Raw genomic sequence first — 62,610 nt, 5'->3', positions numbered from 1 at the left:
GATTTCCTTGATAGAGGATTGCTGCTCACAAGGAAGCTATGAAACCAAGAGTTCCAAATGGTGAAGTTGAAATCATCCCTTCGTAAATTTTACGGACGCCATCACGAGTTGGTTGACCGTTATGGAATAACCGTTTCACAGATGATATCGGATATGTTCCTTATGTCGTAACTACAATACCCTTCCCTTTTCACGAACATGACTTACCGAATTAGACTATTTACCGGATTTGTAATAACATAAGCAACACGACGGATGCCACATGTGGAGCAGGATCTGCTTACCCTTCCGGAGCACCTGAGATCACCCCCATTTTTTGGTGGGGTTCGTGTTGCTTAGTCTTTAGTTTTCTTTGTTATGTCATCTGTACTATTATTTGTCTGTTTGTCTTTTTATTTTTGGCCATGGCGTTGTCAGTTTGTTTTCGATCTATGAGTTTGACTGTCCCTCTGGTATCTTTCGTCCCTCTTTTATAAAAGTTATTATGAAACTATCTATACTAAAAATGTCAAAGATCTGTTAGAGTACATGCAATCTAAGACTCTCTTTCATCTTGCAAAAGTATTAAAACATTTGATTTTTCTACACTTTACACAAGTATTCCACATTCCCAACTAAAAGACAAATTGGTCCTATTTTGTTTCATAAAAAATGGCCAACGTAATTACAATTATCTTGTCTTAGGGAGGGATAGATTGTACTTTGTAAAAAATAACTCTGATTCAAACACATTTTTTTTTCTGAAAGTGACATTATCAAGGTTCTTGATTTCTTGATAGACAATATATGTGTTTCGTTTGGAGGACGTGTTTTTCAACAAGCAATCGGAATTTCCATGGGAACAAACTTTGCTCCTCTTTTCCTGTATTCATATGAGGCTGAGTTCATGCGGGAGCTTCTTAAAGGTGTAATACCACCATTGATTTTCCAAATTAGTCTTTGTTAAATTTGCACTTTTCAAAAAAATTTTGCAGAATTTATCTTTGTTTCAAATAAAGAAATACTTGGCATGAGTAAAGTTTTATCCTGTCCAGTACCATAGAAAAAATTTCATATAACATTTCATTGCATATAAGAAAATAACCATCACTGGAAGTTAACCATTCAAATTTTCCCCCTTTTTTAACCTGTGTACAAGCTTTAGTAACCATGTAACCTCTAGTTTCCAAAATATTCTATAGAAACCCCAAATAAAAAAATAGTGGTGCTTTGAAAAACCCAAGATATATGTTTATGACCCAGAAATTTTTTACTGCAATGAAATGTAGGATCAATTACCTCCAACTGTCAAATGCAAGGGAATATTTTTTTTCGACCTATTTTCGTATGCAACCGGATGTGACGTACTATGATTTGGTGGTATTACACCTAAAGAGAAAAAACGAAGCTAGCATTATCCTTTAACTTCACTTTCCGCTATATAGATGATATCATCTCACTAAATAGTTCAATGTTCGGAGACTACGTTGAACGCATCTTCCACATCGAATTTGAAATAAAGGATACAACAGATACAGTTAAGTCTGCCTCATTTCTTGACTTTCATTCAGATATTGACAATGAGAGTCGATTGAGAACAAAACTTAACGACAAATGAGATGATTTCAGCTTCTCAATTGTTAACTTTTCATTTCTATGTATCAATATTCCAGCAGCGCCTGTATATGAAGTATATATCTCCCAGTTGATATGATATATAAGGGCTGTGATATCCAATCATGATTTCATTGATAGAGGGTTGCTGCTGACAATGAAACTGTTAAACCAAGAGTTCCAAGTGATGAAGTTGAAATCATCCTTTCGTAACTTTTAGGAACACGACGGGTGCCTCATGTGGAGCAGGATACGCTTACCCTTCCAGAGCACCTGAGATCACCCTCGGTTTTTGGTGGGATTCGTGTAGCTCAGTCTTTTATTTTCTATTTGGTGTTTTGTATGCTGTTGTTTGTCTTTTAGTCTTCTCTTTTTTTTTGTCATGGCGTTGTCAATATAAAAATGAGAAGATATTGTATGATTGCAAATAAGACAACTCCCAAGCAGAGACCAAATTACATAGACGTTAACAATTACGGCTTTCAACAATGAGAAAAACCAATACCACATAGTCAGCTATAAAAGGCCCCAAAATGCCAAAAATAAAACAATTCAAACGAGAAAACTAACGACCTGCTTTATGTACAAAACAATGAACGAAAAACAAATATGATAAATAGCAACAAACGACAACCACTAAATTACAGCCTCCTGACTTGGGACAGGCATATACAGAATGTGTAGGGGTTAAACTAGTTTGTTGGCTCCAAACCCTTCCCTAACCTTGGATAGTGGTTTAACAGTACAACATAAGAACAAACTAAAAATCAGTTGAAAAGAGCTTAACTCATCAGCTCAACATAAAGCAGAAAGACATCTATCAAAAACACAGACCGGACGGAGGGTATTTATACATCCCTACAACAAAAAGACACTACGTACAGATCTGAGATTAGTGGCAGTTACTGTCATTCCTAGTTCAAGGCCAATAAAAACTCATAAAACAAATCATGCATCTAAGACATAACATATCAATCAGTACACATCAAACATCCAATAGACCAGTTTATTTTCGATTTTGAATGTCCTTTATTTTTCGTTCGCCTCTCTTTTACACACAAACACGATGTTTTTCAGGCATTTTTGAAGAGTTATATGTAGGACCCGTTTTAGGGATATTTTATTTTTACTTTTGAATACTCTTTTTTTTTAAATATGACACATTTTTACAATCTCAATTAAGATTAGCATGGGACATAGATGGCGTTTTACCTTAATATTTGCCTAATAAGGATCATGACACGGCACATGTCAAACTTGAATTTTCTTGCGACATAGGAATTTCGGGACGTAAAAGACAACTCAACAAAATCTACTGAACAAAGGCTCGTCGGAAAAAGTAAAATATCCATAAAAATGTAGAAGATTGTACTCAACCTGACCCCCACCGCCACAAAAAAAAAACAGCATGCAAACAAATTACAAATTTGCATTAGTTTGCGTAAGAAAGTACTAAGGCAAATATGTTGGTCCCTTTTCAGCATTGTTTGCTATTTCGTGGTGGTAATATTATTAATAATCTTTCATACATTAGCGTTTTGTACAAATTTAAAAATGTAAAAATAGGATATTTGAAGACACAATTTTCCTCGGCATAATCGTGCTTTTCTGATTAGCTAATAATGTTGTACGAATCGTTTCACAAGTCCAGCGACAGATATTAAACGTAGGTCAGTGATCGGGCAATGTCATTTTTTTAAAGTTAAACTGATTCTATTTCTAAAATCAAGCCCGTGGTTGTGTAAAATGTTCCTAATTTTAAAAGAATAACTTACTTTTTGTTTAACTTTATATTTTATTTAATTATAATATATGAGAATATATAACTTCTCCTGTTATATTTTCAGGAAAAGAAAAGAAAAGGAATATTTGGGTTACCGCTCTTGCTACATAATACTGGGTCGTTCAACTTTTATAGTAACCTCTTCTGAAAATACAATTTCCCATTTTAAAATTTAAATATTCATAACAAAATGTCTCTGTCGTTTTTGTCAGCCGCCTAATGTTTTCATAATTTACCCTACACCAGTTAGTTTTATTTACGTCAAATTCCTCACGACTAAATATAGCAGGTACATAATGTACTATGTAAGTTAATATTATCAAACAGTGTTGTTTATACACACTATTTTTAAAAAGTTACACCTTGTTGACATCATTTTACCTGTACATCAGGATTAAAGATACAAATGGTACAATTGATCATTCAGGAAATGAACAAGTAAGTTTTTGCAGATATAGATGTATCAATACAAGGAGATGTGGAGGTATACGTCAATGAGACAACAACCCAACGACACATAAAAGCAATAGACAGCATACAGTGTGTATACATGTATCTGTGAAATATGTCAAGAGTCTTAAAAGGTTGTGGATTACTAAATAGAAACTATCAACGATTTGTGTTAGTCATTTCAATCAGTTATAATATCAATAGTGCATATATAAATATATTTAAATATTATTGTTATATGTAAGCGTAATCAAATTATAGAAGACATTAATGTACTTTTATTTATGTAGTTCCAGCTTGCTTTTCTGTCAAATTTAAGCATTTCTTGATACGTATTTTATATTGTTTCTTCTAGCCGTTTTTTGAATCACTAAATATTAGCACTATTTTAACTGATCTACATTTTATGACGTTTTAGTACCTGCTTGTTATACTTTTTTTGCAGCAAAAGGCGGGAGATTTGTAGATATCTGTCTTACAAATGCTGAGGAAAATGCATTGTATATTCTTAAAATCAACATTTTGTCTCCATCTTCCTTATGGTCAATTTTCGTTGGTTTAAGATAGATATACATATTTTTGCTGATATTCCACAATATACAAGGCGGTCATTTAAGATTTTTTACTAGATTTCATACATTATTGTTTAAAGACCAAGTTACCAGAATTTTTTTTTCTTCAAATTGATTGATTTAATCCCTCTAAAATGTAATTTATCGCCCAATTACACTTAACGGTACATGCTAAATGTTAATGAGACAGCAGCCCAGCGATACAAATACCAAAAAAAAGAACTAGAGGACAACAAACAGTCGTCTATAAACAATAGGTTATGCAATGAATATTTCGAAGTGTTAAAAAGTTTGAATAAATTGAAGATTATTATGCGTAAACAATCAAAGATCTGCAATCAGCAAAATATTCTCCAAATGACAAACACAACTTTAGGATATTGCATAAGACATATACATGTATATCGTGGTTTAAGTAACTTTTCAAACAGTAAAAGTTAGTACAGAAAACGTCGAACACAAATACGATAAAGCTTTAGCCTGAAATAAGTAATGTATCTTAGAAGTTTATTGATTGATTAATTGATAGGTGTTTAACGCTACTTCATTGGCTATATTGTGACGGTCAGCTTTAGTAGTGGGGGAAACCGGAGAGAACTGACAATGCTATTCACTTAAGTTGAAGTCAAAAGCACTAGTCATGTGCTGGGCCGTATAGACTCACAAAGTGTTGACAAGCTAGTGGTAAAGTAGTTGAACTGCTTAGACCACCAAGCCACCAAGGTAGCTCTAATAAGTAGTCCTATAACATAAGCCTTCGTAGGTTCATATCGTTTGCATTCGACGTTTTTTATCGAATATTTTTTTTTACTATCAATGCCAAACCACGAAGTCTTATTTGAAGCAGATATTTTCTCGTAGCATTTTCAAATGAATGCAAATAATCTCTTACCGCATTTATATTGCAAAATTATGTTTTTAATCCATCCGTTTTTATCCTTTGTTGACAAACATTTTTCATCTCGCCATTTTACTTTAAAAAAATGTGCCGATTCTATATTTCTAAGAAAACGTAAATAAAACGAATTTGACGGTTATATTTAAAGTATGTTTTGTACACCATAAGATGATTGATTGTTGGTTGCTTTACGTCCAGCGGCAAATAGTTTATTCATTTTCAGGACAAGAACAAATTAACATTAGTCAGTACATAGTGATGAAATAATTAGATATGTTCTGTAATAATAGTCGATCTGGATGAAGGTCGGGGAAATTTGGACTGCCACTGGAAATTGAGAGTATATTCAATTTGGATAGAGACAGAAATTTTGTTTTGAAACAGTCCACCTACGGACCCTTCAAATAGTTGATGCAAGTGTTCTTATCGTTCAGAGAGCATGTCGCTCTCTTTACACGGGACACGTCCAACTTTGACCTGACGTGGCTGCGTACTTATACATCCCGCACAGCCAAACGGACTACCCACTTTGGAAATGTTTTCTTGTCGGTCGGAGGCAGACCAAAGTGACCACATTCTATTCGTCAGTCACCCTTGGGGTTTTAAACAAAGGACACACGAGCTATCCGACATTGAAACATATACACTGCATCAATAAAATAATAAATGTTATCTTTGCATTTATTTCTATCCGATAAACAAATTGCTACTACTGGATTAAGTTTTGAAATGAATTACAATTGACTGCCTGCACCAGGTTCAGCATTGATAGTAAAAAAAAATATCCGATAAAAAAACATCGAAAGCAAAAGATATGAACCTACGAAGGCTTATTTTATAGGACTAACGCATAAGTTGAATGAATTGAATGAAATTATGTCTTCAAAAGGTTTTAATCGTAATTTATAAACAATGATTTTCCCGATAATTTACATAATGTTACTACCTTCATAATTCAAAACAGGATACAATATTTAAGTAAATTTCCGACTAGGCTTACACGAATGTTACGCGATGTAAATATTCTTATCTGTAAAGGAAAATTATCTCTCAACTTAACGTAAGGTTGGCGTGCCAATATGGCATCTAATTTACTGATTTTTCTATTTGTAGTTCTATTTTTGTTCATACAAAAGTCCACATGTTTTCTGCTGACGGGAATGAACACTGGATATGCCATATATGTATGGAGGGACGGTTATGACCCAACGATACCCGGATGTAGCGAACGTGACTTTCTGAATTGGGATAAACATTCAAAATGCTTTACACATACCTGGGATAGTCATAGCAGAAGACAATGGCTATGGAGCACATGTAAAGTCCAGGGAAGAGAAATTCGAAAGATATTTCTTGCAGACATTCATCATAAATTGCGTGATGGGTTTAATTCCAAATCGTGCGGACTTCCTGGAATTCAATTGATAAAACAAACATTAAATGAAGGTCATTCGACAGTGCTTGGGCTCCAGATCTATGCACTCTTTGCTGTTAGTGATATTGACGTATCAGAAAAGGATTTGATTAAGCACGTGGTCTGGTACAACGATCATTGTGCAGGTATTGTAAAAATGCTATATAAAAGTATAGGAATCTGATATGTTCACTAATACACATTTCGCTGAACTAGTATATACATTTTCAATTAGGTGCCAGCTGAAGCCCGTTTCCGGGGGCGGGATTTTTCTCGCTTCGTTGAAGACCCATTGTTGACCTGGGCTGTTTTCTGCTCTTTGATCTGGTTGTTTTCTTTAACACATTCCCCATTTACATTCTCTTTTCTACATGCAGGTATACTCAAGCCACGTGACTAAAGCAAAGATATATCTGACACTTTTTACAATGTACACATGTAAATACAGACAACAACATTTAAACATCTAGGCATGAAAGCGAAATCTTGTTAAATATATGGTTTCCTTGCAACATGTGCAATGCCATACATAACAGAAGTTTTGACGCGATATATATTTACAAGAGATCTTAGAATAGAAAAATACATCAAATAAATTTAGCATCACCGGTCTAAATTGTGATTTCAATATAAACAAATTGTCCTTACACAACCTATTGCTGTCCTGTTTTCACATAGAAGTTAAATCAAATCACATAATCTTATTCAAAAGCTCTGTTACGGTTAATCAGACTGTTTGCTTTTTTTATCTTTTTTCCACATTTGGCATCCAGGGTATTCTGTAGCTTACTGTACGATATGGGTTTTGCTCATTGATCAAGGCCGTACGGTGATATCTTAAACAAAAAGTTGTCTCGTTGCCAATAAAACCATAACTTTTTATTCTTATTTTGTTTACTGAAGCTTTATGTTTTTTTGTTTTTTTTTACATCTGTAAATATTTAGCTGCAAATGAGAAATTTGATGGAGTTGCAGTCAACAATGAAGCATATGCATCAATAAAATGTCACAGTGGACAATCAGAACAAACGCGGTACTTACATCACCTAAACATGATTAAAACAGAAAGCATGAAACAGATCCATGGTCGTTTACTTACCCATTACTCCGTCAGCTGGCACTGGGGACGCTGTGGTAGTACACAGAAAATGATTACGTACAACGGGAAAACACAAGACGTAGTCAGACACATGATTGACATTTTCGATAGTATAGATGTTCAGGTAAAATTATATTTTGATTCACGATACTCTATTGGTCAAGATGTTGTCTGTGTTCTGATTTTTACATGAATAACAACCGCATATTTTAAACGCAATTTCTTAAAAGAAAAACAAAACGAACAGAAACAAAACACAAAAGTTTGAACCGATATATAGTCAGAGAAAAATACTTAAACTTGTGTATTTAGCATGACTGTACGGTCGCAAGCAAATGGTGAAAAGAGCAGTACTAATAACCTTCATATCTTGAGGTCATAAAAATATATTTTTTATCATATTCACAGATGTAACGGACCTCTTGGTTTGTTATTTTAAATAAATAAATTCATGCTATATTTTGCAGGTTGGTTACATCACGTTCCCCCAAATATCTGACCGAGCTAAATTGGCAGGATACCAATATGCTTTAGATAACAGCAAGGAAATATTCGTCACACTCTACACCAATAAGGTAAGATATCTATATATATCACCTACAAACTGGTACATGACATCTTGTAATGTTCCGTCTATTTGTCTCTCCAGGCAATAATGTATTAAAAATAAAGCTAACCAAGATTTAACCTTGGAAGAATTTTGCTATTCGTTTTGGGACCCTTTTGTCCATATATAGCTTCTTTCTTTTCTAAATATTTATACATCTATGAATTTCAAATGTTCAGGCTTGGTCGTTCCTTGTGAAGGTAAATTGGAAAAGCTCTTCGGATGCACGACATTTAATGTTTTATAATGTGTTATTTTTATTTATAGTTTATTGATATATTTTTTAAATTGTAAAACAACTGTTTAATAATATTATATTTAGACGCTTTAATATTCAACTTTTACCCAGTTTCGATAACTTCCCCATTGTTTGCCCTTGAGTGAAACACATGCGCGGGATATTGACCATACTTGTTGGTCATACAGTGCACCTTATTTGTGTTTTATCTGATAGTTGTTGCTTCAGATTTTATGTTTTTCTTTTATTTCTACTGCTATAACATTGGTTTTCTTTAATTCTACTGCTATAACATTATTTTTCTTTAATTCTACTGCTATAACATTAGTTTTCTTTAATTCTACTGCTATAACATTGGTTTTCTTTATTTCTACTGCTATAACATTGTTTTTTTTTTTAAATCTACTGCTATAACATTTGTTTTCTTTAATTCTACTGCTATAACATTGATTTTATTTAATTCTACTGCTATAACATTGGTTTTCTTTAATTCTACTGCTTTAACACATTGGTTTGCTTTAATTCTACTGCTATAACACTGGTTTTCTTTAATTCTACTGCTATAACACTGGTTTGCTTTAATTCTACTGCTATAACATTGGTTTGCTTTAATGTTACTGCTATAACATTGGTTTGCTTAAATTCTACTGCTAAAACACTGGTTTGCTTTAATTCTACTGCTATAACACTGGTTTGCTTTAATTCTACTGCTATAACATTTGTTTTCTTTAATTCTACTGCTATAACATTGGTTTTCTTTAATTCTACTGCTATAACATTGGTTTGCTTTAATTCTACAGCTTTAACACTTTGGTTTGCTTTAATTCTACTGCTATAACATTCGTTTGCTTTATTTCTACTGCTATAACATTGGTTTTCTTTAATTCTACTGCTATAACATTGGTTTTCTTTAATTCTACTGCTATAACATTGGTTTGCTTTATTTCTACTGCTATAACATTGGTTTGCTTTAATTCTACTGCTATAACATTGGTTTGCTTTAATTCTACTGCTATAACATTGGTATGCTTTACTTCTACTGCTATACCATTGGTGTTTTTTAATTCTACTGCTATAACATTGGTTTTCCTTAATTCTACTGCTATAAAATTGGTTTTCTTTAATTTTACTGCTATAACATTGGTTTTCTTTAATTCTACTGCTATACCATTGGTTTTCTTTACTTCTACTGCTATACCATTGGTTTTCTTTAATTCTACTGCTATACCATCAGTATTCTTTAACTCTAATGCTATAACATTGGTTTGCTTTAAATCTACTGCTATACCATTGGTTTTCTTTACCTCTAGTGCTATACCATTGGTTTTCTTTGATTCTACTGCTATAACATTAGTTTGTTTTAATTCAACTGCTATAACATTGGTTTTCTTTAATTCTACTGCTATAACATTGGTTTTCTTTAATTCTACTGCTATAAGATTGGTTTGCTTTAATTCTACTGCTATAACATTGGTTTGCTTTAATTCTACTGCTATAACATTGGTTTGCTTTAATTCTACTGCTATAACATTGGTTTTCTTTAATTCTACTGCTATAACATTGGTTTGCTTAAATTCTACTGCTATAACATTGATTTTCTTTAATTCAACTGCTTTAACATTGGTTTTCTTTATGTCTACTGCTATAACACAGTAACTGTTCTGATTACTTTTTCAGAATGATCCTTGCCAGACAACTTTCTTTCCGTCTCCTTGTAACAAAGGTAACCATACAGAAGCTGGAATGCTTGATGTCTTTGATAATTTTAAGAAATATGGAATCGAGCACGCCCGTCCGTGTATTCACTATTTCAGAGGAATATATTCCAGTGGTGGGAATCCTGATTGGCCAATACATTGACACCAACAGACCGTAAACAACAGAGATCGAACTCAAGTATTCATAAAGAATCAGATATTATATGTATATAGGAACGTATTTTTTCCAACTCTTAATTTATAAATGCTTGTTTGTCATGCAAATTTATTATTGTATTTAGCTTCCTAAGGTATGTTGTTTAAGCGACTGATGGGTCTTATGCGTTCTTAATCATAAGCCTGGTACTATCTTAACATTATTGGTCTGTAATGATTTAAAACATCTACTACTTTTATGAGGGATGGTAGGATGCATACAAGTCTCTTAGTATTAAACTGATGTTATATCACGAAATCTGAACATTCATATAATGCTTCCGAGGGATCTAGATATACATACAATGTATGGATCATGACTTGTGTACTTTGACGTTCTTTTTGTGTGTACATTAATGTGAACAGGTGCCACATGTGGAGCAGGATCTGCTTTACCTTCCAGAGCGTCAGAGATCATCACCGTTTTTTCATGGGGTTCGTGTTGCTCAGTCTTTATTTTTCTATGTTGTGTTTTGTATACTGTTGTTTGACTTTTTGGAAATATTTTGCTAATACCAATTCTCATGTATATAAAAATAAGAAGGGAAAAAGGGAACTTATTGGAAAAGGATACCAAAGGGTAATTGTTGGGAGAGAATACCAAAAGGTAATTGTTGGGAGAGGATACAAAAGGGTAATTATTGGGAGGGAATACCAAAGGGTAATTGTTTTGAGAGGATACCAAAGGGTAATTGTTGGGAAACGATACCAAAGGGTAATTGTTGGGAGAGGATACCAAAGGGTAATTGTTGGGAGAGGATACCAAAGGGTTATCGTTGTAAGAAGATAACAAAGGTTGTTGTTGGGAGAGGATACCAAAGGGTAATTGGTGGGAGATGTATACCAAATGGTAATTGATGGTAGAGGATACAAAAAGGTAATTGTTGGGAGAAGGTACCAAAGGGTAATTATTGCGAGAGGAAACCAAAGGGTAATTTTTAAGAGAGGATACCAAAGTGTAATTGTTTGGAGAGGATTCAAAAGGGTAATTGTTGGGAGAGGATACAAAAGGGTAATTGTTGGGAGAGGATATTAAAGTGTAATTTTTTGGAGAGGACACTAAAGGGTAATATTTGGGAGAAGTACTAAAGGGTAATCGTTTGAAAAGGATACCAAAGGGTAATAGTTGGTAGAGAATACTAAAGGGTAATTGTTGGGAGAGATTACTAAAGGGTAATTGTTGGGAGAGAATGATAAAGGGTAATTGTTGCAAGAGAATACTAAAGGGTTATTATTGGCAGAGGATACCAAAGGGTAATTGTTGGAAGAGGATACTAAAAGGTAATTGTTTGGAGAGGATATCAAAGGGTAATTGTTGTGAAAGGATACCAAAGGGTAATTATTGGGAGAGGATACAAAAGGGTAATTTTTGGGAGGGAATGATTAAGGGTAATTGTTGCAAGAGAATACTAAAGGGTTATTATTGGCAGAGGATACCAAAGGGTAATTGTTGGGAGGGGATACCAAAAGGTAATTGTTGTAAAAGGATACCAAAGGGTAATTATTGGGAGAGGATACAAAAGGGTAATTTCTGGGAGGGAATGATAATGGGTAATTGTTGCAAGAGAATACTAAAGGGTTATTATTGGCAGAGGATACCAAAGGGTAATTGTTGGAAGATGACACCAAAAAGTAATTGTTGGGAGAGGATACCAAGGGGTAATTGTTGTGAAAAAATACCAAAGGGTAATTAGTGGAAGAGGATACAAAAGGGTAATTTTTGGGAGGGAATACCAAATGGTAATAGTTTGGAGAGGATACCAAAGGGTAATTTTTAGGAGAGGATACCGAAAGGTAATTGTTGAGATAGGATACCAAAGGGTATTGTTGAGAGAGGATGCCAAATGGTAATTATTGGGAGATGAAACCAAAGGGTAACTGTTGTGAGAGGATACAAAAGGGTACTTGTTGTAAGAGGATACCAAAGGGTATTTGTTGTGAGAGGATACCAAAGGGTAATTGTTGTGAAAGGATACCAAAGGGTTATTGTTGGGATATGATGCCAAGTGGTAATTGTTGGGAAATATATAAAGAGGTAATTGTTTTGAGAGATACCGAAAGGTCGTTATTGGAAGAGGATACAAAAAGCAACGGTTGGGAGAGTATACTAAAAGGTAATTATTGGGAGAGGATACCACACGGTAATTGTTTGAAGAGGATAGCAAAGGGTACAAGTAATTGTTGGGAGAGGATACCAAAAGGTTATTGTTAGAAAAGGACATCAAAGGGTAATTGTTGGGAGAGAATACCAAAGGTTAATTGTTGGAAGAGGATACTAAAAGGTCATTATTGGGAGAGGATACTAAAAGGTCATTATTTGGAAAGGATATCACACGGTAATTGTTAAGAGAGGATACCAAAGGGTACAAGTAATTGTTGGGAGAGGACACCAAAAGGTAATTGTTAGAAAAGGACGTCAAAGGGTAATTGTTGGAATGGATACCAAAGGGTAATTGTTGGAAGAGGATACTAAAGGGTAATTTATGGGAGAGGATACTAAAGGGTTATTGGTGGGAGAGGATACTAAAAGGTATTTGTTGGGAGAGGATAATAAAGCATAATTGTTGGGAGAGAATAATAAATGGTGATTGTTGGGAGAGGATACCAAAGGGTAATTGTTGGGAGAGGATACTAAAGGGTAACTGTTAGGTACTAAGGGGTAATTGTTGGGAGAGGATACTAAAAGGTACTTATTTGGAAAGGATACTAAAAGGTAATTGTTAGGAAAAGATACCAAAGGGTACTTGTTGGGAGAGGATACCAAAGGGTAATTGTTGGGAGAGGATACCAAAAGGTTAATTGTTGTAAACTATAAGTCGAAGAGAGACAGACAACACCATGACCAACAAAAGACGATTTGACAAAAAAGACAAAATTCACTGCAAAAAACCTAAAAAATGAGCAAGATGATCCATTTCGAAAACTGGAAATGAGTTCAGGTATAATCAGGGCAATGAGTAAATTTATTTATTTTCTTAATTCACTCTGTTAAACCGAAAAAAAATCATTTAAGTACTCTTGACTTCCAATTGTTTCATGACACCCTAATACCAACGACGAAAAGTAGATACGTATGTCTCAAATATTTACAATGAAATTATTTCTGTATAAATAAAGACAAAAACCATTATAGAGACTGTCGGGTGCGGTGACCATCTTCAAAATTTATTATACACATAAAACACAATAAGACAAATGTCCTCAATAGTATGCACCACAAATGGCATCAGTTCATTCAAATAACATACAATCTACAAAAAAGATACGCATAATTAAAATATGAATACTACATATATAATGAACGAACTGTTATACTGAAGATTAATCTTCCTATACACAAATATGTATTACTCGTTTGATGGTCTCCGCTCTTGTCGATAACTGTTCTCGTGCACGCACGCCTTTAAATACTTACGGAACTTCTTACTAGAGCATTTGCATTATTCACGTATCTATATACTTGCAAGGATCGACGTATACGTATCGGACAGATTTGTATAAAAAAATGATTTAGCCCCGACCTCAATTAAAATTAAATTAAAATTAAAATGCATTATAAAATATCTTCATCGGGATCAACGTGACTTAATTTATCCTTTCCTCGTATACGTGTTATACGATACGTCGATACGGATACGCTAGCAAATACGTGAATAATGCAAATGCTCTACTCTAATGTTATTACAATTAGCCCGCTTTCTATACTCGAAAATCCATACGCCTGCCATACATACATGTATATATTAATTTTAGATATCTTAAAAGTGTTGATAAAAAGAAAGAGAAGATACCAAGAGGGTAATCAAAAACCATCAGTCCAATTAGAATGGAAAAATACAATAGCCAAAAAGAAAAGCGACGAAAAAAATAAACAACAATCATACTAGTATCAAAACACTACACTGTATACTTAAGATTGAGCAATATAGCACTTGTCTCTGAAAAATTGAGCTACATATACCCTTATATAACACTTAAAGGTATATAAGTTTAAAAAAAATTCAAGGCATGTGACTGAGATCGAGCAACACGAACAACTTCTAAACCAGATGAATGATAGGGAAGAATAGGCAAAATATGAAAATCAATTAATTTGATGTATTTAGTTTTCCTCTCCAAACAACCAGACACCATCAGATTCTGCCATACAGTCCAGTGGTGGATCCAGAAAATTTCACAAAGGGGGGGGGGGGGGGGGGGCATTTACTGCCTAAGAGGGGGCCCGCTCCAGTCATGCCTCAGTGATTCCCTATATAATCAACCATTTTTTTCCCACAAAAGGGGGGCAGGCTAAATTCATTGCTTGCGCACTTTTTTTGTAATTTCGTAACATGTTTTGATTGAAGATAGTGTTTAGGATTGTGTTAAGAATCATGTCTAGCTTCGAAATAAGTGTTTAAGTCCTAAAAACCTTTAATTCTAAAACATATTAAAAAACGTTATATTCATGACATGTGTCATAATCTTAAACACTGTTAGAACTAAACATGTGATACATTTTCTAAACACGAATTTAACAGTGTATGACAGATAAAACACAGAAGAAATTGTATAAATACAATGAATGCGAATTTAGTACACGTTAGGCACGCAGTTTACAAGCGATTTCACTCCAAGTATTTATTTCAATGTGAGACCTGCCCTTCAAGGTTCCAAGACGAATCGTTTCTGAGAGATCACAAGAAAATCAAACACGAAAAAGTTTAATTTGCAGCCGCTGCTTGAAAACTTTTAAGAGTAGACCTGGTCTTGCGTATATGAAACAGGTTATGGAAAGTTACAAACATAGATGCCCTCACCATGATCAAACTTTCATCATCAGGTTTTTTGACAGATTGAAGCTGAGATTGTCAGTGTTTATTCTAAACTTCTTGTTCGGATGTGGAATGGTGTCTTCCAAGTCCCGGACAGCGGTAACGGTGCATCTATCTTTGTTAGGAATAATGCTGTTTCTATTTTTGTAATAGAAAAACAAATGATATGGGGAATCCATCCAGGACACAAAATCAGTACATGCACAGCAAAATACACACAAAAACAAAGGAACAGCGCTTGTATTGCTGTTCTTCGTTTCAGAATCACAGTGAGGCCTTCAACATGGGCCAACAAAAACCAAAACTCTCACCTCATTTCAAGTAAAAGACGGTTCATTTTCAGGTTTTACTGAAAAACGGATTGGACTTAATTGTATATCAGAATATTTCTTTCTCTTGAGAAATAATATTTCTTTGTCAGTATGGCTATTAACTGCATGACCTATGATGCAATCGAAAAGCTGAGGAGAATAGTTACAGTAGCTTCATTTAAATTCTGCCATAGAACCACCACTAATTGAATAGCTCAGCGTAACCATAGGATTGTATATTATGCACTTGGAAGGTGGGAAATACTGTGCAATATTGATTGGAAAACCTAAAATTGATCCGACACGCAGTAGATATTGAACATCACGTCTACTTTATAAGGGTATAATTGGTTTATTATGTACGTGCATCCTCTACAAGATATCAGTCACTGTGATATTTTGCATGTAACATCGAACCTGTCATGAATAATTGTCGACGTATCTACTTTGTTTGGATGTATTGTGCCATATTATCGTATTTTTTTCATATAAAAAAAGTATCCCATTTCTATTAGAAATATATCGCATTGGAAAAGTTTTCATAATAAGAAATATAGCATTGTTGTCCTATTACAAGTGATTATGGCGTAGAATGCAATCGAATACGTTCAAGGGCCATTCCACTGTCTTTGTAATATGATTGTCAAAGTATTTTGACACCTCACACCTCAAAATTATTGATCGTGCAAATTGTGTTTTATCTAATGAAAATGCAGATTTACTGGTATAAATACAACATAATTTGGATACATTTTTCAAAATACATGGCAAGTTGTATATACATTTGTCCTGTGAAATACGTCTATGTTTTAAAGAGAATAAACAAGTCCTTTTGATGATTTTTCTTTTATTCCTACAAATGTCAACATTCGTCTGAGATTTCCCAATAATGCATCTCGTTTACAAAAGAAAATATCGCTAATCTGTTTATCCACTGCGTAATAGCAATAATTTAATCGCCCCCTTTTGTAGACTCTCATTAACAAATTCTTCATTTATTCCAACGTCGGTTCATGTCTGTCATATTTGTTTTTCGTAAATTATTTTGTTATAAATTAGACCATTAGTTTTCTCAATTGGAATGTTTCATGTTTTTTATGTCGGGGCCTTTTATAGCCGATTGTACGGTATGTTTTTTTCTCATTGTTGAAGGCCGTATGGTTGCCTATAATTGCTTACATCCACTCATTTGAACTTTTGTTGATAGTTGTCTCAATGGCAATCACACTGCATCTCCTTTTTATATTGATAATTCTATCCGTACACTTTGTACCCCATCAAAGTTCAAACTCTCCTTGTTGAATAATATATTCGAAACAAAGACTGTACCTAAACATTGTAAGCATGTATGCGTGGAAATTGAACGCAACTTCAACTCAGCTACGCTGTTCAATTTCATTTCTAAATAACGACCGATTGAAATCAAATATAATACGTTGTCCAAATTCAGTATGTGGTGCTCCTCGTGAGGATGCATTTCATTTCTTCTTTAATTTCAATAAATACCCCGATATGAAGAACTATCTACTAAGAAAGATTTGTCGTTTTCAAGTGACAGCAAATATTTAGTTGCTCATTGAGGGTGGCCACAATCTACCAACATACTAGGAAAACTGTGAAACATCTTATAAAGATTTTACTTCATAAAAAAATTCAAAACGATTCATAGTAGTATTATCAAATAAGACATGAGCAAACAAAATCATCGTGTCTACAGAATTCCATTGATTAGTATTTTTTTTTTCAAATTTAATGTTTTTATATAACTTTCTTGTACACCGTGTGCAATTTAATCTACTTATTAATACCTTACAGCAGATCTCCTCAACTGCGCATGTTTTTAAAGGAGAAGACTTTATAATTTGGTAAAACTTGTCTGCTCCTATTTGTCTCTTTCAGCAAACACTATAGTTATTAACTAGCCTATGCAAAATTCTAGTGACAAGTCGTACTCGGATATCTCATATCTACACAACAAAATAAATAATAAGATTCAATCAATTTCACATTGTTTTTGGTTCGCTAACTTTCTTGTATTTAAAACTTGATTTAAGTTAAAAATAAATGTTTTATCCAGAAGACAAATTGATTATGCAGCTACTAGTATGTCATCATTAAAGCTGGTTTTTAATGGCGACATGTGTCCGTCTCTTTCGCTAACTACATTACTGTTTTCTACATCACTATTTGTAGCAGTTAATCTTTGGTGGGAACTATTGAAAGATTCGATGAAAACTGTGTCTGTTAATTCATTGGAATCTTCCAAGCCGCCATCTTTTGAAGAAATTAATACATTGTCATTTTCAAAGTCGCTGTACACGAGGTTAAGTGTGCCTGCTTTTCTTTCTGTTTTAACTTTATCCGTCTCATCGTTAGAACCGACCGAGTTCGTTGTGTCTGTTAAAGCGAAACATCGTTCGCGTTATCGTTAGAGGTCTGTCTGTCTGCCCTCGATGCTGGTTTGGATGAAATGTTTTCGCTATCTTGATTTAAGATTATTTCTTGAATATCGACACACGTAGTGTCATAGACAGGGGAACAATCAGTTGATTCAGCTGTATTTTGTTTTTTTGCTGTACACGTTGGATCTCCGTCGCTTTCGATGTTTTCTTTGGACATCTTATTACTTAAACATACGTGTGAACACAGTTGAATTGGTTGATAATTTTGGTGAATATCTGTAATATCACATGATATTTCTCTACGATGGACGCTATTGCACGACACTTGATCGTTGTACAGAAGAGCATAGCCTGATGTTTTCTCGTCCCAGACGTGGAGTGGACCACGAAATCCATATTTATCCGGTCTGCATAAACTGCCATAAGGCGTAAAACATCCTAAAAAGTTATAACGTATCCCGTCAGTGTCAGGTATACGAAGACCCGGTTGTTTAAAAATTTCAGAAAGGCGCCATTTTTGAGTCTTTGTTCCTTTTACATTGTCCGTCTTTTGAATTCGTGTTAATACTTTTTCAGCACGAATTAAGCTTTTCTTCGGTGGAACATCTGTGACTGCCTCCAAAATATGGCATCTATTAAACGCTGCATCAGACTGTTTCAAATAGCTCATAGTACAACTCACAGCATGATCTGCGAGTAGACGTACTTCCGCTTCCGATTTCAACATGGCAATTTGGTATTCAAACGCAAACCCTAACTCGGACGCAATGTCTCTCAATGTTTCCATTAGGTCATGATTAGGAATGTCTAGTAATTTACTCTCTATTCGTGACGCCCTTGCACGGCGTACAATCTGATAAATTTGACGGAAAAGTCCTTTTATACTATATGCACCTTTCATCCGACATGCATTCTTTATTTTGTTTCTTTTTTCACTTACAATCATTTCAACTTCGTCTTCAAAAGTTGCACAGAAATTTACTGAAAAGTTACTAAACGCTTCCGGAAGTGATGCTCCATTTTCCTGAAGCAATTTGGTATACTTCCGATGTTTCTGGACAAATCTTGCAACAAAACGGGTCACAAATACATTTCTGGTATGTTCGATTTCTGTTAGTGTTGGATATTGAGAAATTGTCTTCCTACTTTTTGCAATAGCTTCTGCCATAACTCCTGTCAGAAAGAAAAATAAATAAAAAAATGTACAATATTTAACAATCGTTTTACATTTACATCGTAGAGGAAATTTAAAGGATGTCTTTATTTTATTTTTCTTCCGTTATATGCAAAAATAAAATGTATTAAATAATTGTAAGATAAAAAACATTTATCGCTATTTTTGAAAATTAAGCTTTGATCTTTTTTTATGATTTTGTAATTATTTATATCACGCTACTCGATGAGATTGTAGCTGAGAAACACCCTCTTGTTTGAAAGACCATAGATAATCTATAAGTCCCAGGTTAAGGGAGGGCTGAGCGGTTACAAACGTCGAATAGAAATCGACCTTTTGCAGGTGCACGTATAAATGTACATGTATAAGACTTTGATTGATTTTTGTACATTCTAATATGAAATAAAAGATGAATTTGTTCTGTTTTGTAGGGTTCTTATAACGACTCAATTTTCAAACAGTTGCATACTTTCCGAAAGCTTTCCGTCGAGATATGTCAAACCCGCCACATTCTTTATATAAATATAAGAAGATGTGGTATGAGTGCCAATGAGACAACTATCCATCCAAGTCAAAATTTATAAAAGTAAACCATTATATGTCAAAGTGCGGTCTTCAACATGGAGCCTTGGCTCACACCAAACAGCAAGCTATAAAGGACCCCAAAAATTACTAGTGTAAAACAATTCAAATGGGAAAACCAACGGTCTAATCTATATAAAAAACGAGAAACACTTATGAAACACATCAACAAACGACAACTACTGAACATCAGATTCCTGACTTAGGACATGTGCAAACAAATGCAGCGGGTTTAAACGTTTTAATGGTACCAAACCTTCACCCTTTTTCCTGAAACAAAAGTGTAACATCACAACATAAAAAGACACACTATAAAATATCAACTGAAATAGCTTAACTCAATCAAAGGACATATTAACACCAGTGAACATACACTGAACAAATAAATTTGACCTATGATACAATGTAAATACAAAATAAATAAACTAAGGGAAGAATAATAAAAGTAACAGTTATACTATATGAAATGTTAAACAATTTAAGAAAAACAATATGCTCGAACAAAAATATCAGCCATTTGCAATTACTTATAAATAAAAATAATTTTGTTGTTAGGTATACGTGTACAGTTCAAATAGAGAAAGGAAATATTTTTACAAATAAATAGTTTTGATGTTCATAGTACGAAGTGAAAATTTATATTAATACCAAACACTTATCAAAGCTGGTATATATACCAGATATAACTCTGAATAACATTAAATAACAAAAAAGCATTACAATTAGTATCAACAGGTCAAAAAAAACAAAAAAGTACGATTTGAGAGTACTCGCAGTTACTGACAGCTAGTTAAAAGCCAAAAACAATTAATAATAAAAAATTATGCATCATAGACTAAAATCAACTAAAACACATCCCAGGGATTTAGTATTTTAACGTCATGGACAGTCAAAGAAGACATGACTTGTGCAATGACAAAAATAAATGTTTCGACAGGCAGTAGGATAGTTAGGTTAAACATCTTTATAGATCAAACTGAACGTGGGTGTGTATTTATACATCCCGTTTGAAAAGAATACAAATTTAGTTATGTTTTAATTTGCTGATGACAAAATCGATATTAGTGCCAATATAAACTATATTCAAAGATCTAATTACAACATTGGTAAGATAACCTTTACTAATAAGTTTGTTTAAAGGTTCGATGAGTTTACACGGATCACATAGTGATTTCCCCGCTTTAAGTACAATATTACCGTAAAAATTAGGATATGAAATACCGTTTTTAATCAGTTTTCTACAGGTACAGCCAAATTTACTAATCAAATCTTTGTGACTTAGAAAGAATTAAGTAAAAGTTTTACGTAACTAATGGTTACGAAATCCCTGACTTAATAATTTACCAGTGATGCATTGATTACGTTCGTTAAAGTCTATGACATCACTACACACACGGGCATAACGAACGAGTTGAGATATATAAACACCGTATGATGGAGCCAAAGGAACATCGCCGTCTAAAAAAGGAAAATTAGCAATAGGAAATGAAAAGTCGTCTCTTTTGTCGTAAATTTTCGTATGGAGTTTTCCTTTAGAGATTGAAATGCCTTTTCTAGGCCAGTTTCCTGAAGTTTAGTATTTGCTGTTGTTTGCTGTCTGTCAGATTTATTTTTCATTTATTGTTGTAGTATAAATCAGGTCGTTGGTTTTACCCTATTGCATTGTTTTACATTATATATACATGACATACATGTATATCGATACCATACCTGAGCATTTTATAGCTAACTATACAAGATAGAAGATATTTTATTAACCAATCATGGTGCCCAAAATTTGAGCTATACAATTAAATGAATTACAAAACAAAGCACAGTAAATGATTAGAATGATTAGTATGATTAAAGTACATTTATACAAAAACATGTATAAAATTGAGAATGGAAATGGGGAATGTGTCAAATAGACAACAACCCGACCATAGAGCAGAACACAGCCGAAGTACCATAATTATAAACAATGTCATTGACAAAACATTAAGTCATTATGGAAACCACTGTGACCTAGAGAATAACTTATATGATGTGAAATTTTGGATTAATTGTTGTTGAAAGCCGTACGTACGGTGACCTGTAATTATTCACATCTATGTTATTGGTCTATAGATATACGAGGATAGGAATGCCTTTTACCGTCAGGCGTCAAACGGTCATTTTCGGCTACCGTTAGCGTCAAATTGGTTAAAAGTTTACCGTGATTCGTCATAATATCCTTATCGTGTTTCGTCAGAGGTCTCAAATAATTATCGTTACCGTTATTTTTGGAAAAAAATTAACGTGATTCGTCACAATCAGTCGATTTTTTTATCGTCTGAATGAAAGTGTACCTTATATCGTCATGCATGAAAAATTACCCTTAACGTCATTTGGCAAGATTTTTTACCTTTATTCGTCATGAAGGTACCCCTATTACGACCCTCATATACACGAGATTTGTTGTCATAACGGAGGGTCTGGATGGATGGTCATTACTGTATTCTTTCATTTTTGGGTCATTTTTCCCTATTTTTTATCATTTGGTCTTAATTACTATATTCTTTAATTTTTGGGTCATTTTTCTCAATTTTTTTTATCATTTTTGACCCTTATTCTCCATTTCTTATATTTAGGAACCCCTTTTTTTATCTCTTCTTTATAGTTTTAGTCTTTTTTCTCTATTACAAAATGTATTTATCTTTTGGCCCACTTTTCTGAAGTCTTTCCTAATGTTTCTCTTTTCTGTACACCTCATATATATACAGTCCGCCAAAAGTTAAGCACCACCTATTTTTATTGCATCGACATTTTTTTCATTTAAAAAAATCAGTTAATCCTCGAAAAAGAGAAAATATTCATGTAGCAATTTTGCTAACATATATCATAAACAAACTGTAGACTTAAGTTTGTTCACGTATGCAGGTTCTATGCATTTGAAATTTGCATTCATAGAAATAGTGAAAATTACACAAATCAGAAACGGAATTTAAGTTTCACTGTGATGTAATTTTTTTACAACAATTAGTCACCCAATATCATTAAAAGTCTCTACAAATAATCTTTGGTATGTTCGGCAAATTAAATGTCAATATTTGAGTCAATTGGATGTGTAACACCCTCTCTTCCGGTACAGTTCCATATCACGGAGTCTCATACTCTGTAGAAGCCTTCTGAACTTTAGTTGAACAAATTTATTCCATTCAGCAACAATTGCGCTTCTTAAATCGCTAAGATTTTGCAAAGGTGGATCTCTGCGATTGAGATTTCTGCCAATGGCATCCCAGACATGTTCGATAGGGTTCATGTCTGGAGACATGGAAGGCCAAAAGATAGTGTCAATGGCTTCTTGCTCTTTGTACTCTTTGTACTCGGTTATAATCCTTTCCCTGTGTGGTCTAGCATTGTCGTACATGCACAAGGGTCTTGAAGCAAGTGGAGGATTATCAAAATGAGGTACTACAGTGTTTCTAAGCACCAAATCCCTGTATGTCTGTCCGTTCATGTTACCCTGCAGAATATGCATACCCACCTTACAACAGTATGAGAAGAAACCCCATACTGTAACACCACCAGCAACGTATGCAGTCGTTGGGCAAATGTTGTTTTGGTCATTAGCAGTTTTATTTCCACGGCAAACTCGTATTCTGCCGTCTATTGGTCGTAACAGAAACTGACTCTCATTTGACCAATGAACATTTTGCCAGCTTCTCATGTTCCAGCGTCGATGGTCATTAGCCCTTTGAAACCTGATTATACGGTGCCTGGCTGTTAGGGCAGGTCTCTTGACAACACGACGTGCTCTAAGATAGCCTCTATGAAGTCGACGGACCAATGTTCGAACACTAACATGACCACCTTGACGCCTGTGGTGTCTAAGTTGTGGGGCAGGAGTAAATGGGTTGGCTTTAGCGCAACCAATAAGGAGTCTGTCATCACGATCGGTAGTTAAACGGGATCTTCAGGACCTTGGTCTATCATTTACAGTTCCTGTGTCAACATGACGTTGTAAAAATCTGACAATGACGGTGTGTTTAACATTGAAATGCTTACCTATGCAACTAGTGCTCCTACCGGCATTTGACATGTCAATTGCTTGTCAAGGTTCAGTCACATATAACTTACCCCTTGCCATATTTCACAGTGACTTGGTGAAGGTCAAATTTCACCTGTACGCGGGGCAGTATGAAGATGATTTAAAGGCATCGAAAAAGTGTATTCGAAAAAGTGCAGATGACCTTTAATAAAATATTGATGGGCGTGTTGATCGTAGTTTATTTTTTTTGGTAGTAATGAATTTTCTTGGTGTATGTGACAGGAAATTCATAACACCAAACATAAATATTTTTTTCGCAATAGTTAAAAAAATATTGCCAGTTATATTTAGGTGGTGCTTAACTTTTGGCGGACTGTATATATACAAGTCTAAATTGTAAACAACGTTCAAACCTATGATTGCGTTGGATAAAAACATCAATTTGTATACGTATGCATGCAAAACAAATTTCTTGTTAGAGGGGTCTAAATACAGCACAAACAACATTTTCCAAAAGACCAAAAAAGTGAAAAAGTATATTTTAACAAAACGCATTTGACTAACAGGTCGAACAACAAATGTTCTTAAACCCTGCTGACTGCCATTGGCGATTGCCAAATAAACGGATCACCGATGTAATAAATGGATCTTAATTATAAATTTAATACTAAACAGAAACAATAAACTTGCGGAAAAGATGATATACCGCAAACAAAAGGTGCAAAGTATATATATATATATCGATTTTTCACTTCCCTCGTCTATACGCCTTACGTGACAAGATAACACTACGACTATTGAAGTTATATTTTTATAAAGCGGATGTGGTCGAGTGGTATCTAGCGCTGGATATGAGGCTAAGCGATTGGTGCTGTAGTGTATCAAAGGTGTGGGATCGAATCCCGTTGAGGGACAAAAATTTGTCAGCATAAAAATCTAATTCTAACACTGTTGGGTTTAATTCTCAGACTTATATATATATATTGAACACTTGTTTATCAACTTAAAAATTGTCAATGCCCTAAAACGACTTGAGAGATCTATGGACATTAAATTTTATCAATATAAATTAAACCACGATACAATTTCTGCAGTCTAATTAGAATTGAATTTCTGGACCTTAAACAATATTACTTACACGTGAAAACTGTGAATGTATGCAATACACAGATTTCGTAAATCCTGAATATGGCGTCATATACGAAAATGAAAATATCCAAATAGAAATTTCCGAATTACGTGCACATAATAATAAATTCAAATCAATGATCTTTATCAAATCGTGTGATCATGCCCTTGTTTATAACTCAGGTAAACAATATGCACACTAATTGAGTATTTGACATATTAAAATCATATTTTTTGTACACTTTTTTTACATTACAACTGTATATATAATCTGTATTACTTCATTCCGTGATGCAGTTCTTAAGTAAACATTTCAATATACCAGTGTATGATAGACTTGAGGAATTAGTTATCATTTTTTCAATAATAATATGTTCTATTGTGTCATTAGTCGGCTAGTAATTATTTGATATGCAGGTGAAGGTTCAAATTAAAACATTCCAAAGATAAATGTACATAATCATCAGTGACGGATTCCGTGGGCGTACAGGGCGTTTACATAAAATTGTTGAAAAAAACTATTACAAATTTTGTAATTTACTACAATTAATAAATAGCGCGCGGCAATGACACACATGACTTTTCGTAGAATCAAATAATCGGGGAAACTTAAAGGGGGAACCGATCATGCATAGAAATATCAAATTTTAAATATAATATTAAATAAACATATATATATAATCACAGGTACGATACGAGATTTTAAAATATCTATAGTCGAGATAAAGCAGTCTTTGGTTAAACATGTTAAACTTGATTTACCATAAATGTCAGTTAATCACCATAACATAGATTATAGAATCGTTATGCAAAATTTTCTTGAGATACAATGTTACTATATATATATAACTTGTATAACAAGTGATAGTCGATATAAAACAGTCTTTGGTTAAACATGTTAAACTTGTTTTACCATTAATGTCAGAAAATCACCATCAAATTGATTATAGAATTGTTCAGAAAAATGTTCTTGAGATACAATGTTACTATATATATAACATGTATCACAAGTGATAGTAAAAAAAAGTCAATCAACTTACTTGTGTTGTAACCGCTATTTCTCCCAAAAACACATGTGACTGTAAAACAATCAACGTAACAGTATGATATCATATGCAATATGCATTATACATGTGTTATTAGTAATTTATGGCCTGATGACACGTTTTTAATACACAACAATTGTTATTGCACACTGTTACCTTTTCTTTATATGTGTGAAGATTGACAAGGTTGTCAACCTAGCTTATCCTGAATCACACCTAACCTCGGATATTGATATTGATCTAAGCATCAGAAGCTGGATTATGGGGCTCTCGAGGGAGTCAAATATAAATAAATTTCATTATCGGCATGTTAATCTATCGCTGCCACCACTGTGATGGTTATTGATTCCCGGTGATGAAAAAATTGCTAAGATTACGTGAATTTCTATCATATAATAAGTCTAATGTACAGAATAATCAATGTTCCTTTCACTTAAGTAGTCAGTGTATGGGGGTCTACAATATAACACTTTCAATCGTTTTAGGGTTGTATACACATTTAAATTGTTTTTTTTTTAACTTTTAAACAATATAAGAAATATAATTACCAATTAGCAATAAGTATATCACATCTAACAACAAATCACTGTATGCATCTTTACAGGAAAAAAATGATTCTGTATATGATACTTATGGAAATGCCAAGTGTAAAGAATTTTCAAAATTATTTTCTTTTTGGAAATTAATCTTTACAATAACATTTAAGGAAGTGTTTGTTGGCCTTTATTTAAATCATTGATAGTTTGTTTCCTGTTTGACATATAACACCCTCTAATAATAAATTAATATGAAAGCTCCTCAAGAACCACTATATTTTATAAGTGTGCATCTTAACATCAAAGTAAAAATGTACTCTTACCATCCATATATTGCTCCATATACATGATATATTACCATGTAAGGTATTGCAAACTGTCAAATCAGAAATATTTGTGTGCCTTTATAACTGCATTTTTTTAAGACTGGACGAAAAAGCGATTATTAATTCACTGCGATTTCAATAAGTGCTTGACACAAATAATGCTATGAAATTTTCAATTTGATTTTTTTTTTTATAATTTTTGTTATCCCTATTCCGTCGCAATTTTCACAATAATAAAAACAGCACAAACATTTTTTAATTGACTGCATTTAGATATAAATATAAACTTACTGGGCATTAATTTGCATATATGATCTAGTTCTGGTAAAAAAAACTTACGAATCAAAATGATGCAATAAAATTTTAATTCATATTTCCTTGTTAAAATTCCCCCACAGATCAGAATAACATCCTTACAGTTCGACTAAATCTTGCAAACACAATCATACTTATATTGTTCTGCATCATGCATCAAATATTCCAACATACAAATTTAATGTGAAAACAAATATAGTCTGATGTAGAAAGGTTAAATATATCGTATGCAGTGCATATAAGGGCTACCAATATCGAGTTTCTTGACTTGGGACAGGCATATGAAAATGCAATTTGGTTATACGAGCGAGTCTTTTGAGTTCTATGTCCAATGGCAGATTCAGGCTTGGTTATAGAAGGACTACACTAGGCCCAACCTTTTTTTTGAATCAGAAAATAGTAATTTTGTTGTCAAATCGGTAAAAACAAATTGCCTTGTTGTGCTTAGCTCTATTTAACATTTTGAATAATTATGCCCCCCTTTTCCTCCAACCCTGAAACCTCATCACTTTCAACCTGAGAGAGTTGCAAATACGAAGAACATTCTAGAATATAAAATAGATATCAGTATAGGAATATATTACTCAATTCTTCAGCACTAATTTCATAGACAAATCCTGGATTATATTTTGAATCCTGAAAATGATGTGAACTAAGAGTTGACATGGTATCCTGGTCATAGCAGGTTTTGTGATAAAAAAAAACATAATTGTCTTTGTTAAACATCCTTTCTATCCCAATGTCCCATTTTTTGTGAGTGTGGAAGTGATGTTTTACATTGGTAGGTAATCAATGATTATTTTTTTAGATAATAAATTTTGTATTTTCCTACACTGAGGTCACAATGTGTAGCATGATTTTTTTAATGTCTATTTCTATAAACAATCATAATTCTTCAAGAGAATCAAAAACTACCAAAAAAAATGAAGATATATTTTTTCAAAGAAATGAAAGTCGTATGTGGGTCTGCAGAATTTAAAACTACCAACACTGTGGACTTCATAAGGGTAGTCTTGCTTCCTCCACCAATACAAACTGGCCATATGGCTCGGGTTGCTAAACGTGGCATGAAACACAAACACACATGAAATGAAGGTCAATCTATTTCAGTGTAGACCTTTGCCGATAAATATGATTCAATAACTCAAAAAGATCATTCCTCTATGATTAGAAGAAGGTTAGATCTACACTTTAACACAATACTTTAAGAAAGCCATTCATGTGTAAAACGAAGTTAAATGTCATCTCATTTTAGTTTATCACTTCATCACTAAACAGGACGTATCTAATAACAATTCATCACTCCTCTAGGACTTGACGTTGCATAGATCATGACACAAAAATGAACTGCAACAGACTACATTCCTTTGCCTTGTGTTTTTTGCTGTGCATAAACTGATTTCTTGTCATGGATGGATACTCCATATTCTTCCTTTTCTATTATACAAAACTAACCAATGAAAATGCTTAATGCCCTCTCAATATTTGTTGGATGAGAGCATGATTGATAGATTGTTAACGTTGGTGTTTAACGCCACATACAGCACGAATGGCAATATCGTGCAAGTCAGTTTTTATTTGTTGGGGAAACCAGTGCCCATAGAGAACCATCAGCCATCGGCAGAAATTTAACAAATCCTAGTACAAAAATTGAGTCCAACGCACCTGACAGGTGTGGGTTTCGAAATCACAATCTCCGTGTTAGGCTAGTGATACAGTATATGATCATAGACACTTGGCCACCTAGGCCCATTGGATGAGAGGATAATAACTATCCTTGTATTTTAGTATCCCCTATGAGTCATAGTATTGGTTCCAATACTATTAGTTATCTGACAAAACAATCTGATTAAGTCAAATTAGTAACTTAGATATATTATTGAATAAAGAACTCCCTCATTAAGATAGTTCAGACTGACCACTGTCTAAGTATAGCCAATTAATTCTTAATTTGAAGTTACTATAATGATTTCAGTGCATGCAATAAATGTCTTTAAGGAGTCTAGGTGACCAAGCGGTTTAAGAAGTTCATCCCAAGTGATTGACTTGCTATTAAACACTGATTTTGTGAGTTTGAACCCTAATCATGTCAGTTCAGTGGTTCTCTCTGGGTTTTCCAGTTTCCTCCATCAATAAAAACAGGTCACCATGATATAGCCAAGGTCATCATGATATAGCCAAGGTCACCATGATATAGCCAAGGTCACCATGATATAGCCAATGTCACAAAAAGTAGTGTTTAACACCAACAATATAACAAACATTTTCCTTAATAATTCTTTAGTATTAAATATTGAAGAAAAGTAAATAATGCATACTCAATGTTGGGAAAGCTCCCATGTTTTATTTCCCTACTCTCACAAATCCAGCTTCTTACAAATAAAAATACATGAAATAAAAAATTCTTAAATAACAACAAAAAAAGAAAATATTTTACAGAACACCATACAAATTATATGGCAAATTGTAAAATTGTCTGCAGGCATGAACACTAAACTTTATATATAAAACAGATTTATACATTCACTTCACTTGAACTTTGGTGGAAAGTTGTCTCATTGGTAACCATACCACATCTCCTTATTTGTATATTACACTATTATATTGCATGTTTGATCCTAATGAAATGCACGTTATAGTATGTTGACAAACACTTTTGACCTCAAATAGAGGAGTTTTTATATCAAAATATTTTCTTATAATTTATTGACGACATAGTACAAAAGTGAAATAATCAAAGTGCTTTTGTATTTTGCAGTGGAAGCTAAAAATTATCGCACTGAATTAAGCGTTGAAAAGTAAATCATTATTATGAGCATGATGAATTGGATATATCAACTACAAAGGTAGATAACTCCAATTTTAAATATTGCTGTAATAATAAATTCATTGGTATTTTTAGAAAAGATACTAGATTAAGGTTTCATGCACAATATATTAATTTATCACGCCCGTATCAACTATAGGCACCAATAAAATGATATAAGTTTTGCTAAAGGGATAATATTGTTTGAGGGTTGATAGTGTGTGATATTGAAAAAAAAAAACATATTATAAATATGATAAACCATATTTCCCAAATATAAGATAATATTTATTTTATGTTTTACTTAAAACAGATGTTTTTCTGTTGGGGCTTGATAAAGCATGTGCAACAGTGACTGATATCAATATCATCGCGAACAGCAGATACAGAATGGTGTACTGTATTCTGTTACATTTTCATTACATTGGAAAATTTTAGTTGGATAAATACTAAGTTACTTTTACTTTATTGTATTTAACAGTATAACATGGATAAAAAATATTTAGAATTAAAAAAAAAATGCTATCTTAAGTTAACACGAAGCATTATAAAGCAGATGCCACTTCATTTAAACAGATAGCCTGCATCTTAAGGTACTGTCATCTGTGATTTAAGTAATGTGTTTGTGTCCAACAACATAAACAATGTTTTATACAGCCTTACACAATTGTTTAAATTACATGAACAGTAAAAATACCCTTATTTTTGGAATACCAATTCTTGTGAATGCTTTAATTTGGAGTAAATTATGTAACACAAAATTTAAGAATCTGACAAAATACACGCTTTAACATGATTACATGTATATGTGTGCAAAGTACATTGAAAAATATGTAAATTCACCACCAAAATTGAAATTTAAATTTCTTAATCAAAGTATCTTGACAGTGCATAAGTTTGAAACGCCTAAAAGTGTAAAGCTAATTTGATTTTTGTTTATCTGTAAAAAATTAGTATTTATTTATTATCTAATTTCAAAAGAGTTAGCACATGTATATAAATTAAAGTAAATCATAAAAAATAAGTTAAAGTCTTAATATAAATATCAATATATAAGATATGTCATACAAAAAGAAAGCTTAACCTTAACATTTACAATACTGTGGATTCGTTTATTTTGGTGGGTACCAATTTTCGTGGATGAAGGAATAATTGTATTTTCGTGGATATTTTATGCTTTTGCCAAAGTATGCATACAAGTCTAAAGTAAATGTGGTGTATTTCATTGAACATTCAAATTGGTGGTTTACTTATCACCACGAAATCAACAAAAATTGGTATTCCACGAATAATAATGAATCCACAGTAATCTACTATATACTTCTTAGGCATTGCTTAACAACCATGGCTTTAGAAACATCTTTGCTTGATTGACAAAGTGGGAACCAATTAACTCTTTCTCCAATTTGTATTGATATCTCCAATATATATACATTGTAATGTTCAGCATATATTATAACATTTGTAGGAGATTTGGTATGATTGCGAATGAGACAACTATCCACCACAAATGAAAGAACAGGGGTTTAAACCATCAAGTCAATGTTTTTCTACAGGAAAACCCCAAAATTCATTTGATCACAACATAAGATAAAAAGTACAACCTACATGCTCTTTTAAATGAGAATAAACCAATATAACTAAAACTATGAATTATTAAAGGCAAGGATTTTGGTAAAATTTTGCATAGAACTTTGGCTTGTTGAACTATGTCTGAAAAATTAAAAGAATAATACATTTATTTCTTTTATTTTTCTTTAAATGCTAACTTTCTTCAACCCTGAGCGACTAGTCACATAACCCGCTCCACCACTTATGTAACCTTGTTTTAAATGCATATTAAAATGGTAACCAAGGTAACCAGGTAAATCAGGATTATGGAATGACAATAACAATCTTAAATTCTCCATGATCACGTATGTATCGTCGTCTGCTTTTAATATCCAATCATAATACTTTAAATAATGCAGATACCCATATCGCAACATAAATCGAACTTTTCGAGTCATATGACTTTTTGATTCCTTCACATCACAGGAATTTAATATGTCTGGTTGTATTTTATCTGTACACATGACATAAAGAATTTTATTACATCTCGTTCCCCATGTAGCATTTACAACAGGAATCTGTTTATTTAAATGGCCACTTGTTGTTATTACAAGACACAGTATTCTTATTTTCTTGAACATTTCATCTGTTGCTGTTGTAATTTCATAAACTAAAATGAAAATTGTAAAAAATTATAATATAACTAAAAATGTATTAAAATAACATATCCTATGCAAAGTCTACAACGTAAGATAAGCCGTTTCAAAACAGGAGTTGATCCAGCAATTTTTAAAATAGGGTTCCAACCATGTGTCCCCATTCAAAAGCAATAATCGTCAAATAAAGGGGGATTGCAACCCCTGGAACCCCCCCCCCCCCCCTAACCCTGGATCCACCACAGCAAAAGTAACATGAAACTGAGAACAAATTTCCAAAAATCAATAACAATTAAAACTCACCGCATTTAACATGTTTAAAGGCTGTGATGAAAATCAAAATTAAAAAAAAAAATCAATTAGAAAAGTACTTGCACCTTTGTGATTGCCTTCTTCTGTTTTTAAGATAAGTTTAAAATCTATTATTATCTACCAAATTATGTTGACATTTTCTTCATTTTGTCAGATAGGAAATCCTGGTGCATATAATCACAGAAATTTGAAATTTTTGAAGCAATAACTTTTTTACCTCATTCAGACATGCATTTGTTTGCACCTGTCCTAAGACAGGAACCTGATCATGATGTTCAGTAGTTGTAATTTGTTGATGTGGTTCATAAGTGTTTCTGGTTTTTTATATAGATTAGACTGTTGGTTTTCCTGTTTGAATGGTTTTACACTAGTAATTTTTGGGGCCCTTTATAGCTTGCTGTTCGGTGTGAGCAAAGGCTCTGTTTTGAAGACCATACTCTGACCTATAATGGTTTTTCTTTTACAAATTGTGACTTGGATGGAGAGTTGTCTCATTGGCACTCATACCACATCTTCTTATATCTATGATGAAAACGTTACATAAATGTATATGCACCAACTGTAAAATACATAATTTTATTTTCAGTTGTTATTTCCACTCACTTGTTTTATTTTTTTGAAACTTTTGCTCAATTCTGTTGACATCAATTTTTGTATGGAATGAAGCAAACCAATCCACTAAATCTGTAAACACATATATTAAATTCCGTCATTAACTCATTTTTAAAGAAAATATTATGTCAGAATCTGAAAACATATAAATTAAATTCCATTATTAAGGATGTTCGCTGCTCTGTTTCAAAATAACAAGCTTATAAAAAGCATGATATAAATTGATAGTATATAAATAAAAGAACTCTAAAAGCAGAACAAAAGTTAAGCATGTTAAGGGTTCATGTGCTTGTTTTCCAGATATAGGCCATTGAAAATTTGGCGCGAAATGATTCTCTCTAGATTTTTCTTACATTTAACATTGGCACTTTTCTTCTGTCAAAAAGTATGAAAAAATAACAAGGATTTAATAAGATTTTCAAAGATGGCATTCTAAACCATATGTAATCTAATGATGAAAAGAAATGTAAGTGTTAGTTGGCAAAAATTATTAAAGGCACTACATGGATAAAACCAGAGGATTCAGAATATCTGGCATAAATTCAAAAACAAAATGAGCGAACATCCTGAATTTACTTTTAAAGAACATCTGATGTCAAAATCTGTAAATTCGGGAAAAAAATCAATATTTTGTAAAGGAAAACATTGTATATCTTGTATATATATAGGTTAAAAATGTCAAATCCTGAAATGTTGCTAACTATTGAAAACTTTCATAAATGTATTTATTATACATAGATGAAGGATTTCACACAAAGAAATGTTCTGGTTCTTTAAAATTGTTCTAGCTATTGTGAAGCAATAGTCCCTCCCTCCCTCCTACTTATATGTCATATTTTTCTTTGCTCAATTTTCAGTATTCTTTGCCTGCATTTTGATTTACCATACATTTCTATATGTTAGACAATATATGTACACTGATACATGAGGGTCTTATTGGGGTCTTTTATTTTTTTATTCTTAATTTTATAGACCATTTTTCTCTTTTTGTTATTTATTTTGCCCATTATTTTCTATTCTTTACATTTATTTCCCATTATTTCCAATTCTTTATTATCAATGATTATTTGTGTGTATTCTTTATAATTATTACTTTCCCCCTTTATTCTTCACTTTTTTTCCAATTATTTTCTATTCTTTATATTTTAGCTCCGATTACTTACTTTTGAGTATTCTTTATTAGTTTCGCCTTTCATTCTGCACTTTTTTCCAATTATCATGATTATTCTCTATTCTTTAGATTTTAGCTCCCATTATTTCCCATTCTTAATAACTTTTGAGTATTCTTTATTATTTTCGCCTTTCATTCTGCATTTTTTTCCAATTATCATGATTATTCTCTATTCCTTATACTTTAGCTCCGATTACTTCCTCTGCTTTATAATTTTTGTCTATTCTTTATTATTTTACCCTTTTACTCTGCACTTTATTTCCAATTATTCTCTATTCTTTAAATCCCATACAGATCCATCATCATGCTCATACATGTAGCATGAGAAGCAGCAAATACCAACTTTCAAGGCTTTGGTTTGAGCAGTCCAGAACTATCACTAAAGAAATTCCTGTCTAGGGATCGTTGTAGGTATGATCACCATTATACAAAACAATGGTTTGTTTAGAATAATGCAGCATATATTGAATAAATGTGGATAGTGTCCATACGTGGACACAGATGATGCCCCCGCTTGCATATCATATAGTTAAAGGGACATAACTGAAGAACGGTAAAAGTGACGCTATCCAAATTTGAACTTGATCTCAGTTTTGTGGTAATAAGCATTGTGTGTAAGTCTCATAACATTTGGTTGAGGCTAACTTAAATTGAGAACAGAAACTTAAAATTCAGCAATTTTTCTATTTGTAAACACGCATAACTCTAGAACGGTTGTGTATAAGTTTTATAACATTTGGTTGAGACAAACTAAAGCTAGAGAACGGAAACGAAAAATTCAGGAATTTGTATGTTTTTAAAGGGACATAACTCAAGAATGGTAAAAGTGTAGCAACCAAATTTCGTACTTAATCTGTATTATGTAGTAATAAGCATTGTGTATAAGTTTCATAACATTTGATTGAGACAAACTGAAGTAAGAAAACGGAAACAAAAAATTTGTAATTGATCTTAGTTTTGTGGTAATGAACATTGTGTATAGGTTTCATAATGTTTGGTTGGGGCAAACGTAAGTTACAGAATGGAAACTTAAAATTTTGCAATCTCTCGATTTATAAAGGGGCATAACTCAATAATGGTTAAAGTGACACTACCCAAATTCAACTTGATCTGTGTTTTATCAGTGGAAGTCAAAATTAAACATTGCATTGTATAAAGAATTGATTGTAGTTGATTCAACTATAATCATGGACAAAGGAAGATAACTCCAATTTTAAAAATTACTTGATATTTAGAAGAAAATAAAAATTTTGCATTTTTGACATTTATAAAGGGACATAACTCTAGAACGGTTAAAGTGACGCCACCAACATTCAAACTTGATCTGTGTTTTGTGGTAATAAGCATTGTGCATAAGTTTCATAACATTTGATTGAGGCAAACTTAAGTTAGAGAACGGAAACTAAAAATTTTGCAGTTTTTACATTTAAAAAGGGGCATAACTCTAGAAGGGTTAAAGTGACGCCACCAAAATTCAAACTTGATCTGTGTTTTGTAGTAAGTTGCATTGTGTATAAGTTTCATAACATTTGGTTGAGGCAAACTTAAGTAAGAGAACGGAAACTAAAAATTTTGCAATTTTTCCATTTATAAAGGGGCATAACTCTAGAACGGTTAAGGTGACGTCACCACCAAAGTTTCATAACATTTGGTTGAGGCAAACTCAAGTTTGAGAACGGAAACCAATTTTGGGACGTACGTACGTACGTACGGACGGACAAGGGTAAAACTTAATGCCCCCACCGCTACGGCGGGGGCATAAAAATGCTAAATATATCCAATGCAGATTTGTCTCAGGTCAGGGACTGGGCATTGAGCACTTGATAACATTTCAAACCCGTTCATTTTCTGTATGTGCTTGACCCAAATCGGGAACCACTTATTTGATGCTGTTAATCATATTTGTTTTTCATCTAAAAATTTTACACAAAATTACTAGGGTAGGAATGCCCTTTTCCGTCAGGCGTCAAACGGTCATTTTCTGAAATGTTTCATGAAAAATAATATACGATTGACAGCAACGAAATACTGGTTCCATACTCGAGGGTCGTGACGAATAACGGTAAAAAGCTGGATTATTTATTTGTTAAATCCCGTTTTTGATCACTTAAAACTTTGAAACGTTATGCAATAAAGGTAATCATTGGGGACATTCCGACAATGACTGACATGAAAACTCAGACCTACTTTCGATATGGATTCCGTCAACTGACATTAGTTCGTACATTGATATTTCTGTCAACCGACTGTGCATCGTTTGAAGTGTAATGCATCAGCAGATTTACGTGTGCGCTTGACTCTTTATTATCGCAATAACATACTGAAATATTCTAACTTTCGTTATAAAAAAACGCATGTTTTCTAAAACCTGAATGTGACTTGATTGCGTTAAAATCTGAACACAGACGGAGCAACTAAATCCGTGTATTTTTGTCAAGCATCATTGAGTTGAAGTCCTACGCTCCGCGTAGATACTTGAAATTAACATAAGGTGCATTGTATGAATTAATGAAAATTCTGTTTATCATTATTTTAAAACTTTCAGATGCACAATTAAATTTCCCATTTGTGCACAAGCGTAGATACGTAACCAACGTGGTTTGGACTAACTCGAATAATCCAGTTGTTTTATTCCGATTACTCCGAGAAACGGCAGTGGATGGAGGGCGCTGTATCATTCGAGTTAGTTTCGGATTATTAAATTAACGCATGCTTTCTACCAAATCTACTTTAAAAACATCCGGTTACAAGTAAATAAATAACGTACATGTAAGATGAGATGAAATCTAATAATTAACATAAATAAAAAGGTAGATATTAAAACCTTAACTCATAAGAAATTATAACACTTACGATAGTGATTGGTTTTTCAAGCCTAGCTGTACATTTGTTTTATAAAATGATGCAGATGATATTTTACAAACTTGAAACCGATCATGTGTTAACATCGGTGTCAAGATATGGCACGGAAGTTATGAAATTGTAAAGCACAGAAAGGGATACGGCAACACTCCTGGTGACGGTTCAATGATTTTACAGCCGTAAGTATAGGATTTCAGAAGACTTCAAAGTCTTCTTCCACCAAAAACTATCATCTGTCGTAAGTCTGCCTTGATATCATGATGTGAATGTCTCTAATTAAAAGATATAAATATTGGTTTCTTTTTGTAATTTAGGCAATTTGTTACTGTTGGCAGATGTCAATAGTCTATAGTCAGTGACTGTATAAAGCAAAGTTTATGTGATCAATGCATTTTAACATATGTCCTACCTTCACTTAGAGTGACACAGAACATTGAGATAAATGATATGACACAAGCTGCACACAAGTACTTCAGGTATAACTTCCAAAATGGTCGGTGATATTTCAGACATAATCTTCCTCTATACCTGTTCAAATAAAAGATAACATTAATTTTGTGGTTAAGATCTTAAATGAAATTTTAAGCAATTTAAATGATCATACATGTAGCTTTTTTAATAATTCGTTGTACAAGACTGCCATATGACTTGTAAACAGAATACACTAAATTATGCATGTAAATCTTAATGGTTTTTTTTGTTCATAATTTTAAAAGGTAACTTGGTGCTGTTAACAGATGTTTCAATTTGGTAAAATTTTTCTACATTCCCTATCATGATCATGATGATGAATCGTAAGTCATGTACCTGTAGATATAGATTAGGGGTTTAATAAAGCCTTTGTAACAGTGACTGATATAAATGACATGCATATGACATCATACAGATTAAAAGTGTGATAAATCCTTTACAACCGTGACTGATATCAATATTATCATGGATGGCTGATACAGCACGATCGTCATTGACCGTATAACACATACAATTTATCTGTATTTACTGCTAAATATATAATAAATATCTTTTATTTAGCAATTTTAATAAAATAAATCAGATATACAAGTCTATAACATACATTGACATATGCAAATTAAACAAACCTTGTTTTTTGTCAATATCATAGTGCAAATAACACATAAATGTAACTCAAAAGTTATATGTATACCCGAATCAGAACACATACACAATACATTTAGACAACTGAGCCTTCTGCGATCCTTTAAAACCACTAAACTGATACAAAAAATCAAAGTACACATACTCATGATAATGAATATAGTGTAGGTCACCTGGAAAAGTCTAGTTAAGAAGTTATACTTTCACCAATGTCTTTCAACTTTCCAAGCCAACAAATTCCTTTACATGTTTACTTGTCTTGAGAGTATGTATGAAATATTTGCAACTATTAAGCAATTAGTCATAACATAAACTCATCCCATATACCATGTATACATGTATCAAAACAGAACTATTTATTGAATATATTGGGACTGAAACTGTATTTAAAAAAAAAGGAATTCAGCTGATAGACATGATTGAATATAAAAAAAAAGCCATATTGCTAATTGAGGATTTCTTTTCATTTGAATGGATTGATGAAAAATAATTTGCATCCATACATTTTGTATGTATGATTTCCTGGTTTTGACAAATCCTGCATTCAAGATCATGAAGATTATTAAAAATTTTGGCTTTTAAGAACAGTTTATTATTGGTTAAAATCCACAAATGTTGGTAATCCAACAAATACTATGTGAATTAATGCACAGTAGGTACAAACATGCATCTAAACTTAGTTTCCTTTACTGATGTTGTATACCTCATTTTGGCTATCATTTGAGAGTACCTAAATAATCTTCAAGGTAGCATCATAAATCATTACATCTTTATGTTGATGACTTGTCACAATCCACTATCCAGGTTTTCTGAAAAAGATAATTGAAAACCTTCAGAATTTTTTTCCAATACATTATATTACTAATCCAGGTCTAGATTTGTGCCCCCTGATTCACCTTTGCCTTATAAATACCCCTTATCCCTGGGTCCAATCGCTCTAACACATGTTCCTTCTAGACTTGTGCGCCTTGTTATTTTATTTTTTGTCTTGTTGTGTAACAGTAAAATATATTATTTGAAAAGATATAGAATATTAGGAGACATGGTATGATTGCACAGGGGAGAATTTAGAAATATTTTGGGGGGAACTACCATATCAAACTTTAAAACATGAAAACATTTGATTCAATTTTCAATTTCATACTTTGATGGCCTCAGAATATAATTATTTACCAAATATTACATTATTATTATGGCAAATAATTATCTGAATATGTACAACCATGTATGTAAAAAAACCCAATACCATTGAATAGGGCAAACAAACACTGGTGCTTTTGTTAATTATGCTATTAGGGCGATTTGACCCAATACAATACTGATTACTCATTTCATAGTACTAAGATATATCTCTGATAAATTATAAACTCCTTTTTTGTATACGCATGATCATCATGATCTGATCATCATCATGATTGGAGCAACATTATATGTATGTGTATATGTGAAAATACACGAAAATAGTATCTACTTGTTTCATGAATGAAATAAATAAATTCAGTGATAATATATATATAAAAAAAAAACAGCTGGAAACAAGATTTCAAATTTAACCATTGCTAACAGGGTGCAACGCTTCCCATAGGCTGTAGAAAACACAATGCGATCCTAAGGCTAGATCCAGCCATTTTTAAAAGGGGATGATCAGGACTGCAAATGAGATGATCACGCTACTGCTCTCTATGTACATGACGTCACCGTTGTTGTGACGTTACTTATCTCAGATTTCCAATACAAGTATCATTATGATCATTGCAAGCAGACGTTCTATTTCTCAGCCTTAATTTGTGTTCGATACAACCACTCTACGATGGGGAGTTTCCAACCTAGGATAAAGGGAGGTTCGAACTATATCATGTATATGTCTCCATTCAAATGCATTGATTGTAAAAAAAGAGGGGGGTTTCCAACCAAGGATAAGGGAAGTTCCAACTATATGTTTCCATTCAACTGAACGTCATTGACTTATAGGGGTTGCTGTATTGGTGATGTTGGTCATCCCGTGTTTTGGTGCGTTCGTGTTGCTTGGTCTTTAGTTTTCAAAGTTGTATTATTTTTGTTTGGATCGTATTTTGCCATTTCTTTATCAGTGTGTTCGCCTCACTTTGGTAGAGATATCTTGCCTCAATGCACGAGTATGTTTTCGAGAGGCACATAGCTGCTCACCTCAGATTTTTAGCAATTTCACAAAGTTTATATCATATCAATCTGAAGGTCTGTGTCATGGATGTGAAGTTAGCAGCCGGTTCGTTATTTGTTATTCGATATTCAATATACAATATCCAACCGGCTGCTAGCAGTCGGTTCGATATTCAAATTTCTTACTTGAAAATAATAAAAATCTAAATATTCGAGAACATTTAAAACATGATAGTCATAGATAAAAGGAGTAAAAAGATATCTAGGAAATAGTTTTATGACCCCTTCAAGCTGTCTTAAATTCCCGTTGTTCTCAAATATAAACCCTTATGCAAATTGCCCATTGTCTTTATGAAATATAGATTTTTATCAATAAAATGCAATCAAAGATGTACTTTTATACTTGATATAAGAGATTGTCACTTTTCAGCTCAAAATCGTCGAAAATTCAGATGAAAGGGCACAGGGCGATGGCTAACCTCCCCCCCCCCCCCCCCCCCCCCCCCCCCACCGATCTCTCAATCTTCATAAAATTAAGCAGATAGTTAGTTAATATAAAAATACAAATGACCCAAAAAGGAATTTGGGTAGACTTATTGTCTTCTATGTTTACGGAGGGCTCAAAGTGCCAGTTTGATATTCAAAATATATAGTGAAAATCTACAGGAGACCGCTTAAATGACGTTGGGTCCCTCCTGGTCTTTCAATGACCATAACATTGAATGATCTTTTAGACTATGTATATATACAGATCGTATCAAAAGGATTTCATAGAATAATGTTATCTTTGATATCTACTGAGGGTTTACATTGTCACTTTTCAGCTAAAAATCGTCGAATATTCAGGTAAAACGGCACAGGGCGATGGCTAGACCCCCCGATCTCTCAATCTTCATAAAATTAGGCAAATAGTTAGTTAATATTAAGATAACAATGATCCAAAAAGGAATTTGGGTAGACTTCTTGTCTTCTATGTTTACAGAGGGCTCAAAGTGCCAGTTTGATATTCAAAATATATAGTGAAAATCTACCGGAGACCGCTTAAATGACGGTGGGACCCCTTTGTCTTTCAATGGCCAAAAAATTGAATGATCTTTTAGACTATGTATATATACAGATCGTATCAAAAGGATTTCCCAGAATTATGTTATCTTTGATATCAACGGAGGGCTTACATTGTTATTTTTCAGCTAAAAATCGTCGTGTGCCCTGTGGCCTTTGTCCTGAAATTTTGACAATATTTAGCTGAAAAGTGACAATCTAAGCCCTCCGTAGATATCGAAGATGACATTATTCTGAGAAATCCTTTTTATACAACCTCTATATATACAGAGTCTATGATTTGGTCGAATTTTATGGACATTGAAAGACCACGGGGGTCTCACCCTCATTTGAGCGGTCTCAGGTAGGTTTTTACTATACATTTTGAATATCCAACTGGCGCCTTTGGGCCCTCCGTAAACATAGAAGACAGGAAGTTTACCCAAATTCCTTTCAGTCACGTTTTTATCTACATATTAACTAAATGTCTGCATAATATTAGGAAGATTGAGAGATGAGGGGACTCTCACCATTGCCCTGTGCTCTTTGTTCTGAAATTTTGACAATTTTTAGCTGAAAAGTGACAATCTAAGCCCTCCGTAGATATCGAAGATGACATTATTCTGGGAAAGCCTTTTGATACAACCTTTATATATACAGAGTCTATGATTTCGTTGAATTTTTATGGATATTAGAAGACCAAGGGGATCTTACCCTCATTTAAGCGGTCTCATGTAGGTGTTCACTATACATTTTGAATATCCAACTGGAGCCTTTGGGCCCTCCGTTAATATACAACACAGGAAGTTTACCCAAATTCCTTTCAGTCACGTTTGTATCTACATATTAGCTAAATGTCTGCATAATATTAGGAAGATTGAGAAATCAGGGGGCTCTCACCATTGCACTGTGCCCTTTGTCCTGAAATTTTGACAATTTTTAGCTGAAAAGTGACAATTTAGGCCCTCCGTAGATATCGAAGATGACTTTATTCTAGGAAATCCTTTTGATACAACCTTTATATATACAAAGTCTATGATTTCGTCGAATTTTATGGACATTGAAATAGTACGGGGGTCTCAACCTCATTTGAGCGGTCTCAGTTAGGTGTTCACTATACATTTTGAATATCCAACTGGCGCCTTTGGGCCCTCCGTTAACATAGAAGACAGGAAGTTTATCCAAATTCTTTTCAGTCACGTTTGTATCTACATATTAACTAAATTTCTGCATAATATTAGGAAGATTGAGAGATCAGGGGGCTCTCACCATTGCCCTGTACCCTTTGTCCTGAAATTTTGACAATTTTTAGCTGCAAAGTGACAATCTAAGCCCTCCGTAGATACCGAAAATGACATTATACTAAAAAATCCTTTTGATACAACCTTTATATATACAGAGTCTATGATTTAGTCGAATTTTATGGACATTGAAAGAACACGGGGGTCTCACCCTCATTTGAGCGGTCTCAGGTAGGTTTTTACTATACATTTTGAATATCCAACTGGCGCCTTTGGGCCCTCCGTAAACATAGAAGACAGGAAGTTTACCCAAATTCCTTTCAGTCACGTTTGTATCTACATATTAACTAAATGTCTGCATAATATTAGGAAGATCGAGAGATGAGGGGACTCTCACCATTGCCCTGTGCCCTTTGTTCTGAAATTTTGACAATTTTTAGCTGAAAAGTGACAATCTAAGCCCTCCGTAGATATCGAAGATGACATTATTCTGGGAAAGCCTTTTGATACAATCTTTATATATACAGAGTCTATGATTTCGTTGAATTTTTATGGATATTAGAAGACCAAGGGGGTCTTACCCTCATTTAAGCGGTCTCATGTAGGTGTTCACTATACATTTTGAATATCCAACTGGAGCCTTTGGGCCCTCCGTTAACATACAACACAGGAAGTTTACCCAAATTCCTTTCAGTCACGTTTGTATCTACATATTAGCTAAATGTCTGCATAATATTAGGAAGATTGAGAAATCAGGGGGCTCTCACCATCGCACTGTGCCCTTTGTCCTGAAATTTTGACAATTTTTAGCTTAAAAGTGGCAATCTAAGCCCTCCGTAGATATCGAAGATGACATTATTCTGGGAAAGCCTTTTGATACAACCTTTATATATACAGAGTCTATGATTTCGTTGAATTTTTATGGATATTAGAAGACCAAGGGGGTCTTACCCTCATTTAAGCGGTCTCATGTAGGTGTTCACTTTACATTTTGAATATCCAACTGGCACTTTGGGCCCTCCGTAAACATAGAAGACAGGAAGTTTACCCAAATTCCTTTGAGTCATGTTTGTATCTACATATTAACTAAATTTCTGCATAATATTAGGAAGATTAAGAAATCAGAGGGCTCTCACCATTGCCCTGTGCTCTTTGTTCTGAAATTTTGACAATTTTTAGCTGAAAAGTGACAATTTAGGCCCTCCGTAGATATCGAAGATGACTTTATTCTAGGAAATCCTTTTGATACAACCTTTATATATACAGAGTCTATGATTTCGTCGAATTTTATGGACATTGAAAGAGTACGGGGGTCTCACCCTCATTTGAGCGGTCTCAGGTAGGTGTTCACTATACATTTTGAATATCCAACTGGCGCCTTTGGGCCCTCCGTAAACATAGAAGACAGGAAGTTTATCCAAATTCCTTTCAGTCACGTTTGTATCTACATATTAACTAAATGTCTGCATAATATTAGGAAGATTGAGAGATCAGGGGGCTCTCACCATTGCCCTGTACCCTTTGTCCTGAAATTTTGACAATTTTTAGCTGAAAAGTGACAATCTAAGCCCTCCGTAGATACCGAAAATGACATTATACTGGAAAATCCTTTTGATACAACCTTTATATATACAGAGTCTATGATTTAGTCGATTTTTATGGACATTGAAAGACCACTGGGGTCTCACCCTCATTTGAGCGGTCTCAGGTAGGTTTTTACTATACATTTTGAATATCCAACTGGCGCCTTTGGGCCCTCCGTAAACATAGAAGACAGGAAGTTTACCCAAATTCCTTTCAGTCACGTTTGTATCTACATATTAACTAAATGTCTGCATAATATTAGGAAGATCGAGAGATGAGGGGACTCTCACCATTGCCCTGTGCCCTTTGTTCTGAAATTTTGACAATTTTTAGCTGAAAAGTGACAATCTAAGCCCTCCGTAGATATCGAAGATGACATTATTCTGGGAAAGCCTTTTGATACAATCTTTATATATACAGAGTCTATGATTTTGTTGAATTTTTATGGATATTAGAAGACCAAGGGGGTCTCACCCTCATTTAAGCGGTCTCATGTAGGTGTTCACTATACATTTTGAATATCCAACTGGCACTTTGGGCCCTCCGTAAACATAGAAGACAGGAAGTTTACCCAAATTCCTTTGAGTCATGTTTGTATCTACATATTAACTAAATTTCTGCATAATATTAGGAAGATTTAGAAATCAGAGGGCTCTCACCATTGCCCTGTGCTCTTTGTTCTGAAATTTTGACAATTTTTAGCTGAAAAGTGACAATCTAAGCCCTCCGTAGATTTCGAAGATGACTTTATTCTAGGAAATCCTTTTGATACAACCTTTATATATACAGAGTCTATGATTCCGTCTAATTTTATGGACATTGAAAGAGTACGGGGGTCTCACCCTCATTTGAGCGGTCTCAGGTAGGTGTTTACTATACATTTTGAATATCCAACTGGCGCCCTTGGGCCCTCCGTAAACATAGAATACAGGAAGTTTACCCAAATTCCTTTTAGTCACGTTTGTATCTACATATTAACTAAATGTCTGCATAATATTAGGAAGATTGAGAGATCAGGGGGCTCTCACCATTGCCCTGTTCTCTTTGTCCTGAAATTTTGACAATTTTTAGCTTAAAAGTGACAATCTAAGCCCTCCGTAGATATCGAAGATGACATTATTCTGGGAAATCCTTTTGATAAAACTTTTATATATACAGAGTCTATGATTTTGTCGAATTTATGGACATTGAAAGACCACGGGGGTCTCACCCTCATTTGAGCGGTCTCAGGTTGGTGTTCACTATACATTTTTAATATCCAATTGGCACTTTGGGCCCTCCGTATACATAGAAGACAGGAGGTTTACCCAAATTCCCTTTAGTCACGTTTGTATCTACATAATAACTAAATGTCTGCGTTATATTAGGAAGATTGACAGATCAGGGGACTCTCACCATTGCCCTGTGCCCTTTGTCCTGAAATTTTGACAATTTTTAGGTGAAAAGTGACAATCTAAGCCTTCCGTAGATATCGAAGATGACATTATTTTTAAAAATCCTTTTGATACAACCTTTATATATACAGAGTCTATGATTTCGTAGAATTTTATGGACATTAAAAGACCAGGGGGTCTCACCCTTATTTAAGCGGTGTCAGGTAGGTGTTCACTATACATTTTGAATATCCAACTGGCGCCTTTGGGCCCTCCGTAAACATAGAAGACAGGAAGTTTATCCAAATTCCTTTCAGTCACGTTTGTATCTACATATTAACTAAATGTCTGCATAATATTAAGAAGATTGAGAGATCAGGGGGCTCTCACCATTGCCCTGTGCTCTTTGTCCTGAAATTTTGACAATTTTTAGCTTAAAAGTGACAATCTAAGCCCTCCGTAGATATCGAAGATGACATTATTCTGGGAAATCCTTTTGATAAAACTTTTATATATACAGAGTCTATGATTTCGTCGAATTTTATGGACATTGAAAGACCAGGGTGGTCTCACCCTCATTTAAGCGGTCTCAGGTAGGTGTTCACTATACATTTTGAATATCCAACTGGCGCCTTTGGGCCTTCCGCAAACATAGAAGACAGGAAGTTTACCCAAATTCCTTTCAGTCACGTTTGTATCTACATATTTACTAAATGTCTGCATAATATTAGGAAGATTGAGCGATGAGGGGACTCTCACCATTGCCCTGTGCCCTTTGTCCTGAAATTTTGACAATTTTTAGCTGAAAAGTGACAATCTAAGCCCTCCGTAGATATCGAAGATGACATTATTCTGGGAAAGCCTTTTGATACAACCTTTATATTTACAAAGTCTATAATTTCGTCGAATTTTTATGGACATTGGAAGACCAGGGGGGTCTCACCCTCATTTAAGCGGTCTCAGGTAGGTGTTCACTATACATTTTGAATATCCAACTGGCGCCTTTGGGCCTTCCGTAAACATAGAAGACAGGAAGTTTACCCAAATTCCTTTTAGTCACGTTTGTATCTACATATTAACTAAATGTCTGCATAATATTAGGAAGATTGAGAGATCAGGGGGCTCTCACCATTGCCCTGTGCTCTTTGTCCTGAAATTTTGACAATTTTTAGCTGGTTATGATACTCACTATCAATTGATATGATTTAAGTTAACAACTTATTCTAGGATACTAACTTAACTGATATAATGTAAACTTACCACTGATCCTATGATACTCACTTTTAAAGGATATGATGTGAGTTTACAACTCATCCTAGGATACTCACTATCAATTGATATGATTTAAGTTAACAACTTATCCTAGGATACTGTAAATTCGGAAATTATTGCGAGGTTTTTATTATTGCGAAAAATGCGACAGGGTTGTAATCGCAATAATTTAAACTCGCATTTTTGATTTTTTTTTATATGAATGAAGGTGGATTTTTCTCAGTATCGCAAAATTAATAATCGCATTTTGGTCTAAATTGACAAAATCGCAATAATAAATGAACGCAATAATTTCTGAATTTACTGTACTCACTTAACTGATATAATGTAAACTTACTACTGTTCCTATGATACTCACTTCTAAATAATATGATGAAAGTTACCAATTGATTTTAAGATACTCACATTGAATTAAAATGGTGTAAGTTTACAACTGATCCTAGGATACAAATTTTTAATTGATATGATGTTAGTTTACATTTGATCCGAGGATACTCACTTTCACTTGATATGATGTAAGTTTACAACTGATCCTAGGATACTCACTTTTAAATAATATGATGAAAGTTTACAACTGTTCCTATGATACTCACTTTCAATTGATATGATAAAAGTTAACAGTTGATCCTAGGGTAGTCACTTTCATTGATCTGTAGTAAGTTAACCACTGATCCTAAGATACTCACTTTTAATTGAGTTATATAAGTTAACAACTGATCCTCCTCACTTTCAATTGATATGACGAAAGTTAATCACTGATCCTATGACACAAATTTCCAATTGATATGACGAAAGTGTACTACTGGTCATAGGATATTCACTTTAAATTGATATGACGAAAGTTAATCACTGATCCTATGACACTCATTTCCAATTGATATGATGAAAGTGTACTACTGATCATAGGATATTCACTTCCAATCTTTATGATGTAAGTTTACAACTGATCCTGGGATTCTCATTTTTAATTGATATGATGTGAGTTTACAACTGATCCTAGAATACTCACTATCAATTGATATGATTTAAGTTAACAACTCATCCTAGGATACTCACTTAACTGATAAAATGTAAATTTACCACTGATCCTAGGATACTCAATTTTAAATGATATGATGAAAGTTTAGAACTGGTCACAGGATACTCACTTTTAATAGATATAATAAAAGTAAACTAATGATCTCGGAATACTCACTTTCAATTTTTATGATGTAAGTTAACAACTTGTCATATGATACCCACTTTTTATTGATATGATGTAAATTAACAACTGATCCTAGGATCCTCATGTTTAATTGATATGATGTAAGTTAACAACTGGTCATAGAATACTCATTTTTAATTGATATGATGTAAGTTAACAAATGATCCTATGATACTCAATTTCAATTGATCTGACGTAAGTTAACAACTGATCCTAGGATAATCATTTGAATTGATATAATATAAGTTTACATCTGATCTTAGGATACACACTTTTACATAATATGATGTCAGTTTGCAACTGATCTTAGAAAACTCAATTTCAATTGATATGATGTAAGTTTACCAATGATCCTAGGACATTCACTTTCAATTGATATGATGTCAGTATTGAAACTGATCTTAAAATACTTACTTTCAATTGATATGATGTAAGTTAACAACTGATCGTAGGATACTCACTTTCAATTGTTATGATGTAAGTTAACAACTGATCCTAGGATACTCACTTTCAATTGATATAATGTAAGTCAACAACTGATCCTAGAATACTCATTTTTAAATTATATGATGTGAGTTTACAACTGATCCTAGAATACTCACTATCAATTGATATGATTTAAGTTAACAAATCATCCTAGGATACTCACTTAACTGATATAATGTAAATTTACCACTGATCCTAGGATACTCACATTTAAATGATGTAAGTTAACAACTGATCCTATGATACTCACATTCAATTGATATGATGTATGTCAACAACTGATCCTAGGATACTCAATTTTAAATGATATGATGAAAGTTTACAACTGGTCATAGGATACTCACTTTTAATAGATATAATAAAAGTAAACTACTGATCTCGGAATACTCACTTTCAATTGTTGTGATGTAAGTTTACAAATTGTCCTATGATACTCACTTTTAATTGATATGATGTAATTAAGTTAACAACTGATCCTAGGATCCTAATTTTTAATTGATATGATGTAAGTTAACAACTGGTCATAGAATACTTATTTTTAATTGATATGATGTAAGTTAACGACTGATCCTATGATACTCACTTTCAATTGATATGACGTAAGTTAACAACTGATCCTAGGTTACTCATTTGAAATTATATAATATAAGTTTACAACTGATCTTAGGATACACACTTTTAAATAATATGATGTCAGTTTGCAACTGATCATAGAAAACTCAATTTCAATTGATATGATGTAAGTTTACCAATGATCCTAGGACATTCACTTTCAATTGATATGATGTTAGTATTGAAACTGATCTTAGAATACTTACTTTCAATTGATATGATGTAAGTTTAAAACTGATCCCAGGATACTCATTTTCAATCGTTATAATTAAGTTTGAAAACTGATCGTAGGATACTCACTTTTTAAATGTTTTGATGTATGTTAACAACTGATCCTAGTATAATAACTTTCAATCGTTATAATGTAAGTTTGCAACTGATCATAGGATGCTCGTTTTAAATTGATGTGATGTAAGTTAACAACTTTTCTAGGATACTCACTTTCAATTTATATGATGTAAGGTAAACAACTGATCCTAGAATTCTCACTTTCAACTTATATGATGTAAGTAAACAACTTATTCTAGGATACACATTTTTAAATTATATGATGTAAGTTTACCACTGATCCTAGGATACTTACTTTCAATTGATATGATTTAAGTTAACAACTCATCCTAGGATACTCACTTAATTTATATGATGTAAATATACCGCTGATCCTAGGATACTCACTTTTAAATGATATGATGTAAGTTTACAACTGATCCTATGGTACTCACTTCTAAATAATATGATGAAAATTACAAATGGATCCTAAGATACTCACTTTGAATTAAAATGATGTAAGTTTACAACTGATCCTAGGATACTCACTTTCAATTGATAGGATTTAAGTTAACAACTCATCCTAGGATACTCACTTAACTGATATAATGTAAATTTACCATTGATCCTAGGATACTCATTTTTATACGATATCATGTAAGATTACAACTGATCCTATGATACTGACTTTTAAATAATATGATGAAAGTTACAAATTGATCCTAAGATACTCACTTTGAATCAAAATGATGTAAGTTTACAACCGATCCTAGGATACTCACTTTCAATTGATATGATATAAGTTAACAACTGATCCTAGGATACTCACTTTCAATTGATATGATGTAAGTTAACAACTGATCCTAGGATACTAATTTTTAAATTATATGATGTGAGTTTACAACTCATCCTATGATACTCACTATCAATTGATATGATTTAAGTTAACACATTATCCTAGGATACTCACTTAACTGATATAATGTAAACTTACCACTGATCCTATGATACTCACTTTTAAAGGATATGATGTGAGTTTACAACTCATCCTAGGATACTCACTATCAATTGATATGATTTAAGTTAACAACTTATCCTAGGATACTCACTTAACTGATATAATGTAAACTTACTACTGTTCCTATGATACTCACTTCTAAATAATATGATGAAAGTTACCAATTGATTTTAAGATACTCACATTGAATTAAAATGATGTAAGTTTACAACTGATCCTAGGATACAAATTTTTAATTGATATGATGTTAGTTTACATTTGATCCGAGGATACTCACTTTCACTTGATATGATGTAAGTTTACAACTGATCCTAGGAAACTCACTTTTAAATAATATGATGAAAGTTTACAACTGTTCCTAGGATACTCACTTTCAATTGATATGATAAAAGTTAACAGTTGATCCTAGGGTAGTCACTTTCATTGATCTGTAGTAAGTTAACCACTGATCCTAAGATACTCACTTTTAATTGAGTTATATAAGTTAACAACTGATCCTCGGATGCTCACTTTCAATTAATATGAAGTAAGTCAATCACTGATCCTAGGAGACCCACTTTCAATTGATATGACGAAAGTTAATCACTGATCCTATGACACAAATTTCCAATTGATATGACGAAAGTGTACTACTGGTCATAGGATATTCACTTTAAATTGATATGACGAAAGTTAATCACTGATCCTATGACACTCATTTCCAATTGATATGATGAAAGTGTACTACTGATCATAGGATATTCACTTCCAATCTTTATGATGTAAGTTTACAACTGATCCTGGGATTCTCATTTTTAATTGATATGATGTGAGTTTACAACTGATCCTAGAATGATATTAATTCCTATCAGCTGAAAAGCAAACACTTGATGACTGTATTGCATGAAGAAAAAAAAGGCGGAAGACACCAAAGGAATATTCAAAATTTAAAAGTCGACCGAAAACTGACAAGTTGACCGCAATGGCAAAAACACTCAAAATAACGAAAACACGAGTTAGTCTACAAAATCCTAGCAGAGCGAACCCCAAGAAAACAAACGGGGGGAGGGGGAGGAGGCAGGATGAGATGAATAATCTCAAGGCGCACTTGATAAGGAGTTTTCCAGGAACGCATATCAAACACATATTATTAGTGATGGATAACATGAAAAGAAACAAAAGCGAATCACTTCTGTTTTGAATTTTCCTTGGAGTTCTGTATTTTTGTTATTTTACTTTTTATCCTGTGACCACATAAAAAAGTCGAGAGCATCGAAAAATTGAAACACAGTTATTTATATGTTTTATTTAATTTAATTTTATTTTATTTCCTTAATGTATATTTAAACAAGTGTTCAACACTTATGAATATTATCATTCAATCTCTATGTTTAAAGTTAATCACTGATCCTATGACACTCATTTCCAATTGATATGATGAAAGTGTACTACTGATCATAGGATATTCACTTCCAATCTTTATGATGTAAGTTTACAACTGATCCTGGGATTCTCATTTTTAATTGATATGATGTGAGTTTACAACTGATCCTAGAATGATATTAATTCCTATCAGCTGAAAAGCAAACACTTGATGACTGTATTGCATGAAGAAAAAAAAGGCGGAAGACACCAAAGGAATATTCAAAATTTATAAGTCGACCGAAAACTGACAAGTTGACCGCAATGGCAAAAACACTCAAAATAACGAAAACACGAGTTAGTCTACAAAATCCTAGCAGAGCGAACCCCAAGAAAACAAACGGGGGGAGGGGGAGGAGGCAGGATGAGATGAATAATCTCAAGGCGCACTTGATAAGGAGTTTTCCAGGAACGCATATCAAACACATATTATTAGTGATGGATAACATGAAAAGAAACAAAAGCGAATCACTTCTGTTTTGAATTTTCCTTGGAGTTCTGTATTTTTGTTATTTTACTTTTTATCCTGTGACCACATAAAAAAGTCGAGAGCATCGAAAAATTGAAACACAGTTATTTATATGTTTTATTTAATTTAATTTTATTTTATTTCCTTAATGTATATTTAAACAAGTGTTCAACACTTATGAATATTATCATTCAATCTCTATGTTTAAACAATGAGCCAATTGAAATTCTCCAAGGACAAGTACTGTAGATATCCAGCATGAAGTTTTTCTTCATTCCTTTTTAAAAGCCTTAGACGACTACATATAATAATAGAGGTGGTATGGCGAGCAGAGGCTACGACTGTGAATGATGCTCTACTGAATGAAAGGCACGTTTTATTTCCTTGCAATAAAAGTTATCAAAAATGAAATATATATCTAATGTACAACTTCGCATGATGTTTCATAAGGTCAAGGTTGAGAAGTATGAAAACTGGCTTCTTCTTTTTAATACAACATGGATACTTCAGTGTAACTTAACGTGTCAACCACTAATCACATGTCACCATTAAGTTGTATATAGCACATCTCCAGAGTTATTGTTTTTGGAATGTTGGTAAATGTAAATATCTAAATATCATCGATAATTCTTATTGTTCTTTTTGATTATCATGAAGTATACTAGGGGTTATTTATTGCTGGTCCTTTCTCTAGACGAGCTTAATGTAGGTGGTAAGTGTCGTCTTGTGTCTTGTCAAATATTTCTTATATTTATATTTTTGTGCTCTTAAATTCTGATGAACTTTGGTATATTTACTGGTTGTTCTTATTTAAAAAAAATAGTTGGGTGTAGGTAATAATGGCAGTTTATTGTTTTGTAAAATATTGTTTGTGATTCTCGTCGGCCTGTTTATTTATCAAGTAGTCAACCATGGGCTCTTTATTATTTGTCCGTTTTTTCAGAGAAGTCGCGTGTATGTGGTAAGTGTCGTTCATTGCTCTGTTTAATATTTTTGTTAATTTGTTTGTTTCTTTTTTAACTCGTATCTATGAATCTATTGACATGTCCGATTTTGACAGACCGTTGTGTTTAGCACTTTGCATATCAGACATGGCCTTTGATTATATAACGATAACTGTATTTCTCTATTTTCTCTATACATATTATAGATAATATTATCAACGTTGACAATATGATATTTTCTGTCTTGATCGCCGTATTCGTTTTTTATTACATAATATGTTTTTTGCGGTCGTTTTTGTTTAGTATACACGTATATCAACGATAACCAGAGATTGATTTGTGGAATTCGAACCTCTATTTTTACGTATTCATAATATATATAAAAAAAAAGAAATGTCAAGAAAAATTAGACACAATTATATCATTTTGCTAATTGCAAACTAGTTCATACTTTTACTAAAAAACACTATACACATACTTCTACTATTGATAAGAATAACCATAATTATTAGACCACGCAAAACACAAGTAGTTTGCTATGTTTGCTTTTGGTTTCTTTTATACAAAATAACTTAATAAATTTGTTGCGCCCGAAGCCCTTTTTTGATTTACCTTCATCCGGAACGCCGAAACCTTAACATTAAGAAAGAGGGGTGTATAAATACAAGAAATATTATACAGGATTATGGTTACGATAATTGGAACATATACGTGGTCATCTCTAACACCGATATTCTACTTTATCGGTTGTCCCACTGTCTATATCACTCTGCTCATCTCTTAATAAAATTGCATATCATTGACCAGGCCTTAATAACTTAGACCCGGACTTATCAACGACGTCATAATGTCTGAACTGACGTTAATAACTGTGACCCCAACTTATCAACTTCCGGTTTGCTGGTGAAACAAAGAAAACCCTTGTTTTTATCATGAAAAATACGCAAATACATAAATCGATTATCTGGTTGTCTGCATATTGATATTGTAAAATATCAGCTGCTCGACACAATATGAAGCCTTTTGAACTCGTTCGCTACCCTCACTCGACAAAAAGCCTCATACTGTGACTCGAAGCTTATATTTTACGATATCAGTATGCAGACAACCTGATAATCAGTACATAAATTTCTGTCCATTCAATTTTTAATTGTCATTGCCTATAGTTTCGATAGGCAAATGGTAAGGTTTTCCATAAAACTGGTACAACTCCACCAAAATGTGCATTAACCACGACAGTAAATCTTTATAATACGTTGTAATTTACCGGTGATTGTACGTCTGTCTTACCGAAAGAGCTGGCTTAAGGTAATGGGTGTCGCTTGCTGTGCTGTCCAATATTTAACCATGCCTGTTTTCATGTGTGTGTATTATTTAATATATTAAAAGCTATTTAGAGCTATATTTTTTGCATATATGCTATGACTTTAATGAATACCTTTGTCTACCTCTTTATTTATAATATAATTGTGTCGCTGAGTTGCTTTACCATTGCTGGATACCAAACATAGCATAGCATAACTGCTTTCATTCAATCACAATATTGAGCGATCTATTTATGTTTTAATAAAATGGTATTGAGATGATACATGTGAATTGAAGGACGGATAAATATATTTACTTCGAGTGCAATCCAGTGTCAAAAACAATTAGTATTTTACAATTATAATTTATAATTTAATTGAATCTGCATAAGTTGTATGTATCAATGTACATTCGTTTGATTTAAAGAACCGACTACAGACTGTTTTTTAGATTCTGAAATCCCGCTCCGATTAAATTTTCAACAATTACAATTTAACATGTGAAGATGAAATAAGTTATTCACCTTGAATTAAAAAAAACCCAAATAAAACATAAAATTGTTTACACATTTGTTTACAAATTTAACTGCTTTTTGTTTAAAACACCGCATCATTCTTTATTAAGCTGTCGAACCAATAGAACCTGTAATCTTGTAGTTGTATTTTGTTGCTGTTTGTCATATTTGTGTTTTGTTCATTGTTATTGTTTTATACGTGTTTTGCATTTTGTCGCATGGAAGCATTTTTTTTCATATTAAATGTAAAATAAAAAAAAATACCGAACTCCAAGGCTCCAAGGGAAATTCAATACGGAAAGTCCTTTATAAAATGGCAAAATCAAAAGCTCAAACACATCTTCCGAATGAAAAACAACTGTTTATTCCTGACTTGGTTATGGTATGGGTGTGCTCATCGTGGACAGCTGTACGGTTGTTCCAATCTTTGTAAGTTGCATGGTTTGCATAGGTAATCATACCGCATCTTCTCTACGTGCTTTGATTGCTTAAATGGGAGATACTCCCCTTTCATTAAACCAACATTATTTTTGAAAAGGAAACTAAGAATAAAACACATTAACTGTAACAATTGATCATTTAAATACAAAGACTTAATAACTGAAATAACTGAACATAATGTCCCTTGTACACCTAATCAATTATACCATAAATTCATTCGATCAAAAGTTGCAAATACTTTTTATAATAAACAAAACAGCAATAAACAGCTTTCCAAGCAATGATTTTGTTATCATACTTTGTAGCGCAAACATAGCACTGGAAGTGGAAAAAAACGTGTACTTTCACATTGGCCATATAAAATTCTGGAATTTGATAAAAAAAAAAATACTTGCTAAGCAAACCATCACAATTTTGAGGTTTTTTTTTCAGAATTTAATTTAGACGTTGTTAGTTTAAAGTGGTAAAATAATCTTTCCTCGTAGATTAAGGTTAACTGATATGCATGCATAAACATTTTCTATACATTATTTAATGATTAAGTCGGTTAAAGCCTTCTATCAGATTTCCTTGCTGTCATTTCTATTTCTGTTTAAATTGAGGTCCAAATGTTTTAGAATTTCTTTCAGATGGTGTTTACTGCATATATTATGACTACACCAATTAAGGCATCTGATATGATATGTAAAAGGACTCTTGCATTCATCGTTTAACCATGGTTTATCTTCACGAGAATTAGTGATATCCGGTTCACTTCGAGTTTTGCAAAATGTTGGCTTAATTTAATTTAAAATAGTCTTACGGCGACATAAATCAAATAGTAATGCCACTTATTTTGAACCTGTTTTATTGACGCCATCCTGTGATTCACAATTAAAGTGTGCACATGAACATTCTCTACATTGAAGTTTGAAATCATCATTTCATTTATAAGTGTTTCTGTCAATTCCAGAGTCTGGTTTAACATTCGTCATACTTTCATTTCTCAAATTCACATCCTTAACTTTAAATTGTAATTATACACTTGCATGATCAGAATAGAGCAATTGATTTTTTCTTCCAATTGTGTCACGATTTGATTCCGGAGCTCCTTATTTCTATAATATGGGTTGTGCTCATTTTGGATGACCAAATGGTGACCTATAATAGCTCAAATAGTTGCACTTTGCTCTATAGATATTTGCGTCATTGGCAATCATACCAATTCTCCCGATTTATATATTTACGTTATTGGATTGTTAAGTTTACTTTTAAAGTTAAAAAAATACTAAAAAAGCGTCTCACATAAAACGCTAATATTTAGGAAGAAACGTATCAGGTATCAATAGACAAAAAATACCAAAATTCGTTGTGTCATTACACTTGCCCACCAATAAATGTATTTATAAAAAAGGAGTGATGTTTTCAGGTATGAGTCAGTTGAGTTGTGTTTCAATTTCCTTTAAAGTTCATATATACAAGTGATTTATACTTTTAATTAGTAGATACCCATCTCATTGTTTCAAAGCAAACAATAGCAGATATGACCTGGACAAGTACTTGAAAATTCGTTTACCAGGAAGTTTTTTGTTTTGTTTTATCTTCCCTATACGAATGTCGTACGTGTTAATCCCAGTCACTACTCCAAATCCAGGAATCTTGAGTCATGTAGTTATCAATGTTTGCAGTCTACCATGTTTGTTTTTCGTGATGTAATATAAACAGACAGTTGGTTCTATTTTAAATCTTTACTTGTTTTCTCATTTCGGTACTTTTAAGGAAGCATTTTGCTCATTGTTGAAAAGCTTTACGGTGACCTATAGGAATGTTCAAATCGTTCACCCTTGGTCTCTAGAAATTGCCTGAGCAGACATCATGCTAAATCTTTTGATATTAACTCTTTTGAATGGTTTCATTTACATGTTAAAGTTTCCCCTACGAATGATCGTCGGACATAAAAAGTGAAATAACAAAAAATACCAAACTGCAAGGAAAATTCAAAATGGAAAGCCCCTTAACAAATGGCAAAAACAAAAGATCAAACACATCAAACAGATGGAAAACAACTGTCATATTCCTGACTTGGTACAGGCATTTCCTTATGTAGAACATGATGGATTTAAACACTTATATGACCAGAAAACTTATCAATTATCCAAATTAATTTGAAATGTTAGCATACAACCACTGGAAAATGTATACATTAAAACAAAGAAATAAAGTTAAGTTTTGACGTTTCATTAACCAGATAACATTCGATTTCCATATTTTATCATATTGACAGATGTCACGTGTTTAACACTTTTGATAAGGTACTTTCTACTTCCCTGTTTTAGAACAAACACAATTAGTACTTTACAGTCATTTTATCAGGAAGTTGTTTTCCCTCATTGTTTCAGCTTTCTTAAACTACTGCTTGAAAGTATACACGAAATAACCCCAGAAAATGCAACGAATGTATGTCCAGGACTACAATGAACAATTGTTAAGGTTTATACAGAAAACATATCTCTTCGTGTAATCATCGATTGATATTTGACCATTTCATAGACGTCAAGTTTATAACATATTCCTAATTGCTTCAGAATTAAAAAAAAAATGTCTGCTTAATTTTGTTCAATCGTTTCCATCTCATTTGTGTCCACAATATATAAACAACCTTGATTAGATTCCATTTTATCATACCAATATTCAAGGCAACATTCATTGTATGTTCAATGTGTCTTAATTTTAAACAAAGTGACGATCAATTGATATCAAAATACTGCTTTAGTCTGACTTGTGCTAACAGTTAAAAAAAAGTATAACAAAAATACCCAACTCCAAGGAAAATTCAAAACGGAAAGTCCGTAATTAAATGGCAAAATCAAAAGCTCAAACACATCAAACGAATGGATAACAACTGTCATATTCATGACTTGGTACAGGCAGAAAATTGTGGGTTAAACCTGGTTTTATAGCTAGCTTAACCTCTCACTTGTATGACAGTTGCATAAAATTCCATTATATTGACAACGATGTGTGAACAAAACAAACAGACATAATAGGTAAAAATGTCAAAAATAGGGGTACAGCAGTCAATATTTTGTTATAATCTTCATCAATATAAAAACAAACACAAAAAGGCATATAGACAAAGCACATTAGCTAAAATGAAAGACAGGAATACAAAAATTTAACTCAATGACGGGATGTATAAGTACAGAGCCACGTCAAATGGATATCACCAAACATAGACTAATCAGTAAAAGTAATATTCATGAACACAAATAAAAGAATACTATAACTTATTAAGATGATAAACAACGTAAGTACCCAGAATCTATACTTCAAGACGATCGTGTGTTATTTGTGTTGTAAGTTGATACGGAATATTTATCAAGAAGGTCTTGGTATCTTCCGACGAACTTTTTTAGAAAAAGGACGAGACGTTCTTTGACATACCCCTGGTTCATCAACTTTCTACTCAGACACTCAAACATACTTTTATTTCCAAAAACGAACGTACCGGTTCCCGGATGTTATGAAGTACAAAGGCAGGTGCTTCTCCAACATGCAAGATATTTTCTACTTCACAATTTCATACAACTATTTATTTTTCAAAAGCAATTTCATTTTTTTTTATGTATAAAAAGAAACTTCTAACAATGGTTAGATAAACATAAACGTATTTATCTCAAAATATTTCACTTAATAAAAAACTTTAATTGAAGTTTTTTCATAGACTTAGTGGTCAATTCTTTTAGATGTTAAACAAACTGTTGAGGTAAAGAATTACTTATTTTTAAACAGTCCCACTTTAAAAATAGAAAAATATTTTGGAAATTTTGGTATCAATTGAAAGTGTAAGGCCTTTTGTCACCGTACAACTATTGGTCAAAGTATTTATTAAATAATAAAACATTTTCATAATTGTCAGCTTTTTAATAACTAAACACAAGTAAAGTCAACAACAGTTTACAATATTAAATCTCGAACAATGGTGATAAATTTCAAATGGACCGATTAATAACTTAAAGTTAGTATTCAATGTATTTTATGATTTCTATATTTAGATTCACCATGGACAAAAGTAACAGAAACCAAGAAAATGACGACGATGAAAATGTGTATGGATCGAGAAAAATTACATACTTGGAAAAATACATGGTTAAACATTTCCCTTACCGTGGAATGCGCAAATACACACCATTAATTAACAAATATGAAGAAGGAGGGATGTTTATCTCAAACGATGTTTTCGGATTGACAATCAGGCAATTTGAAAGAATGTATAAAGATTGTCTACAAAGAAGGAAAACACATGAACAATGGATCCTCAATCTTAGATATCCTGACAAATCATCCAATGAATATCTAGAATACTTACAGAATTGTACAGACTGCGATAAAGGTAAATACTTTGTAATGTCTTAAACATTTGAAAACAAAATAGACAACTACAGGTTTGAGCTAGATTCTGATGTAGCATAACTTAAAATCAAACATCATAAGACAGGAGCCTTATAACTAAGTTGTTGTCGTTTTTTGTTGTTAATCAGATTTGTTGTTTGTTTATCATGTTTATTGTTTTGTAGAGGCCGTTGGTTGTCTTGTTTGAATTGTTTTACTTTTGTCATTTCGAGGCAATTTTTAGTAAGCTATTTACTTTGGGTGTTGTTAATTGTTGCTAGCATCTTCGTACTTTGGTCTCTGGTGGATAGTTGTGTTATCGGCAATAATACCACATCTTCCTATTTTTACATGGACAACACAATGACTTAAACGCGATAGACAAAGAAAAAAAAACAAGTTCATAAAATACTATACAGTAAACTAGACTGAGAATTTCAAACCTAACAGGAAATAAGGGTAGCATTTCGGTGCTTCGGAACGAAATCATTCCTTGATCTTATATAGGTATAACTGCAAATGGGGTAACAAAATGGTGCTCTGGAATTTAACAGTTGCTGTTTTAATATCTGTCATGTTGTTATTCGGAAGAAACTAATAAGGGTTACGTCTCATTGTGTTATCAAAATCTATGACCAGTGGATGGGATTTTCTCATTGATAATATAAAAAACTTCTGTACAGAAACAAAAAATGTTTAACACGTTGAAATGACTTCCTTGAAATAATAATTATTTATATATTTGTACAAATAGGTAAAATAAAGACAACAGTAGTATACCGCTGTTCAATAGTCGTCAATCGATTAAGCAAAAACAAATCCGGGTCACAAACCAAAACCGAGGGAAACACATCAACTATAAGAGGAAAACAACGAAATAACAGAAACACTGAACAATTAAAGATTGATGTTATATATATACAGATATGTAATATTTGTTATTAGGACAATGCTTTCAACGTATTGATACATATACGGTTTAAACATAAATATTTTTTGAATCACACAAATAATGTAAAATGCATTATGAATCCAGTCATAGGGCTTAAGCTAAATCTTCAACAATCATGAAGAATATCTTTCAAATTAGCGAGTGCGAAACGTTTTTCTGAATCTTTGTTGAAATAACCCCAAATTTGAAATGAAATTGCTAAAAATTTGGTGAGGTGGAAGGGACTATTTTAATTTACCAACACCAGGAACCTTCACAGATTTAGATAATTGTATATGGAATGCATAACTATGTTAACTACACATTTTTCTATTCGTTGCTTATATAAGATATTGTAATCATAATAAATTTTCACTTTGAGAAGGCAAACCAAACATTTAAAAACCTTGTACCATATCTTCCTAATACAATGTATGCTTAGTGTAGACAAACTTTTGTTTCAAATATCTTTTACATTTTATAACTGTGACATTTACTGCAAATGACCTGCCAATACCTTTTTTATCTTCATGTCTATAAGAACAAGGCCGATGTAATGTGTCATTTACTATAGTTGGGTTACTCTAGCCGTAATGATCGTCTACTTGAAACAGATCTTGGGATATTACGTTATATGTACAGACGTCAGTATACAGTTTTATGATACATCAATAAATAAATACATTTTCTTATACATGTTGTAGAACACTCTCCTTGGCCTGAAAATGAATTAAAGGAAAAAGAATTATTTGAACTTTTAGTAAAGACAGTTGGTACTGAAATAGATATACGTACTAGACAAAGATTATTTATCGTAAATGATATGGTCGCTAATTCGATGAATGAGGATAAACAAATATCGAGTGGAAGTTTGGCAGAAGGACTAGATTTACGAGGAAGTGACGTAGATATAATGGCAGTAATCAATAAAGCAGTTGTCATACGGAATGTACGGAATACTAAATATTTCAAAACAAAAGTACAGGATGTCAAACACTCGAAGCAACAAACTATATTTGTTATGGAGACAGATAATGATCATCCAGGATTTACTCGACTGAGATTAATAGCCGCAGGGGGAACTATCCCTATAACATCTCAAAGCATTGAATTTACTAAAAAAGGTTTATATTTATCAGTGAATGGATTTCTCAATGGTATAAAGATACAACATCCGCATATGAACCTAGTAACACACGGCCCTTGTTTAACATTTTCTGATCAATCTCGCGATGTTGCATTCTGCCTTCGAAGTAAATATTTACCTTACAACGCAACTCCATGGGCAATGCGTAATCGAAGGCAATGGCCCCCTAATTCCGTGATTGACAAGATTAAACAATACGGATGTTTGGTAGTACCCATAGGGCCTAGGAATAAGCCAGATTCTAATATATTATGGAGATTGTCTTTCTCTATGGCAGAAAAACAACTTGTGTATTCCTTTAATATTACTCAACTCTTATGTTACGGTCTTCTGAAAATAACATTAAAGCGTATCGTTAACACATATGATGATGTCAAAGATTTATTGTGTTCATATTTTCTGAAGACGGCTTTATTCTGGGTCTCAGAGGAAGTGGATATTGACACATTTCAAATACCTAAATTGTTTCATTGTTTTTTCCTCTGCTTGAATAAATTGATGTCATGGGTAAACAACTGTTTCTGTCCAAATTATTTTATACCTAAACACAACAT

At 33.0% G+C, this 62,610-nt stretch overlaps 3 protein-coding genes across 3 annotated transcripts in view; 2 read left to right on the top strand and 1 right to left on the bottom strand.

Annotated features, from left to right (window-relative positions):
• Positions 1 to 5,435: 5,435 nt before the first annotated feature.
• On the top strand, positions 5,436 to 10,826 carry LOC127723266 (uncharacterized). The gene is made up of 4 exons (XM_052229833.1): positions 5,436 to 6,856; positions 7,656 to 7,933; positions 8,277 to 8,384; positions 10,332 to 10,826. Exons 1-4 carry the CDS (start codon positions 6,376 to 6,378, stop codon positions 10,512 to 10,514), a joined length of 1,050 nt encoding a protein of 349 aa, XP_052085793.1. The 5' UTR covers positions 5,436 to 6,375; the 3' UTR covers positions 10,515 to 10,826.
• Positions 10,827 to 17,311: 6,485 nt separating this feature from the next.
• On the bottom strand, positions 17,312 to 26,641 carry LOC127723264 (uncharacterized). The gene is made up of 2 exons (XM_052229830.1): positions 26,582 to 26,641; positions 17,312 to 19,267 (listed from the first exon to the last, which is right to left on the bottom strand). The coding sequence occupies exon 2, from the start codon at positions 19,260 to 19,262 to the stop codon at positions 18,093 to 18,095; it is 1,170 nt and encodes a 389-aa protein (XP_052085790.1). The 5' UTR covers positions 19,263 to 19,267; positions 26,582 to 26,641; the 3' UTR covers positions 17,312 to 18,092.
• A 33,007-nt stretch (positions 26,642 to 59,648) lies between these two features.
• LOC127723884 (uncharacterized) overlaps positions 59,649 to 62,610 on the top strand; it is an 8,164-nt gene continuing 5,202 nt past the window's right edge. Inside the window, exons 1-2 of the mRNA XM_052230600.1 lie at positions 59,649 to 59,979; positions 61,614 to 62,610. The exon at positions 61,614 to 62,610 is cut by the window's right edge and continues 167 nt beyond it. Coding sequence (XP_052086560.1) covers positions 59,649 to 59,979; positions 61,614 to 62,610 — 1,328 coding nt within the window. The remainder of the gene's footprint in view (positions 59,980 to 61,613) is intronic.

The sequence above is a fragment of the Mytilus californianus genome, unplaced genomic scaffold (genome assembly GCF_021869535.1).
Source record: "Mytilus californianus isolate M0D057914Y unplaced genomic scaffold, xbMytCali1.0.p SCAF_13, whole genome shotgun sequence".
In the NCBI taxonomy this organism is placed as follows: Eukaryota; Metazoa; Mollusca; class Bivalvia; order Mytilida; family Mytilidae; genus Mytilus; species Mytilus californianus.
The sequence above is the reverse complement of the archived record's forward strand: the minus strand, read 5'-3'. Positions and strand labels throughout refer to the sequence as shown.

What these genes read in the sequence shown, in the direction of transcription:
- LOC127723266 (XM_052229833.1), top strand. Translation starts at nt 6,376, where the DNA reads ATGGCATCTAATTTACTGATTTTTCTATTTGTAGTTCTATTTTTGTTC. An exon ending in TCGATAGTATAGATGTTCAG is followed by an intron (nt 7,934 to 8,276) that starts GTAAAATTATAT and finishes TATATTTTGCAG; the next exon opens with GTTGGTTACATCACGTTCCC. An exon ending in TCACACTCTACACCAATAAG is followed by an intron (nt 8,385 to 10,331) that starts GTAAGATATCTA and finishes TTACTTTTTCAG; the next exon opens with AATGATCCTTGCCAGACAAC.
- LOC127723264 (XM_052229830.1), bottom strand. Translation starts at nt 19,262, where the DNA reads ATGGCAGAAGCTATTGCAAAAAGTAGGAAGACAATTTCTCAATATCCA.